Here is a 72,089-nt window from a genome sequence, read left to right as displayed (position 1 = left end):
ACTACAAAAACCTCACATTTTCAACATTTGGAACGGCCCGTTTCACTTTTGGAACGGCCCGTTCCGGAACCCAAAATACCCCTATAACTTTATTAAAATTACGAAAATGCCATTAAAATAATAATAATAAAAATTTGGGTGTTACAGAGTTACATGAGGAAATTGGGTAGAAGAAGAACCCTTAGGATTATGAGCAATTTTATAATTATTTCTGTTTGAAAAATTATTGGCATTATTTGATTCTGTATGAATTTAGGAGTATGAATATATGATTTATTTGTAAAAATAATGCTCTGGGAGAGAGAACGAAATTATAGAAAGGTGCATGTAGGCTAGGTTTTGGAAAAGTTGAATTATTTCTGTTTGAGGAATGAATTATACCATTAGATTCGGTATGTGTTGAGGATTATAAATATGCTAATAATTTGTAAGAATGATGATCTGGGAGAGAGAACGAAATTGTAGAAAAGTGCCTGTGAGATAGGTTTTAATTAAGGGTTTTACTGTTTATGCTGAATTATATTAAATTGATAATTCCATTGTTTATAATATTAATTTATGAATGTTTTTATTGTATTGATTGATAAGAATGAATGATCTTGATGTGAATTACTTGAGGGGTGTGTAAACCCTTATTTTGTTGGGCTTATTTGTTGTGTATGTGAGGTGGAATTGTGTACGAGATGTGAATTTGAATTATGAGATGAGATGTTGTATGAATGTGATTATGATTGTGATTATGGTGCCTCACATCAGTGACTAGGGATGGCACGGCCCCTGGGTAAGTGGTGCTACAGGGAGGGCGTGACCCTAGCATGGTGTGGGATGAGTAAGACAGTTAACACACACCACTTATGTCGATTATGGCAGCCCTGGCATAGGGTTAATTGTAAGAGACTGTATGGATTGTAATTTGATTGTGGTTCCTCACACTAAAGGATCAAGGATGATACGAACCCTGGTAGTTGATGTTTAAGGGACGAGCGTACTCCCGGATGATCAGGGATGATACGAACCCTGGGTAGGTGATGCTTCAGGGACGAGCGTACTCCTTAATGACTAGGGATGGCACGGCCCCTGGGTAAGTGATGCTACAGGGAGGGCGTGACCCTGGTTTGGTGTGGGAGGCAATTAACCTGTATCACTTGTGTCAGATGTGGCGAGGTCTTGGCATAGTGTTAATTGTAAGATTGACATGAATTATGAATATGGAAATGATGTTGTAAATTGTATAATTGGTGTGGATTATGATGGATTGAGATATGTATGTGAAATGAGATATGTTAAATGTGAATTGAGATGTGAAGATGATGAATGATTGATATATATATATATATATATATATATATATATTTTATTAAATAATGAATTATGATGAGATTATATTGTGATGTGTTTGTATGTACTTTGCATATAGATATTTTCTTTTCTCACCGTATAAACTGTGAATATTTTAGGTGAAGAAGATCCGGCTACGAGTGACATCTAGAATGCCAACAGTTAAATTATGGGAATGCTCTGATAATGTGACATCGGGGCAGAGGATTTCTAGGACAGAATATTTATATGGATTTGGTATTGTAATAAATGTGTTTAAAATTGTAAACTCTTAAATTTTACCTTTCAAGTTTTATCTTTCAGTCATGTTCTTATATTGAAGAAAGAACAGTTTCGAAGTTTTATGTGAACCCTTTTACGAACCCTTTGAAAGTTTATTCTTCTTAATTAAATTATATTATATATTTGTTGGGGTAGTAAAGGTGTCACACACTTAGTAAAAGTTACACCAGTTTCGTTTGAACCCTCCTCATATATATATATATATATATATATATATATATATATATATATTAAACTTCACTCCTTTTTTACTTTATAAAACTATTTTATTAAGGAGGATCGAGATAACATGCACAAAATCTTAAGTTTAAACCTTGTTATGATGTGATTATGGATAAAAAATAGTAATTAAGGAATCTACAATAAATATATATTTAATAATTAAATTCTTCAATTAAATCTTTAGTTGATTTTGTTTTTACATAAAAAGATAGACGATATTTTGTTTTTGGTAAAGTTCCTTTTTTTGGTAAAGAGATAGACGATATTTTAAAATTTATAGAATGTTATTTATAATTTAAAATTTCGATTTTTTTTTATAAATAACGTTTTTGCTATAACTCGTTTTATTATTCTAAAAATACTATTGATTACGTGTTAATAGTTTCATTTATAATAACTATGGTAATTTTATCATTGTAAAAATACTATTGTAGTGATAGAAAATCAATATTACCTTAAATACCAATCTATTACTATACCAAAAATACCAATCTATTACGTGTTTCTGTAAAAAAACAAAAAAAAAAATGATCACGTGTTAATTGATTACATATTCATTTTTTTTATCAGCCAATAAATATTTATATAGATATATATAAAGGTACAAGGGGTACCAAAACCCATATACATAAAATAACTAGGAGATTGTATTACCCTTGATTAAAACTAATTTGAATTTATGTAATATCAAATTATGTTGTAATTAGAGATTCCAAAAAATAGATACCAGTTTAGATGCCAGTAATCACCCAATATCATCTAATAATCCACTGTTTATGTAACACCCCAATGCCCAATAAAGGTGATTTAGTAGCCCAGAACGGGTCTTTCTGAAACTGGAATGAGCTATTCCAAACTACTAAAAAGACCTATTTTTGGTAGCCCAGAACGGGCCATTCTGGTTTAAGAACGGGCTGTTCTAAACATGGTCGTTGTGAGTTAATCTCAACCCCAGAACGGGCCATTCTGGTTTGAGAATGGACCGTTCTAGATGCGAATTTTACTAGTAAAAACAAAAGAGTATTCCCATCAGTATTATTTGTATATTAAGATTTATTTATAGAAAACAAAATCATTCAATTTAGTGGGCTTCTTGATGGTGCGTTTGGGCCTCCCACTTTCCACCAATTGTTCCTCTATCATCCCTTCAGCAGGAGCTTGCACAGATGTGATGGCAAAACTAGGAGAAGTGAAGGATGTTCTTCTCCTCGGATTTGCCTAGGCTCAAAACTTGGTTTGGGCCTTCCAAGCCCATAGGGCCCATTGGGCCTTGACTGGCCCAATCTTCCATGTCTAGCCCACTCCTCTTGGATCTTTGAGTGTGTCACCTCTTGCATTCCCAAGTATGATTCCATCAAGATGTATGACCCAACTCAATAGGAAGAGCTTGCTTATGAATTGTATCATTTTCCTCTCCTTCAAAATTCACCTTGTCCTCAAGGTGAAGGGCTGGATAAGCAGAACAGAATTCTGCAAATGGTTCCCAAGTGGCTTCCTCTAGCGTATGTCCTTCCCACTGAACCAACACTTGTTTTTGGGGAACACCATGGTTCAACACATTGCGAGCTGAACAAATTGCTACAAGAATTTCCACAGGCTTGCTGTCAAAACTATCAGCTGGCAAGTCGCACGTTTGTGAAACCAACTGACCGCGAAACAACTTAAGGACAGAAATATGAAAAACAGGATGAATATGACTTCCTGCGGGTAAGCCCACATAATATGCAACCTGGCCCACACGCTCCAAAACAGGAAATGGTCCATAAAAGCGTTTGCAAAGCTTGTGATGACGACCTTGTGAAACCGACGATTATCTATAGGGCTGTAAATGAACCAACACCATGTCGCTAACCTCAAGGATCACTTCACGACGATGACAATTAGCTTTCATTTGCATGCAGTTCTGTGCAGCCAGCAAATTGGTTTTCAAGGTGCGCAACAGTTCATCTCGAGCCTGAATTACAGTCGTGCCTCTAGTGTATTGTGGAATCGTGGGAGGAATGCGGCCATATAGAGCTTGAAATGGCTACATGTTGAGACTTCTATGGAAGCTAGTATTGTAATGAAATTCTGCCCAACTCAAAAGGGAGACCCAGTCTGTTGGTTTATCTTGTGTAAAAGCACGCAAATACTGCTCTAATCCCCTGTTGACAACTTCACTTTGGCCGTCAGTTTGTGGATGATAGGCACTACTCATGGCCAACTTTGTACCACTTAGTGCAAATAGTTGCTGCCAAAAGGAACTCATCAAAATTGGGTCACGATCAGAGACAATCGAGCGAGGAAACCCATGATGACAAACAATCAGATCAACGAAAAGAGTGGCTACTTTGCTGGCTGTAAAATGAGAAGGTAAAGGACCAAAATGAGCAGATTTCGAGAGACGATCTACCACCACCATAATGACAGAAAATCCTTTTGATGGAGGAAGCCCAGTAATAAAATCCATAGTAATATCCTCCCACACAGCTTTAGGAATAGGCAGAGGTTGCAATAAACCCGCCGGTGCTTGAGTGGAATACTTCACCTGTTGACAAAAAAGACACTGAGCAATATGGTTAGCAACAGCTTGCCGCATTTTGGGCCTATAAAAATTAGCAGATAACTGAGCAAGAGTATGTTTGATGCCTGCATGTCCGCCACTAGGAATATCATGAAATTCATTGATGAGCACTTTGCATAAGGATGAGGTAGGACTAATTACATATCGACCCTGGAACATCAACAACCCCTGCCTTACGGAATAAGGAAAAAATAGATTTCCATGTTGATGTTTGAAATGGAATGATTGGAGAAAAGGGTCAGTGAGATTATCTTGCTTCAACTGGTTAATAAGTTGGAAGACGGGCCCGGAAACTAAGGCAAGAAAAACTGAAGGCAGAGTAGTGGCATTATCGTCCTGGGTAGTAGGGACCCTCGAAAGAGCATCTGCAACACAATTAGAGCTACCTGATTTATACTCAATGCGAAAAGTGAAACCCATAAGTTTTCTCACATAAGATTATTGATCCGGGGTTTGAATCACTTGTTGCAAAAGTTCTTTTATACTTTTGTGATCAGTGCGAATCACAAATAAGGAACCTAACAAATATTGTCGCTAAAATAAGCAATGGGATGACCTTTTTGCATTAAAACAACCCCAACTCCAGCATTAGAAGCATCAGTCTCAACAATAAATTCTTGAGAAAAATCAGGAAGTTGTAAAATAGGGGCTTCGACCATGCCCTGTTTGAGAGCTGCAAAAGCAGAATCCGCAGCAGCACTCCATTCAAAGGCATCCTTACGCAAAAGGCCTGTGAGAGGAGCAGCAATTAAAGCATATTTAGCCACAAATCGACGATAATATCCTGTGAGTCCTAAAAAACCGCGTAGCTGTTTAATGTTTTTGGGAGGAGGCCACTGCACCATGGCTTCAATCTTCTTAGGATCAACATGAACACCTATAGAAGAGACAATGTGGCCCAAGTATTCGACAGAATGCTTGCAAAACAAACACTTAGAGAGCTTAGCATAGAATTTATGTGAGTATAAACGATGCAAAACCAGCTCTAAATGTTGAAGATGATCATCCAAAGAAGAACTATATATAAAAATATTGTCGAAGAAAACAATGACGAACCTTCGAAGATAAGATGAAAATAGTTGGTTCATGGTTGCCTGAAATGTCGATGGGGCATTTGTTAAGCCAAAAGGCATAACCAGAAACTCAAAGTGGACATCATGAGTACGAAATGCAGTCTTGTATACATCTTTAGAGTGTACACGAATCTGGTGATATCTGGCACGCAAATCCAGCTTGCTGAAAATTGAGGCACCTCCCAACTCATGCAAGAGCTCATCAATAGTAGGAATGGGGAACTTATCCTTCACAGTGGCAACATTAAGGGCCCTATAATCAACGCAAAATCGCCACGACCCATCTTTCTTGCGGACAAGCAAAACAGGAGATGAGAAAAGGCTATGGCTTGGTCGAATGATCCCTTGCTCAAGCATTTCGCGAATTAACTTTTCTATCTCCGATTTCTGAAAGTGTGGGTATCTATATGGACGAACGTTGACAGGTTTGGTTCCGGCGATCAAATGAATGCGATGGTCAATAACACGATGAGGTGGTAGGCCTAAAGAGTGTTGAAAAAGATCCTTGTATTTAAGCAATAATGGTTGAACTGCAGGGAAAATGTCCAATGGTAAGGCAAACTCTGATGAAACGGTAACCGTATCAACCTCTGAACTAGAAAGCTCAAAAAGAAAAGGAGAATCCTTATGGTGAACAAGAGCTTGTAAGTGATGGATAGAAATTGGACTCAGTAGAGATTTGGTTTCACCTCTAAGAGTTACCTGTTGACCCTTCCAATTAAAATCCATAGTGAGAGCTGAGTAATCATGTGATACTCGACCAAGCGATTGGAGCCAAGGGAACCCGAAAACAATATCAGGACCTTCAATCTCCAACACAAAGAGATCGACAGTGAATTCAATTCCTTGCAGAATCAAAGACGTTGAAGGACAACTATATTGACAACTCAAGAAAGCACCATTGCCCGTAGAAACTCGAAAACGAGGAATAGGTGTTACTGGAAGAGCCAATTGTTCCACCAACAAGGGTTTGATGAAATTGTGAGTGCTGCCGCTATCAATTAAGACTTGAAATTGTTTTCAGCCAAAAGATCCAAACACCCGTAAAGAGCAACCCTGAAGTTGACAAGAAAGAGTGTGAAGGGTGGAAATATCACTAGAAACCTCCTCGGGTATCATATCATGATCTCCCACTTCCTCGTTGGTAGGAGTATCATCATCCTCGTAACCAAGGAGCAATAAGTATTTTCTTTGACAATGATGATTGAGTCCAAATTTTTTATCGCAGTTGTAACAGAGACCGCGCTCTCTCTTATCACGCAACTCTGCTGGTGTTAAACGCCGAATCGGGAGGGTCGGTGAGGGTAAGAGAGGTGGAAGTTTGGTTGTATGTGCGGTTTGAGAATTGGGCTTGGTTGTTGGAAAACGAGAAACCTCTTTTGGGCTGATTACACTTGACAGTTGGGCTCGGCCCGTTACATGTCCAGAACCAAAGGAAGAAGGCCCACGAGGACTTCCTTTTACCGTCACAGCTGCATCATCCATTCGAGCTTCATAAGCACTAGCCATGGCAAAGGCTTCCATCAATGTTGCTGGACGGTGGAATTGTAACTCACGATGAATGTCCGCTTGAAGACCGGTGATGAAAAAACTAATGAGAAGAGGTTCCGATATACTCGAAACTTTATTCAAAAATTCCTCGAATTGAGTTTGGAATTCGGCAACCGATGACGTCTGTGTGAGCTTCGAAAGATTGCCCTCATAATCCTCGTAAACATTAGGACCAAATTGGTGTTTAACCGTGGTAATGAAAGAAGCCCAATTAAAGAATAAATCATTTCTCTTGGCCCATTGAAACCAAGCCACTACACGTTCCTCCAAATGAAAGGAGACAATCTACAATCGTGTGTCGGGTGGGGTTCCATAATAATCAAAATAAGCTTCAATACGAAACAACCAATCAGCAAGATCAGAACCATCAAAACGCGAAACATTGAGTTTCGTTGAGCGAGGTTTCAATGTGTGTGGACGATGATTCAAAGAATCCGCGTGAGTCTGCTGAAACTCGGTACGAAGGTTAGCCATCTTGGTCTCCACCGAAATCATGAACTGCTGCAAGGAAGCATTGATTGAATCGGAGAGAGTATCCAACTATTTTTTAGAAATAGCAGAAGAAGCGGAAGAAGACATGGCAGCCAATCTACAAAATGAAGAAGAAGAATCAATGAAAGCACCAATGTTACAGTAGGAATAGAAAGACACCTTTCAAGCAGGTGTTTACTCCAAAAAGAAAGTTGAAGAAAGAGAGAAGCAAGAGAGAATAATTCTATTATAATTTCTATTCACCTATTTTCCAATTCCACTACAATCTTTATATGGACAACCACCTTGTGCTAACAGTACGATAATACTAGTAAAAACAAAAGAGTATTCCCATTCAGTATTATTTGTATATTAAGATTTATTTATAGCAAACTGTGGAAGAAAATATGCACAAAGTTTTGATGATGCCAAAGCATTGAAGAAAATAAAGGTCAAGTTAAAGCAAGTTGATCAAGAAGCAAGATCTCAAGTAATAACCAGATAAGTCTTGACTGCTTAGCTTAGTATGTAAAATGAACTTTTAGAATTTGCAAATTTCACTTGGCCATTAAAATAAGAATTTCAAGAAAACCTAAACTTAATATTTTTGAATATAAGAATAAGTTGTTTGAAAAGAAAGCAAAAAGAGTATTCAAAAGATTAAACAAAAATATTTTTAACTGGAAAATAGAAGCTCTCTATATCATAAGTTTTCATAAGCCAAAACAAGTGATATGTGTCTGGTAATTGATTACCACTTGCTGTAATCGATTACCAGAGAAAGAAGACCTCTTATCAAAAGTTCAAATGTTAAAATGCTCTCTAGTAATCGATTACCAGTGATTGTAAGAAGAGAAAATTTCAAAATTCGAATTTGAATTATACAACGTTTCAATCATTTTGAACTTTAATTGTTGTAATCGATTACCAGAGCCTATTTTCTGAAAAATTATAGAGAGTTACAACTTTTCATGAAATGACATAACCCAAGAAACAATTGTCTATAAATACCTATAATTTTTCAGAGAAAGGTGACGAACTGTATTGTGAAAATAATTTACAAAAACTACTTGGCCAAAATCATTTGTATAAATCTCTAAAGAGTTCATCAAGTTCTTAGAAAGTGTAATATCTACTCTTCAAAGAGAGTCATTCTGTAATACCCTATTGATATGTTGATCTGTAAAGGAGAAAGGGTTTTTTCTCCTTGTTGGTTTTTGAATCACAACACAAGGAAAGGGAGTTCCGAGGTGTTGATGGATTCAAGTCTTGTAAGGTTTACAAGAGTAGTGGAAATCTCAAGTGGGAGACTTAGGGACTGGATGTAGGCAGGATTGGCCGAACTAGTATAAAATCAAGTTTGCAATTCTTCTTCCCTATACTTTTAATTTCTTGTTATTAATTGTAATTGTGTAGTTTGCATCATCATTCGTTCTTTACATACAAATTTGTCTAAGGAATTAAATTTGATAAGAAAGTAATTGGAAAAGTTTTTATAAGAGGAAAATTTAGAAAACTTAATTCACCCCCCCTCTTAAGTTAATTGAGGCTAAGGGACTAACACAAACAAAATCATTCAATTTAGTGGGCTTCTTGATGGTGCGTTTGGGCCTCCCACTTTCCACCAATTGTTCCTCTATCATCCCTTCAGCAGGAGCTTGCACAGATGTATGATCCAACTCAATATGAAGAGCTTGCTTATGAATTGTATCATTTACACATGATGAAAGGATCCAGAACGGAACATTCTAGCCACTCCTAAAATCTATAAATAGCTAACTCTTGCATTGCTTCTAGACACACTCTCTAAAGACCAAGGAGAACCAAGAGAAAGAGATCAAGAAGATTCCGCTCTAGCTTCGTCTTCTGCTTATCCAGGTAAGGGGAAGTGAGAAACATTGCTCTAGGTGTGGGAATGTATGTTGGGTAGTGGGATTGACCCCAATCCTATGTTTGCTGTATGCTCATTTATGAGGGGGTTTTCCCAATTATATATGTTTCTTCTATTTGCTCTTCTTATATGTAAATAACTATATGATCTGAGATCTCTATGGGTTCCTATGGGAAACCCTAAGGGAATGCATTGGTAATTATAAGAGGAGATTATTTGAAGAGGTAATTATATGAGTAAATTGTACTGTTTTGAATGATTAATATTGTATGAATTAGAGTGCTCTATGGATTCCTGTGGGAACCTTATGAGAAACAGGCAAAAATTTCTAATATTTTTTGTTTTACCTTCTGATTATTCTGTTGTATCTCTTGTTGAATGAGATGTACGAATATTTGTTTACTTTCACAAATAGACAAGTTTTGATATGAATTAAAGTGCTCTATGGAGACTATGTGAATATGATGAGATAATGTGAAAAAATGAATATGAGACATGAGATATGATGTTAAATGATAATGAGACATGACAATGTGATATGATAATGAGACATGATAATGTGATATGAGAATGCATAGAGTCTTGATTGACATGCATCATTTGCATAAATGTTTTTAAGGGTACGATATGGAATACACTGCTAGGGAAGGCCCCTTATGTAAAAGCTTGGGGATTAGTCCTTGGGGATAAATTGTGACACCCTTACTACCCCAACATATATATTGTAATAATAAAAACTTATAAATAAATTTTTCAATTTCGGTAAAAGGGTTCACATATGAATCTTCAAAATTATCCTTTAATAACCACAATAATAAAAATGAAACACAAGAGTTTTCAAATTATTTTCAAAAATAACATGTACAATTCCAAATCCATACAAAAACCTATGTTCTAAAAATCCTTTGCCCCGATGTCACAATATCAGAGCATCCCGACAATTCAACCGTTGGCATTCTAAGTACCACTCGTAGCCAGATCTTCCTCACCTAAAATATCCACAAATCGTACGGTGAGAAAAGAAAAAACATCTATATATATAGCACATAAGAAAACACAACATATTATCTCATTATAACTTAATATTCATAAATATTTGGACATATCGTATTTTAATCAATCATGCATTATCATCACGTCATAATTCTCAATCACACCAATCATCACAAATCTTGCACTTCACACTATGCCAAGGTCACGCTACCCATTTAACAATCTCAGGCTGTGCTCACCCCTGATATAACACTATGCCAAGGTCACGTTATCCCTATCCTAGGGCCGTGCTCACCTCTGACATGTTATTCAAGGTCACGATACCCACGTAACAATTCAAGGCCGTGCTCACCCCTGATATAACACTGTGCCAAGGTCACGTTATCCCTATCTCAGGGCCGTGCTCACCCCTGACATGTTAACCAAGGTCAAGATACCTATGTAACAAACTCGGGCCGTGCTCACCCCTGATATAACACTATGCCAAGGTCACGTAACCCTTAACCCAGGGCCGTGCTCACCCCTGACATGTTAATTGTGACACCCTCTACCCCAACATACATATACAGTAATTATAAAAAAATAAAATATTTCATCATTAAAAATTAAATTTCCAACCACTTAAGGGTAAAGAGTTCACATTCATAAACTTAATACAAATAACATGTCGGTAAAATTACAAAGAAATAAAACTGAATTTTCCAAAATAATTTAATAAAAACATCTTAACACTAATCCTATCTATGTCCCGATGTCACATGTCCTATCAGAGCAAAACCCAACATAGAAGCCTAAGCTTCATCATCAACATCCTCAGCCTCACGCTGATGATCACCTGTATAACAGTCAAAACAAAACAACACGAGAAAAGGGAGTGAGAAACATCTCACTCTGGCTCACAGTGTAGAAATATACGCCAAATAGCCAAACACAAACAAAACAGATATAGCATAGACATGTTAACACAATATTACATCTTACTCATCCAAGACATAAAAATATCAATTTATTATATAACATTGAAAATGCACATGTATGGACACGGACTACATATTATCATGCATGTGGCGCCAGTAAAACATCACATGGCATATTGCCGCTAGCAATACACGAAGAGTAGTCTAGGAGTACATGCCGGGTCACACCCTCTGCGCACTCTCACTAGAAGGATATACTACCAGAGTCTCGTCGGGATAGCTAAGCCGCGCAAGATACATCCCATGCACACAATGGGCGAGACTGAGACTTCCAAACCGAGCTATCCCCAAGGACTAATCCCCAAAGCTTTTACACTAGGGGGCCTTCTCTGGCGGTGTATTCCATATCGTACCCTTAAAACACTTATGCAAATGATGCATGTCAATCAAGACTCTATGCATTCTCATATCACATTATCATTTCCCATGGTCATATCACATCATCACATTCGTCATCACATTTCATCATCATATTTCATTATCACGTTTCATATCTCATGTCTCAATCACATTTCACATTAGATCATCATATCACATTATCACATTTTCTCATCATGTTCACAAAGCCTCACAGAGCACTTTAATTTATATTAAAACTCGTTTATTTATAAAATTAAATACATATTTTAACATCACATCAAACAAGGAATATAACAGAATAATCAGAAATTAAAACATAAAATATTCATATTTTTCCTATTTCTTATAGGGTTTGCCGCAGGAACCCATAGAGCACTTTAAATCATATCAAAACATATTTATTTTCAAAATTAAGCACATACTTACACTCAACAAATATCAAGAAACACAACAGAAAACTCAGAAGGTAAAACAGAAAATATTTAAAATTTGCCTCTTACAATTATCAATACATTCTCTTAGAGTTTCCTATAGGAACCCATAGAAATCTCAATTCATACAGTTGGGAAAAACCCCTCATACATAGACATACAAAAAATACAACAAACACAGGATTGGGGGCCAATCCCACTACCCAGCATACAATTCCACACCCAGAGCAAGATTTCTCACTCCCCCCTTACCTCGATAAGCAGAAGCCGAATCTTGTTTGGTCGCCCCCTCTAGGTTTCCCTTCGCCTTTAGAGAGGAAGGAGGAAAAATGTTGGAAAATGAAAAAATGAGTTTTAGAGAGTGCAAAACGCTCTATTTATAGGCATCAGGCCGCGGCCAGAACGGGCCGTTCTGGGCACACGGAATAGGTACAAAAGCCTCTCCCAGAACGGCCCGTTCCAAAACCAGAACGGCCCGTTCTGGGGTTTCTGGAACGGCCCGTTTCAATGTGGAACGGCCCGTTCTGAGTCAAACTTTGTTCTTTTAAAAATCACATCCGGAACGGCCCGTTCCTAAAGTGGAACGGCCCGTTCTGGGTTAAAATTTTACCCACGAATGCTTGATTTGGAACGGCCCGTTCCCAAACTGGAACGGCCTGTTCCAGAGCTATGAAAATTCAGAATTATTAATTAATAAATAAATAAATAACATATATATATATATATCAAATTAAAATAAAATATCAATATAATTTAAAACATGATTTTCTTCAAATAATAATTATAACAAAATATCATAATTAATAATATTTATACAAAATAATTTTCATAAATGATTATTATTAAAAACCTTTAAAACTTCAATCAAACCCATTTAATTAATCAAAATAATTATAAGGAAATAATCTTCATAAATACAAAAATAAATAATAATTATTCATAGTATTAATAGGAAAAATTCGGGGTGTTACATTAACCAAGGTCACGATGCCCATGTCAAAGTTCATAGGTGTGAAGAACAACAACCACATCTCATTCACATTCCACACAACATCTCATAGTTCAATTTCATACACATCAGATAAGCCCAAAATAATGGTTTTCATACACCTCAAGCAATTCACATCTAAATCACCAATTTTTATCAAGTAATATAGCAATAACATTCATAATATAATGCTCAACAGAATTACCAATTTAATATAACTTTAACATAAACAATAAAACCCCCAATTCTTTCAAAACCTAACTCACAGACACTTTTCTACAGTTTCGTTCTCCCTCTCAGATCATCATTCTTACAAATTAAATATATATTTTTATTCCTCAACACATACAGAATCTAATGGTATCATTAATTTCTCAAACAGAAATATTTCAATTTTTCCAAAATCTAGACTACAGGCACTTTTCTATAATTTCGTTCTCTCTCCCAAAGCATCATTTTTACAAATAAATCATATATTCATAATCCTAAATTCATACAGAATCAAATAAGACCAATAATTCTCCAAACAGAAATAATTATAAAATTGCTCATAATCCTAAAGGATTCTTCCTCTACCCAATTCCCTCATGTAACTCTACATATAAATAATTCCCTTTTTCCCCCGTACCTGGATAAACAACAGTTGAAACTACAACAGGGATCTCTTGATCTCCTCCTCTAAGTGCCCCACGGTCTTCAGAGAGAAGAAGAGGCGAAGAAGAAAGAACAGAAGAGAATAGGAAGAGAGAATGAGAGATGTGAGAAAATGAGAGGTAAGGCCTCCTATTTATAGGAATCTGCCTCAGCTAACCCGGAACGGCCCGTTCCAAAAGTGGAACGGCCGTTCTGGACCCTCCAGAACCAAGCAAAAATCTCAACTGGAACGGCCCGTTCCAAAAACGGAACGGCCCGTTCCAAAACCCAGCAGAACGGCCCGTTCTACTTTCAAAACGGCCCGTTCTCCAAACCAGAACGACCCGTTCTCCAACCGGAACAGCCCGTTCTCCAACCGGAATGGCCCGTTCTCAACTACATTTTTTAGGCAAATTCTTTATTCCGGGACGGCCCGTTTCACTTTCGAAACGGCCCGTTCCACTTTCGAAACAGCCCGTTCTAGGCAACGAATTGGGCCCACGGCCCAGTAAAAATTTGTGCTGTTACAATACTCCCCTCCTTTAAGAAATTTCATCCCAGAAATTTTTGCAATGGTAGACTCCTCGCTTCTTACTTTCTAATTCTTATGCAACCTCACTACCTTATTGATGTACAACTCTATCACTTTCACCAAAGGATATATAAGGATAAAAAAAGTAAATTTGGTGAGTCTATCCACTAAAACACAAATAGAATCGATCTCTTAAGCGTCTCAGACAAACCTACAATTAAAGTCTATCCACTCACCATTACAATTCCAAAATGGGACGTCTAAGTGCTACAAAAATTCCTAAAGGCTTCTTGCATACTAAACACGAGCATACAATTTCTCTACTCCTCTCTTCACCTTAGGCCACCATGCTTCCGCTGCACCACTCTGATACATCTCCTAAGGTCCCAATACATCTCAGTAGCTCCTAAATGAATGTCCTTCCTCTAAAATCATCTTTCTTAATTGAAGGTTACTAAGCACTCAAATTTGTTCTTGCACCTCGAAACAACATCGATTCTACTCAGAAAAGTTATCTATACTCCTACCAATCTTTTCCACTTGGTTCTCTAAGAAAGGCTCTAACTCCTAGGCTTCTCTAATCTCATTCATTAATTCACTAGTCACTTTCAACATAATCAATTCAATGCTCCTAAGGATAATCTCACACACAAAGCATAAGTCTCTAAATTCTTCAATCAAATCCAACCCTTAAATCATCATAAATGATATACTAGAGGTCATCATAATGAAGGCATCTGCCACAATATTGGTTTTACTTCTATGATCATCTTTAAAGATTAAACACCTAAGCGTAAGTTCACTAGGTATACATATCAGATCTCTAATTTCACCACTCCATCTACACCCAAGTCAAACTCTTATCCATCACCTTATCCTATAGCGTCATATCTTGTCACCAAAATTATGCCTCTCCAATTTCCTTCAACAATTCATTCATTACTCAAGTCATACTTAGTCTCACACTACTAAGGGTATCCTTATAAGCCAAACTTAAATCTCTAATTTGAGCCAAAAGGATTCATCTCTCTAATCATAAGGAAAGATAAATATAAAGGTTTCCTACACAAAACATCGGTCACCACAATGACTTTACTCAAATAACAACTAAGTTTGAAATATTAGTCCTCCAGAAAGTTAAACTATCTCTTTTGTCTAATAATTAACTCCTTCATTCAACCAATAATTAAGGCTCTAATTATCAATAAATACCTCAAGCTTAGAATCATATAGGCAATATCTCTAAATATTACAACTGCTAACTTAAAAAAAATCATAGGTAAGGTAATTCCTCTAATGAGTTTTTAATTGCCTAGAATCACAAGCTACTACCTTTCCTTCTTGCATCAACACTCCACCCAAACCTATCTTTGAAACATTAACCCATACCACAAAAGACTTATTAATATCGGCCAATGCTCACACTAGTGCACTAGTCGATCTTTCCTTAAGAATTTGGAAACTACTCTCACACTTACTATCTCACACAAAATAACACTCTTCTTACTCAATTTGTTCAAAGGTAATTCTATCTTAGAAAGTTACTCAATCAATATCCAACAACAATGAGCTAATCCAAGAAACTCATAACCTCGCTAATAGACTCAAGTATCTCTCACTTAAGCACAACTTCTATCTTAGATAGATCTACGTTTTACCTCCACAAGAAATTACAGGGCCAAGAACACTCACCTCATACTATCAAAAATCACACTTAGATAACTAGCATAAAATTGTCTAGCATCCTCAACTCTAATTTGATGATAGCACATCCTAAGGTCAATCTTACTAAACACACAAACACTCACTAATTAATCCATAAGGTTATCTATCCTCATATCAACATACATGCATATCAAATCATACTAAAACACCTAATTCAAACATTCATGTATATCCTATACCTAATTATGTGCGAATCCATCATCGTTTACTCCATATAGCATGTACATGACCCAGCTTTACCACATAGCATCATACAACCTTAAACTACCTCTCAATCTACATGAAAACACCTCAAAACATCATAACCAAATCATATTTTTTTTATTTTTTTTTTTAATTTTTTTTTATCCTTGCATTGCCTAACACTCAAAACATCATGACACCGTATATATCCCTTCAACAATTGGCAAGAAATGATACCTAGAGAGTTACACTCGTCCAATGATCTCAATCCTATCTCAAAAGAAAGATAAAAGAATAAGCTATAACTCTTATGAAGACATGAGATTCTGAATAGATCATCTTCTTAGCTAACAATTCAAAAATCACAACAGATATATTTAACGCTTACAACTAGACTTCTGATCACCAAAGCAGTCATAACTAAAGTTCTAGACCTCCATTTTATCTTTTTCTAGTTCCATTGGAAAGATAATATCCAAAGTCACATTCTTCATGAACACCACAAAAATCTAATTCTGTCAATACGATACTCATACTGTCACAACAAAACTACAGCGAAAATATCTTCTACACCAAATAGCAATAGTATATCAATATATCTAATGCCACAAAAATACCTCAACTCTTCCAAACTCACACCTCAATTTCCATTCAAGCCTCTCATTACAATCCTAACCAAAACAACTCACATGCTACCTAAACCATAAATGGTTAACATGCCAGTACTAACACTTAAGGGAATTACCGTCATTTCAATCTCTCACCAAGGAGACAACCACCTTAGATTCAACCGCTACAACTATAGATGTCAGAAACTCCACCAATTGCAAACTCTTAGTACACTCGACAAATCAATGTATCACTCACATCTAAGGTTCTAATAGTTCTAGTTGGCTTGCACAAGGCTCCGTCCACTATTACTGGCACATGTGCTCGCAACACGAGCGATACTATTCAACCACTACTTCTTACATAAGTAAGAAGTATCAAAACCAATGAGTAATCATCAACTAAGCTATATCATGTCTTTCAATCAAATTCTAAGAAAACAATACATAGGTACGACACTAACAACATAAGAGAACATCATCATCATATAACAATCTCAGGCCGTGCTCACCCCTGATATAACACTATGCCAAGGTCACGTTATCCCTATCCTAGGGCCGTGCTCACCCCTGACATGTTATTCAAGGTCACGATACCCACGTAACAATTCAAGGCCGTGCTCACCCCTGATATAACACTGTGCCAAGGTCACGTTATCCCTATCTCAGGGCCGTGCTCACATCTAAATCACCAATTTTTATCAAGTAATATAGCAATAACATTCATAATATAATGCTCAACAGAATTACCAATTTAATATAACTTTAACATAAACAATAAAACCCCCAATTCTTTCAAAACCTAACTCACAGACACTTTTCTACAGTTTCGTTCTCCCTCTCAGATCATCATTCTTACAAATTAAATATATATTTTTATTCCTCAACACATACAGAATCTAATGGTATCATTAATTTCTCAAACAGAAATATTTCAATTTTTCCAAAACCTAGCCTACAGGCACTTTTCTATAATTTCGTTCTCTCTCCCAGAGCATCATTTTTACAATTAAATCATATATTCATAATCCTAAATTCATACAAAATCAAATAAGACCAATAATTCTCCAAACAGAAATAATTATAAAATTGCTCATAATCCTAAAGGATTCTTCCTCTAACCAATTCCCTCATGTAACTCTACATATAAATAATTCCCTTTTTCCCCCGTACCTGGATAAACAACAGTTGAAACTACAACAGGGATCTCTTGATCTCCTCCTCTAAGTGCCCCATGGTCTTCAGAGAGAAGAAAAGGGGAAGAAGAAAGAACAGAAGAGAATAGGAAGAGAGAATGAGAGATGTGAGAAAATGAGAGGTAAGGCCTCCTATTTATAGGAACCTGCCTCAGCTAACCCGGAACGACCTGTTCCAAAAGTGGAACGGTCGTTCTAGACCCTCCAGAACCAAGCAAAAATCTCAACTGGAACGGCCCGTTCCAAAACCCAGCAGAACGGCCCGTTCTACTTTCAGAACGGCCCGTTCTCCAAACCAGAACGGCCCGTTCTCCAACCGGAACGGTCCGTTCTCCAACCGGAACGGCCCGTTCTCCAATCGAAACGGCCCGTTCTCAACTACGTTTTTTAGGCAAATTCTTTATTCCAGAACGGCCCGTTTCACTTTCGAAACGGCCCATTCCAGGCAATGAATTGGGCCCACGGCCCAGTAAAAATTTGGGTTGTTACATAAATTGGTTTGTAAGTTCCAGTCTCGCCCATTGTGTGCATGAGATGTATTTTGCTCGGCTTAGCTATCTCAACGAGACCCTAGTAGTATGTCCTTCTAGTGAGAGTGCGCAGAGGGTGTGACCCGACATGTACTCCTAGACTATTCTCGTGTATTGCTACCGGCAATATGCCATGTGATATGTGTTACTGGCGCCACATGCATGATAATATGTAGTCCGTGTCCATTATATGTGCATTTTAATGTTATATGTTAACTTGATATTTTTATGTCTTTGATGAATGGAATGTGATATTGTTGTTAATCCATCTATGTTATGTACATATACATGTCTTGTTTGTGTTTGACTATCTGGTGTGTATTCCTACACTGTGAACCAGAGTGAGATGTTTCTCACTCCCTTTTCCTTTTTGTTGTTTTCCTTTGATCGTTATACAAGTGATTATCAGCATGAGGCTGAGGATGTTGGTGATGAAGCTTAGGCTTCTATGTTGGGTTTTGCTCTGATAGGACATGTGACATCGGGACGTAGATAGGATTAGATTAGGATGTTATTTCTATTAAATTATTTTGAAAACCTTAACCTTATTTCGTTGTAATTTTCGCTGATTATGTTATTTGTTTAAGTTATAGATGTGGTGCTCTCTATCTGAACATATTTGATATTTTAATAATGAAAGATTATGTTATTCAAATTTTATTATTTATATATTATAATATGCGGGTTAGAGGGTGTCATAATTTATAATAAAACAAATACAATGATATACATGATCAGCCCCCACTACCTAACTTAAAACATTTTAGAATTAATTACAGCATCTTCTAACATCTTCATGGGTTGCTGGCATCTTCATACTTTCTGTTTGTGTAAGATAAGTGTGCCTTTCATGATTACATATTCATAAAATCATTATTAAACATTCTATCATTTTTGTATTATTACCTTAATTTAAGGCATTTATATGAAATATATTGCCCTAATAAAACTCGCATGATTTAAGTTTCATCAAGTAAAAAGTCATGCATGTGATCAACTCATCTATAAATACTTAGGAGTTAGGAATACACGCTGGTTTTTCACTTTCATCATTATTCCTGTATAGAATATATGGTCAATTGCTAATATTTTTTAATTCGATTTCAATAAAAAAAAATATATATATATATATATATATATAGGCGTGTAAAAAAAATTGAACTAGTAATAACTAACTATAATATAAAAAATGAATTATTCATATAAAAATTAAATCGAATTATTTTAAAAGTTATTACCCCATTAAAATAATAATAATAATAATAATAATAATTACATATATTAAGAAAATCACTTATTTATATTAAATTTTATTAATTCTATAATATTAATTCTTTCTAAATTATCTTTATTATAAATATTAAAAGAAGTAATACAATTACTAAACATCATATATTACTAAATAATTTTCATTATTAAATAACACAATTATATATCTCACATCCCGAGAATTTCGTAAGAGGATACAGCTACAAACATGCATGAAGATAAAATCACTTACTAATTAAGTGCTTTCATAGAAAATTTCTTCCTTTTGGGACCGAAACAAATGTATATATCAATATATGTATAGTCAAGTTCGTTTATCTAAAAATTCACTATACCAAAACTCTTGAATTTTTTTAGTACTTTAACAATTATCTAAAATATATTTGTGACACCCTTACTACTCCAACACATATATTGTAACAATGTAAATAAGCTAAAGAATAAAATTTTCAACGTTGGTAAAAAGGTTCACATAAAACCTTCATAATTGTTCTTTAATATCCAATAACAATTGAAAATAAAATTTAGAAAGTAAAACTTAAAAGTTTACAAATTGTTTTCAAAAGAAAAGGTACAACTCCAAATACTTATAAAACTTTATATCCTAGAATCCTCTGCCCCGATGTCACAATACCAGAGCACACCCACAATTCAATTGTTGGCATTTTAGATGCCACTCAAAGCTAGGTCTTCCTCACTTAAAATATCCACAAATTATACGGTGAGAAAAGAAAACATCTATATGTAAAGAACATACAAACACACCACAATGTAATCTCATCATAACTCATTACATAATGAAATATTTACAATCATTTCTACATATCATAATTCTATCAATCATGCATCAACTTCACATCACAATTTCACAATCACACCAATCCATCGCAAATCTTGCAATTAACACTATGTCAATGGTCACGCCACCTCAAGGTCGTGCCACTCTAGACATAAGTGATACGTATTAATTGTCCCACTTATCCCACACTATGTCAGGGACACGCCATCCTTGTAGCATCACTTACCCAGGGTCGTCTCATCCTTGGTCATATGTATGAGGAACCACATTCACATCACAATCACAATCATCACAAATCTTACAATTAACACTATGTCAAGGTCACACTACCCTTTTAGCAGCCTAGGGTCATCCTCACCCCTGACATAACACTATGCCAAGGTCACGCTACCCTTTTAGCAGCCTAGGATCGTGCTCACCCCTGACATAACACTGTGCCAAGGTCACACTACCCTTTTAGCAGCCTAGGGTCTTGCTCACCCCTGATCATCAGTATGAAGATTCACAATCACATCTCATTCACATTCCACACATCTCATTTCATGTCAACATACTCACATCATGTTATCAATTCCATAATAAGACAGTAGATATAATGTATATACAAAGGCATCACACCACATTCCATATCTAGATCATCAATTTTACCAAATAATATAACAATCACATTTATAAATTAATATAAAACTCGATGAAATCATTAATTTAGTAGAATTTTAACTCAAATATTAAAACTCCCCAATTTTTCCAAAACCTAACTCATAGGCGCTTTTCTATAACTTCGTTCTCTCTCCCATATCATCATTTTTGCAAATTAAATATATATTTCTAATCCTCAATACATACAGAATATAATGGGATCATCAATTCCTCAAACAGAAACAATTATAAAATTACCCATAATTCTAAGGGACTCTTTCTCTACCCAATGCTCTCATGTAACTCTGCATAAAAATAATCCCCTTTTCCCCCGTACCTCGATAAGCAGTAGCTGAAACTAAAGCAGGATCTGGTTGGTCTCCTCCTCTAGGTTCCCCTCGGTCTTCAGAGAATGTAGAAGGAAAAGAAGTCAGAACTGCAAGAAGTCAGAATTGAAATGTGTGCTTTTTGGGAGTGTCAGAGTGCTCTATTTATAGGCATCAGGGGTCACCGAAACGACCCGTTTCAAATTCGGAGCGACCCGTTCTGGACTCTGATGACATGTGTAAAATTCATATCCAGAATGGTTTATTCTCAAACAAGAACGGCCCGTTCTGGTGTTGCATTTAACCCATAACATCCATATTTGGAACGGTCCGTTCCCAACTAGGATTGTAGGCCTTTTTGGTAGTTTGGAACGCCCCGTTCCTATCTAAGATTTGTAGGAAATTTTAGCATTTTGGAACAACCTGTGACACCCTCTACCCCAACATACATATACACTAATTATAAAAAATATAAAAATTTTCATCATTAAAAATCAAATTTCCAGCCACGTAAGGGTAAAGAGTTCACATTCATAAACTTAATCCAAATAACATGCCGGTAAAATTACAAAGAAATAAAATTGAATTTTCCAAAATACTTTAATAAGAACATCTTTAAACTAATTCTATCTATGTCCCGATGTCACATGTCCTATCAGAGCAAAACCCAACATAGAAGCCTAAGCTTCATCACCAACATCCTCAGCCTCACGCTGATGATCACCTGTATATCAAACAAGAGAAACAACACAAAAGAAGGGAGTGAGAAACATCTCACTCTGGCTCACGATGTAGGAACGCACACCGGATAGCCAAACACAAACAATACAGTTACCTCATAGATCAATCAACAACAATAGTTTATTCAATCATCCAAGTCATACAAATAGTAATTTATCATCATTTAATAATAAGGATGCACATGCATGGACACGGATTTCACATTATCATGCATGTGGCGCCAGTAAAACATCACATGGCATATTGCCGCTAGCAATACACGAAGAGTAGTCTAGGAGTACATGCCGGGTCACACCCTCTACGCACTCTCACTAGAAGGATATACTACCAGAGTCTCGTCGGGATAGCTAAGCCGCGCAAGATACATCCCATGCACACAATGGGCGAGACTGGGACTTCCAAACCGAGCTATCCCCAAGGACTAATCCCCAAAGCTTTTACACTAGGGGGCCTTCTCTGGCGGTGTTTTCCATATCGTACCCTTAAAACACTTATGCAAATGATGCATGTCAATCAAGACTATATATATGCATTCTCATATCACATTATCATTTCCCATGGTCATATCACATCATCACATTATCTCATCATGTTTCATTATCACATTTCATATCTCATGTCTCAATCACATTTCACATTATCGCATTATCGCATCATATTCACCAAGCCTTCACAGAGCACTTTAATTTATATCAAAACTCATTTATTTATAAAATTAAATACATATTTTTACATCTCATCAAACAAGGAATATAACAGAAAAATCAGAAATCAAAACAGAAAATATTTCATATTTTTCCTATTTCTCATAGGGTTTCCCGCAGGAACCCACAGAGCATTCTAGATCATATTAAAACATATTTATTTTCAAAATTAACCACATACTCATGCATCACATCCAACAAGGAACACAACAAAGTAATCAGAAGGAAAAATAGAAAACATTCATATTTTGCCTATTTTCTCATAGGGTTTCCCATAGGAACCCATAGAGATCTCAAGTCATACAATTAATTGCATATAAGAAAAATAATAAGCAAAACAGATACAATTGGGAGAAACCCCTCATACATGAGCATACATAAAAATACAGCAAACACAGGATTGGGGGTCAATCCCACTGCCCAGCATACAATCCCACACCCAGAGCGAGGTTTCTCACTCCCCCCTTACTTCGATAAGCAGGAGCCGAATCTTGTTGGTCGCCCCCTCTAGGTTCCCCTTCGTCTTCAGAGAGAAAGGAGGAAGAAGATTAGAAAATGAAAAAATGAGTTTTAGAAAGTGCAAAACGCTTTATTTATAGGCATCAGGTCGCGGCCAGAACGGCCCGTTCCGAATCCGAAACGGCCCATTCTAGGCACATAGAATATGTATAAAAGCCTCTCCTAGAACGGCCCGTTCCAAAACCAGAACAGCCCGTTCTGGGGTTTTTGGAATGGCCCGTTCCAAGGTGGAACGGCCCGTTCTGAGTTAATAACATGTTCTTAAAAACGACATCCGGAACGGCCCGTTCCCAAAGTAGAACGGCCCGTTCTGGGTTAAAACTTTACCCACACATGCTAGGTTGGGAACGGCCCGTTCCCAAAGTGGAACGGCCCGTTCCAGAACTATGAAAATCCAAGTTTGCTAATTAATAAATAAATAAATAACATATATATATATATATATATCAAAATAAAACATCAATAGAATTTAAAACATGATTTTCTTTAAATAATAATTATAACAAAATATCATAATTAATAATATTATACAAAATAATTTTCATAAATGATTATTATTAAAAACCTTTAAAAATTCAATCAAACACATTTAATTAATCAAAATAATTATAAGGAAATAATTTTTATAAATACAAAAATAAATAATAATTATGCGTAGTATTAGTAAAAAAATTCGGGGTGTTACAATTCTCCCCTCCTTTTAAAAATTTCGTCCCCGAAATTATCTAAAGCAAATAAAAATGGATATGTCTCCTGCCTTAGACTTTCTAATGTTCCACCTTAGACTTTCTAATGTTCCACCTTAGACTTTCTAATGTTCCACTTTAGACTTTTGGAATACTACACACAAGTCCACAACTTCCTCTACTCCTCTCTTCATCTTAGGCCACCACGCTTCCGCTACGCCACTCTGATACATCCTCCTAAGGTCTTAATCCATCTTAATAGCTCCTAAGTGAATACTAAGAGTACTCTTATTGCCTTCTTCTAAGATCATCTTCCTTAATTTTGGATTATTAGGCACATAGATTCTATCCTGAAACCACAAAACACCGTCAACTTCCACTCGAAAAGGGCTATCTATACCCTTATCAATCCTCTCCACTTGGTTCACTAAGAAAGGATCTAACTCTTTGGCTCCTCTAATCTCATCCATTAATTCACTAGTCACCTTCGACATACTCAATTCAATGCTTCTAAGGGTAAGCTCACAAATCAAGCTTAAATCTCTAAACTCTTCAATCAAATTTAACCTTTAAATCATCAAAATGATAGATGAAAGATCATCCTACTCAATGCATCTGTCACCACATTGCCTTTACCTAGATAGAAACTGAGATTAAAATCCTATTTCTTAAGAAATTCCAACTATCTCTTTTCGTCAAAAGATATTTATGACTCTAACAATCACTAAATACCTCAAGCTTAGAATCATATAGGTAGTGTCTCCAAATCTTAATGTAATATCATAACCACTAACTCATAGATAAGGTAGTTCCTCTCATGAATTTTCAATTGTCTAGAAACACAAGCTACTACCTTTCCTTCTTGCATCAACAATGCATCCAAATTCATCTTATAAGTACTACTATATACCACAAAAGGCTTACTAAAATTCAATAATATTAACACTAGTCAATCTTGCCTTAAGAGTTGAAACTACACTCATACTTACTATCCCACATAATGACAATACTCCTCTCCTAGTGAATGCAATTAAGGGCAATGTTATCTTAGAAATTTCTTCAATAAATCTCCAATAATAATAAGCTAACCTCATAAAACTCTTATCTCACTAACTGGCTTAGATATCTCCCCACTTAAACACAACTTCTACCTGAGACAAATCCATGTTTACCTCAACTGGAATTTACAGGAACTAGAAAACTTATCTCATACAATCAAAATAAATAAATCAATAAATAAAATAAAATAAGATAAAAAAATAAAATAGTAATACTTAGATAACTTAACATACAACCGTCTTGGATTTATCTCCACCCTCAACTACAATATGATCATATCACACCCTAAGATCAATCTCACTAACCACACGACATTCATCAATTGATCCCTAAGGTCATCTATCCACATATCAACATACATGCATATTAAATCATATTAGAATACCTATTTTAAACCTTCATATATACCATCCATAAGTATGTACATGAACAACTTTTACCACATAGCATCATACAACCTTAAACAACCTCTCAATCCACATGAAAACACCCCAAAACATCTTAACAAAATCAATTCTTATCCTTGCATTGCCTACTAACCCGAAAACATTATTACAGCCTACTTCTCCTTTCAACAACTATCAAAGAAAATAACACACAGAGAGTTATACTCATCCAAATAATCTCAAACCTATCTCAAAAGAAATATAAGAGAATAAGCTACAACTCCTATGAAGACATAAGATTCTAAAAAGATCATATTCTTAGCTAAAAATTACAAAAACCGCAGCAGATATACTCAGCGCTTACAGCTAGACCTTTGATCACCAAAGTAGCTATAACTAGAGTTCTAGACCTCCGTTTTACCTGATTCCAGTTCCATTGGAAAGATAACGTCCAAGGCTACAACTTTTGTGAAGACCATAAAATCTAAATCTGTCAATATGGTACTCATACGGTCACAACAAAAATGCAGCGAAAATATCCTCTACACCAAACAACAATAGTATATCAATATATCTAAGCCCACAAAAATACCTCAACCCTTCCAAACTCACACCTCAACTTCATATTCAAGTTTTCCACTACAATCCTAAACCAAAACAACTCACATATTCAGTACAAAAGGCTTAGAAAATAAAATTCACATGCTATCTAAACCATAAAAGGTCAACATGCAACCATCAAACTCTAGAAATTATCAACACTTCAATCTCTCCTTAAGAATACCAAAACTCCAATTCTCAACATACATCATCCTTGGATTCAATTGCTACAACTATAGATTTCAAAAATTCCACCAATCGTAAACTCTTAATACACTAAAAAAAATCAATGTCTTACCCAAATCTAAGGCCTCAATAGTTCCTACAATATTAGCACAATATCTCGTCTACCACTACTCGCACATATGCTTGCAACACAAGTGATATCACTCAACCACTACTTCTTACGTAAGCAAGAAGTATCAAACAAATAAGCAATCATAAGAATGAAGAAGAGCGATCATAATGGTATTAGCTAACACTATCATGATTATCATTCTTCTAATTACGAAATAACTTAACAATATCAAACTCAACAATATCAACACAAGAAGAACATCATCATCATCAAAGCAAAACATCATCATAGTATACAACAAACAAAACACAGTCAGAGTACACAACAGAGTCATGATAAGCACATAACACACACAGTCGATTGGATCGACCAGCTCTGATACCACTTAATGTGACACCCTCTACCCCAACATACATATATAGTAATTATAAAAAATATAAAAATTTTCATCATAAAAAAACAAATTTCCAGCCACGTAAGGGTAAAGAGTTCACATTCATAAACTTAATCCAAATAACATGCCGGTAAAATTACAAAGAAATAAAATTGAATTTTCCAAAATACTTTAATAAGAACATCTTTAAACTAATTCTATCTATGTTCCGATGTCACATGTCCTATCAGAGAAAAACCCAACATAGAAGCCTAAGCTTCATCACCAACATCCTCAGCCTCACGTTGATGATCACCTGTATATCAAACAAGAGAAACAACACAAAAGAAGGGAGTGAGAAACATCTCACTCTGGCTCACGATGTAGGAACGCACACCGGATAGTCAAACACAAACAATACAGTTACCTCATAGATCAATCAACAACAATAGTTTATTCAATCATCCAAGTCATACAAATAGTAATTTATCATCATTTAATAATAAGGATGCACATGCATGAACACGGATTTCACATTATCATGCATGTGGCGCCAGTAAAACATCACATGGCATATTGCCACTAGCAATACACGAAGAGTAGTCTAGGAGTACATGTCGGGTCACACCCTCTGCGCACTCTCACTAGAAGGATATACTACCAGAGTCTCGTCGGGATAGCTAAGCCGCGCAAGATACATCCCATGCACACAATGGGCGAAACTGGGACTTCCAAACTGAGCTATCCCCAAGGACTAATCCCCAAAGCTTTTACACTAGGGGGCCTTCTCTGGCGGTGTATTCCATATTGTACCCTTAAAACACTTTTGCAAATGATGCATGTCAATCAAGACTATATGCATTCTCATATCACATTATCATTTCCCATGGTCATATCACATCATCACATTATCTCATCATATTTCATTATCACATTTCATATCTCATGTCTCAATCACATTTCACATTATCGAATTATCGCATCATATTCACCAAGCCTTCACAGAGCACTTTAATTTATATCAAAACTCATTTATTTATAAAATTAAATACATATTTTTACATCTCATCAAACAAGGAATATAACAGAAAAATCAGAAATCAAAATAGAAAATATTTCATATTTTTCCTATTTCTCATAGGGTTTCCCGCAGGAACCCACAGAGCACTCTAGATCATATTAAAACATATTTATTTTCAAAATTAACCACATACTCATGCATCACATCCAACAAGGAACACAACAAAGTAATCAGAAGGCAAAATAGAAAACATTCATATTTTGCCTGTTTTCTCATAGGGTTTTCCATAGGAACCCATAGAGATCTCAAGTCATACAATTAATTGCATATAAGAAAAATAATAAGCAAAACAGATACAATTGGGAGAAAAATACAGCAAACACAGGATTGGGGGCCAATCCCACTGCCCAGCATACAATCCCACACCCAGAGCGAGGTTTCTCACTCCCCCCTTACTTCGATAAGCAGGAGCCGAATCTTGCTGGTCGCCCCCTCTAGGTTCCCCTTCGTCTTCAAGAAGAAAGGAGGAAGAAGATTAGAAAATGAAAAAATGAGTTTAAGAGAGTGCAAAACGCTTTATTTATAGGCATCAGGTCGCGGCCAGAACGGCCCGTTCCGAATCCGAAACGGCCCGTTCTGGGCACATAGAATATGTATAAAAGCCTCTCCCAGAACGGCCCGTTCCAAAACCAGAACAGCCCGTTCTGGAGTTTTCGGAACGGCCCGTTCCAAGGTGGAACGGCCCGTTCTGAGTTAATAACATGTTCTTAAAAACGACATCCGGAACGGCCCGTTCCCAAAGTAGAACGGCCCGTTCTGGGTTAAAATGTTACCCACACATGCTAGGTTGGGAACGGCCCGTTCCCAAAGTGGAACGGCCCGTTCCAGAACTATGAAAATCCAAGTTTGCTAATTAATAAATAAATGAATAACATATATATATATATATATATATATATATATATATATATATATATATATATCAAAATAAAACATCAATACAATTTAAAACATGATTTTCTTTAAATAATAATTATAACAAAATATCATAATTAATAATATTATACAAAATAATTTTCATAAATGATTATTATTAAAAACCTTTAAAAATTCAATCAAACACATTTAATTAATCAAAATAATTATATGGAATTTTTATAAATACAAAAATAAATAATAATTATGCGTAGTATTAGTAAAAAAATCGGGGTGTTACACAACCCGTTCCAGTTTGAGAACGGCCCATTTTGGGCTACTAAATCACTTTTGTTTTAGTAGTTTAGAACGGCCCGTTCCAATTTGAGAACGGCCCATTCTGGACTACTACATAACCCTTATTGGGCCTTGGGCCTTCGTATAATCTGTGAAAATCGGGCTGTTACAACATTGTTAATTTGATTTGTGATTGATATGTATCAACATCGTTGGAACGGTTAGGATATAAAATGGATCTGAGCTCTATGAATACTCACAAAAATATTTGAATGGGGACAGATAAATACATTATCAGCTTATATGAGGATGGGTACAAGCGGATATAGACATGTAAAATTTAGTGGGTACGAGTGTAAGTATGGGTATTATGGTACTTAACCCATCTCGTCCCACGCCACAATTATATATATATATATATATATATATATATATATATATTAATCAGTATAACGATATTACTATTATTTTAGACATAAGATATAAGTTGAAGTTGTTAGAGTATTTTTTTCCTAAGTTTTTTGGTAGCTCATATTCAATTGAAGTTAATAATATAAAAAAAATTATATATGCTACTCATTATTTGAAGAGTATCAAACTAAAGTTAAGAGAATACTGAAATTTTCAACTTCACGAGCAAATGTTAATGAGTCAAACTTGAATAATCTAAATATTATAAAAAAAAAATAGTGATTATGATTTATTTATAAATGATACAATTGAAACACAAATAAAACCTGAAATAAAGATTTATTTGAAAGAAAAAGTTTTATCTATAAGTTCTACTTTTGACATTCTTGGATATGGTGGAAAACAAATGAGATTAAGTATCCAATTTTGTAAAAAATTGTTAAGGATTTTGGCAAATCCCAATTTCACCTATAGCTTCAGAATCTGCATTTAACACATGAGATAGATTTTTGAGTCATCATTGTTCTAGGTTCCATGAATTTACTCTAGAGGCACTTATGTGTGCACAAAGTTGATTGAAACGCAAGCAATAAGGTAATAAATAATTAAACTTTATTTATTTAATAAGAGATGTTTTATTTTTTATTATTTGTTTTAATTATTAATTTAAATTATCTAATCATTCATTTTCTTGTCATGCAGTTTCTATTAGTATTACTAGACCAAACTAATATATAAACTTGGAAGACAAACGTTTGCAAAAATATAGAGAAGTTGATTTCGAGGATGAGGTCAAGTGTTTATATATTTGTTTTTTTTTTTAAATTTATAGTATATAATTTAATCTATAATTTTAATCTAACTAATTTCTGTATTTTTTTTTTCACATGTATTGGAAAATATTGTTAACACATGATCATAATGTTGAAAGTTTAATTACAACTTTTATTAAGTTGATTTTTTTAAGTTTATTTACAATAATTAAATTCTTTGTAATATTTATTTATAAATTTGTTGAAATCTTATCTTTTTATTGATTTATTTACTTTATACATAAATAAATATAGGTTGCGAGTGTGGGTATGAGTACATATGTACTTAACGGGTACAAAAATAAATATTAAAATTATTATCCACGTAGATATAAAATTGGATTCATATATTATTTTTAAACACATATATAAAATTGAGTACTATAAAATTCTATTCAAACCCTACCCATTATCATCCATAAAGTCCATGGTGGAAGCCATAATAAAATATGGTTATAAATATAGTTAAGATGATAAGAAATTGCCGATTGGTTACTATGTTGCATTGAATTAGGTTTGCATGTTATTCCCACTCTATATTTATATAAATAAAAACAATTAATTTCACATATATTTAAAATAATTAATTAAATATATTAAATTTTCACAATTTCATATAAAATATATATATTACATTATTTAAAATATTAATTATATTTATAATAGATGTTACTCATACTATAAAAGTACTTTTAGATTAAAACATTAAATAATATTCTCCAAAAAAAAATTTAAGATTTTTTTATTATATTCAAGTTCAATCTTATCAGAACTAAAGTTGATTTTCAAATTTTAAAGTTTTAAGTTGGAATTTTAAGTTTGATAAAAAAAAATCTAAACAAATATCATTACTATACAGTTAACTTATTTTTCGTATAAAATTCCCAGGAATATTACTTATCATAAATCCCAAAAAATTAAATCATTTTTATTATTTATTTGGCCTTGTGTTGTGTGTGCACAGAACGATGAAGCAGTGGAGCTGGAATGGCTCTCCCAGTTCGTGGACGATGAGGCGACGTTGTTTCGTGACTTCCCATCCACAACGACGCCGTTTCTCGCCAATAATAACAAACATAGAAATGATAGTCTTAAGGGCATTACTACTAATCCCTCAGTAAAAGAAGAGTTTTAATATTGTAAGTGATGTATAGTTGATGTGTATATATGTTATTTAAAATCTACGTCACTTTTTATGTTTTTATTACTGAAGTTTATGTTTTTCATTTTTTTTCGGTATCTCTCTCATGCTTGCTTCACTTTCCGGTTTTTCACTTTTTTTTTTCTGTTATCTTTCTCACACTGGGTTCAGTTCCAAGAGTTCAAGGTTTTTATTTTCCAGGTCTCCCTCTATCTTTTATGGGTTTGATGAGCCATTTTTTATTTTTTGTTTTTTATTTTTAACTTTTCTTTATGTAGTATTCGTAGACTGTGGTTGATGTGACACCCTTACTACTCCAACACATAGCGTAATAATGTAATTAAATTAAGGAAATAAATTTTTCAACACTGGTAAAAGGGTTCACATAAAAACCTTCACAAATGTTCTTCAATATCCAAAATGATTGAAAATGAACATTGGGAAAATAAAACGTAAGAGTTTACAATTTGTTTTTAAAATAATAAGTACCACTCCAAATCCATATAAAAATTCATGTCCTAAAAATCCTCTGTCCCGATGTCACAATATCATAGCATACCCACAATTCAACCATTGTCATTCTAGATGTCACTCATAGCCGGATCTTCCTCACCTAATACATCCATAATTGCCTCTAGTGGAAAAGGGGTCATTTACGTCGGATATTTTAAGGATTTTATGTCAGAAACGACTTCGACGTTAATGCGGGAGACATAAATTTACGTCGGCTGTGAAATCCAACGTAAATTTACGTTGGACATTCCCTAGAACTGACGTAAAATTGGGTTAAAATTTAAAAAAATACACGCAAGAATTTACGTCGGACACACCATGTCCGATGTAAATTTACATCGGCTAATGCTAGATCTGACGTAAATTTACGTCGGACATGGTGTAGTCCGATGTAAATTCTTGCAATTTTTTTAAATTTTTATTGCTTTTTGATACACCCAAAACCTGCATACAGTCCAAAATACAAAACCTAACCCAGGTAGTCCAGAATACAAATTCAAATATAATTTATATTTCAAAATTGAATGACAAAAAGAAAATAATATATAAATCTTAAAAAGCATAAATTAAGACAATGTAAATCCTATTGTCCTAAAAAAGCAATAAAACATATGTTTGTCATGCTATCAAACTAGAAACATAATATCCAACTAACTAAACTTAGAAATCTAACTATTATATACTTTGAAGAAAAAAAGTTGTCCATTTTTCTCTTATCTTGATGATTTCATCTTTGGGCAATGGAGATGGATCTTGAAAGACCTGAAACATTAATTTAAGTGTCATTAATATGGAATGTTAATTATCATAAAGGTAAATATACTTAAATAAATTTTGATATGAATTACCTGCCCCCAAGAATCAGTAATACCCGCAAAAACTATGGCTCTCATCCAATACATGATGTAATAGTCACATTCAAACGAGTCTTGTTGCTTATTACACTAAAATGAGAAATAAAAAACTATTATTTCCAAACTCGATAAATTCAAATATTATTGTCTCTATTAATTAATTTGCTAACCTTAGGGTATATGAATTGCAATGTCTTTGATTTGGCTCTTCCACTTAAAATATTAGCTCCAGACACGATTCTAATTAATTGAATAGTACAAAAATGACTTTTAAAATCGGGGTTTTAAAATCGGTCATAAGGCAACCGATTTTAAAAGTGACGCGGTGGTAATTTTGTAAATAATGACATTATTTTTAAAATCGGCTACCTTATAACCGATTTTAAAAGTCTGTGATGCTACTTTTAAAATTGGCTCATCAATAGCCGATTTTAAAAGTGCTACTTTTAAAATCAGCTACTGAGGAGCCGATTTTAAAAGTGCTACTTTTAAAATCGGCTATTAAGAACCGATTTTGTATGTTGTTTTTAAAATCGGCTCTCAAATAGCCAATTTTAAAAGTAACACTTTTAAAATCGACTATTTGAGAGCCGATTTTAAAAACCACATACAAAATCGGTTCCAGGTTAGCCGATGTTAAAAAGGTCAACACTTATGCTATACTCTACGGTCTCATTCTTCCTTCCCCTTCATTCTCTAATCTTTGGCTCATATAATCTTTTCTTTTCTCTCTCGGGCTCTTATCTAAAGTCTCCAGCTTCTCATTTTCTTGGAAGAATACAATATCAAGGTAACATTCTCTTCTTACGTCTATTATTTCGTTATTGCTGGACGAATTTTGAAACTGGAACGGCCCGTTCTGCAAGAAGAACAACCCGTTCTGCTTGTAGAACGAGCTATTCTGTAAACAAAATAGCCCGTTCTGCATGTAGAACGGGCCGTGCTGGAAACAAAACAGCCCATAAACTATGGAGTTCAAATAGTAAAGTTGTTTCAATAGCGGCCAAAATAGCAGCTTTTCGGGCGCTATTGACGGTGATTGTCTGTAAACTGTGACTTATTATATCATGAAAATCTTTAATTTTAAGGAGTTTAAAATAGTGGTCATCTCGCTTCCTGCTATAGCATTTTCAAAGTTAGCCACTAAATGCTGCTATCTGGGATTGGTACGATGATTTGAGCACAATGCAGGTGTTGTGTTGTAAGATTGTTGTGCTTGTTTTTTGGTTCGGGTTTTATGTGTCTAAACTCATTGAATTCCAGGACTTGAACAACTTTGAGAGTGATCCTGAAGAGTTTGCCAGAATCTTCTACAAGGACATGGGCATTGAAGATCCTGAGGTTGGAGTAAGTATATCCAATTATCACTAGTAACAAGTTAAAATAAAATTGGATATTTTGGAGCCCTATCAAAATCCCTGCTCCCCAAGAAGAATTGATGACTGAAATTTTAAATTTTTCCAACTTTATGCTATTTTCCATGATCTTTCTTCTCAGGAACATAATAGGATTTAACTTGTGGCAACTTTATGCTCGTTTGTATGATGACAAACTTATGTTGGTAATGGCATTTTGGTTGGGTTATAATAAGAAACAATTTGTTGTGCTAAAGTAGAATTTAAATTCTTGTTTTTATCCATGAAAGTTTCTCTCCCTCTGTCTCTTCTTAACATGCCCAAGCACAAGCACACAGACATGCTTGAAAAATAAAATAGACTAAACTGTAAAATGCTTCTTTTACGTTGCAGCCAGCTATTGGCTTTGCTATCAGAGAGCAACTTTATGAGGTAATACATTTTATTGGTGTATCATATTCAGGAATTATAAATGGTACAGTTACAATAATATTTGTTTTTCAATTTCAGATTGCAATTCAAAGTGTGGTTTCAGCAAGAGAAAGCAGAATGAGCAAGAAGGGTCATCGAGGGGCTGAATATACTGAAAGTTCAATCATGTTCTAAACATGTGTAGCGGAAATAAAAAGATCTACTTTATGCTAAAACCACACATGATAATTAATAGGATATTTATGAAAGCCAATAAAGTTTACCCGGTTGAAGTCTGAAATTTAAAAAATTTCCTTCAAAACTATGAAGGTCCCACGTGTATCCACACCGAGACTAATCTTTGCTTGTCAACCTCTTGACTGAGCAATTTTCCAGCACAGGATATAAGAGAGAAAAGAACTAATTTTCTTATGGTTTCTCTGTGTGTCTTTCTCCACAGTGGAGCTACATATTTATAAATATGTAAACATATCTATTCACTTAGCAACAGCTTCCATATCCTATCTTCTAAAAAATAGGAATTATCAAATATCCAAAAGAAATTAGCTTTTATCTTTTCTTATCAAAACCACTTTTGACTAGGTCAAAATTCAAATTGAATCTTTCAATTTGAAATTGAAAAACTGACGTGCTTTTCTATCTTAATAGAAACAAATACTATTTATATTTTGATGCTAGTCAAAAATAAATAAATAATATTTTATTTATAAGAAAAATAATTATTTGGTAAAATCAAATTCTTTAATTTAATTATCAAATAATAAATTTTCTTGAGCAAAGATTAGAACACTCGTTAGTGTGTGACCTTGTAGGTTCAAAACTAAACCGGTAGTAAATTAACTACATTAATTTACTAATCAAGGTTGGAGTCTAGCAACACTCCTTAACGTCCGGATAGTATGAAATAATATTTTCAAGAACCTTTTAGAAGATTAACATAAAAGTTCCTTTATAGAGTCTGTTCAATAGTCATATCCCTATATGCACTATTTATATGAGTAATTTAATAAATGAGATTTATTAATTTCTATCCAATAAAGACTATTACACATATATTGATCTATGTGGATTAATGATGTCCTATCCTCAATAATCCTACGATCAAGAACAATTTAGATTAAAATTAAAAAGGTCTTGTTTTTCTCATTATTATAATCTCTATTATAAAAAAAGAAGCCTTTAATTGTAATCAAGGACTTTATCATATTAATTATTTCTAATAATCAATAAACATGAAAATAAAGTACAATCTTATTAATGCATATAAGATAGATTGGATCTTGGGCATACATCTTATTCCCAACAATCTCCCACTTGCCCTAGAGCCAATCTGTCATGTACTTCATTCCAACCTCCCACTTGTGTTTATCAAACTCCTTGATGCCAAGTGCCTTGGTGAATGGATCTGCTGCATTCTCCTTTCCATCTACCTTTAAAATCTTAATGTCACCACGTTCAATGATTTCTCTAATCAAGTGATATCTTCTCAAGATGTGTTTAGATTTTTGATGTGATATCGGCTCTTTTGCTTGAGCAATAGCTCCATTATTATCACACAATAGCGGAATGGGTTCTTCTATTGAAGGAACCACACCAAGCTCAGTTATAAATTTCTTCATCCAAACCACTTCTTTAGCAACATCACTTGCAGCTATATACTCTGCTTCAGTTGTTGAATCTGCAACCGTAGCTTGCTTGGAACTTTTCCAACTCACTGCACCACCATATAAGGTGAAAACATAACCTGAAATAGATTTACTGTCATCTTTATCCGATGCAAAGCTTGCATCGGTATAGCCTTTCAACATTATTTCAGTGCCACCATAAATGAGGAATTGATCTTGAGTTCTTCTTAAGTACTTAAGAATGGTCTTAACCACTTTCCAATGTTCCTCACCAGGGTTTGCTTGATATCGACTAACTACTCCTAGTGCAAAAGCAACGTTAGGACATGTACAAGTCATTGTGTACATGATAGCTCCCACTGCACTAGCATATGGCACCTTATTCATGCGTGTTCTCTCTTCAAGGTTTTTAGGACAATCTTCCCTACTGAGAGTAACTCCTGTTCCTATTGGCAAATATCCCCTTTTGGAATTCTCCATATTATACCTCCTTAAAATGGTATCTATATACATAGATTGGGAGAGTCCAAGCATTGTTTTAGATCTATCTCTATAAATCTTTATTCCTAGAATATATGCTGCCTCTCCTAAATCCTTCATAGAGAATTGTTCAGCCAAATCTTTGTACTTTGCAAAGATGGTATGTCATTTCCAATAAGCAATATGTCATCCACGTATAGCATCAAAAAGATAATTGTGCTCCCACTAACCCTTTTGTAAACACAAGGTTCCTCTTCACATCTAACAAAATCAAAATTTTTAATTTTTTTGTTAAATTGAATGTTCCAACTTCTAGAAGCTTGTTTTAATCCATAAATGGACCTTTCTAGCTTACAAACCTTATGGTGATCAGAAGAGGTTATGAATCCTTCAGGTTGTGTCATGTACACATCTTCCTTTAGCTCACCATTAAGAAAAGTTGTTTTTACATCCATTTGCCATATTTCATAATCATAGTATGCCGCTATAGCAAGTAGAATCCGAATTGATTTGAGCATCGCCATAGGAGAAAAAGTTTCGTCATAATTTATTCCTTCCTTTTGTCGATATCCTTTGGCAACAAGGCGAGCCTTGTAGGTCTCAACCTTTCCATCTGCTCCAATCTTTTTCTTGTAAACCCATTTACAACCTATTGGTTTTATATCTTTTGAAGCTTCAACTAAAGTCCATACTTTGTTGATCTTCATTGATTCCATCTCGGATTCCATGGCTTCACGCCACTTCTCATGGTCCAAGCTTCTTATAGCCTCTTCATAACTATTAGGGTCATCATCACTATGATCAACCTCATATGTCGTGTCATCATGGACTAATAAATTCAATTTATTTGGTGCACGATGTTCACGACTAGACCTTCTAAGAGGCACTTGAATTGTACAATCCCTTTGTACTTCATTAAGAGGTTGTTGATCTTGTTCTAAAGTTGGTTCATTAACTTGTTCTTGAACTATAGTTGGTTCTTCAACCAAATTTGTTGAAGAAGGTAACCTTTGCATTAATTTCAAAACATCAAAGAAAGGTTGCTCATTTTCCATCTCATGTTCTTGAGCATTAGTTGTTTCACTGGCTTCTAGAATCTCATCAAGATCTATTTCCTTACCATGACAGCCTTCTGCAAGAAATTCCCTTTCCAAAAAGGTTGCTCCTCTTGCCACAAACACTTTATGGTCAGAAGGGTGGAAAAAATAATATCCCATTGTTTCTTTAGGATACCCAATGAAACGACACTTTTGTGATCTTGCTTCAAGTTTATCTGTTTGCAATTTCTTAACAAGGCGTGACAACCCCAAACTTTAATATGCTTAAGGTTTGGTTTACGCCCTTTCCATATCTTATATGGTGTTGTTGAGAGTGATTTTGTGGGAACTTTATTCAACAAATATGCCGATGATTCTAATGCGTAACCCCATAAGTTAATTGGAAGATCAGTGAACCCCATCATCGATTTTACCATATCTAATAAGGTCCGATTTCTTCTTTCAAATACACCATTGTGTTGTGGTGTTCCTGGAGGTTTCCACTGTGAGAGAATCCCATTCTCTTTTAGATGATCAAGAAAATCATTACTAAGATATTCTCCTCCTCTATCAGATCTTAATACCTTAACATTCTTACCAGTTTGTTTTTCAACTTCAGTACGAAATCTTTTGAACATTTCAAATGATTCGGATTTATGTTTCATGAGATACACAAAACCGTATCTAGACATATCATCAGTGAATGTGATAAAATAAGAATATACACCTTTGGCTTGAATTTTCATAGGCCCACAAACATCTGTATGAATCAGTCCTAATAATTCAGAAGCTCTTTCTCCTTTTCCAGTAAATGGAGATTTGGTCATTTTTCCTTTGAGACAAGACTCACAAGTTGTATATGATTCATAATCATACTGATCAAGGTACCCTTCCTTGTGCAACTTGTTAATTCTTTTCTCTCCAATGTGACCAAGCCTACAATGCCAAAGATATGTTTTGTTTACTTGATCATCCCTTTTTCTTTTAACATTAGAAACATGCATAACGGGATTAAGGTTTACATCAGGCAAAACATAAATACCATGTTGGAGATAACCATTCACATATAAATCATCGCCATGATAAATTGAGCAAATGTTATTATTAAAAATAGTACGAAAACCACGTTTGTCCAACATAGAAATTGAAATAATATTCGAAACAAATTTTGGAATATAATAACAATTGTCTAACACTAGCACTTTGCCAGTAGGCATTATTAACGAAATTGATCCTAAAGCTAAAGCAGCAACATTTGCTCCATTCCCAACTTGAAGTTTGACTTCTCCTTTCTTCAACCTTCTAGTTATCTGTAGCCCCTGCAACGTATTGCATATGTTAAAGCTACTACCAGTATCTAATACCCACATTGAAGAATCAGTAACAGTTAAAGAGATCATGAAAACATTTTTCATCAATGTCATACCTTGTTTGTTTTCCTTCAGAGAATAAATATACTTCTTGCAATTCCTCTTCCAGTGTCCCTTTTGTTTGCAATAGAAGCATTCAACATCACTTTTGTCAACCGTAACTTTCTTACGATTGGGTTTGGTCACACCACCCTTAGCTGCAAAAGGTTTCTTTTTGGGCTTAGTCTTACCTTTACCCTTTTTGTTGTTGGATTTACCAACTACCATCACAGTTCCTTTGGATTTTTCAGAGGAAATTTGATTCTCATAATCAATTAATAAGTTCAGCATCTCATGCAAATCACAATCCATTTTGTTCATGTTAAAGTTAACAATGAATTGTGAGAACGTCCCAGGGAGTGACTGTAAGATCAAGTCTTGGGATAACTCTTTTCCAAGTTTGCACCCCGACTTCTCAAGCTGTTCTATAAGACTAATCATCTTTAGAACATGGGGTCCTACTTCAGCATTAGCAGTCAATGTGGACCTAAACAAAGTTTTAGACAGCTGGAATCTAGCAGTTCTACTTTGTCCACCATACATCTTCTTAAGATGATTAATAATGTCAACTAGGTCCATGTCCTCATGTTGCCTCTGAAGTTCAGAACTCATAGATGCCAAAAAGAGGCATTTGGTGCTCATGTAGTCTTCCAAGTACTTTTTATAAGCATTGGTTGCCTGTTCATCTCCATTAGCAGGTTGAGGTACAACAGGCTTATCAATCACATCAATAAGCTTTTCATGCATGAGAACGATTCTCAATGTACGGTACCAATCATCAAAGTTGGATCCAACCAACTTTCCATTAGCAAGTATAGAACGAAGTGATATAGTAGACATTTCAAGATATCTAAATAATAAATATGTCAGATCATATTCAAAAATTTCAAATAAAATAAAAATTCTCCCACTGACTATAAAAGCAATTTTAAGAAATTATTATTTCTTCTCAAGAAAAATAAATATTTTAAATTTATGAATAAATACTTGGTTGTCAAGTCATTTTTCCATACATCTTTTAAGTCATATAATTTTTATTTTATTTTATAATATACTAAATAGTCCCCTGGTTGTCAGGTCGCTCCTATTAGTATCCATAGATTAATTTTATACTCTCCTAGGTTGTCTAGGCACTTAGTATAAATTAATTTCAAATTCGCATCTTATGCAATAATTAATCACAAGTCCCCTGGTTGTCAGGTCGCTCCTATTAGTATCCTTAAATTAATTTTATACTCTCCTAGGTTGTCTAGGCACTCACTAACCTTAACACTCTTTCTCCAGCCATCTGAGCTACCTTATCAGTTCAGTACTAATTTAACAATATATATATAAATATGAAAGAATATCAATTTTTATCACAATAATATCAAACATCATTAAACATCAAACTAATAAATTTAAAATAGATTCATAATTAAAATCATAATATAATTTATTTTAGAATTTTTATTTTATTAAATTAATTAAAAATTAATTTTATTTTATCACTTTTTAATCAAGTGAATGAATGATAATAAATTAACAAAATTTTTAAAATATATTTTAATTGAAAGTATATTTTTAGTAAATATTTGAATATAAAAGTATTTTTATAAATAATTAAATGAAAAATATATTTTAAAATTTATTTCTCTCATAACACTACTTAAGTAAAAATTTTTAGAAAAAACTAAACTTATATTTGTTTGCGTTATTTTCCCAAAAAAAATAAAATAAAAAGAAAAGATCAAACCTTTTGATAATTAAGTCATCCAAAAATTAAGACAAAAAATAATGTTGATTGGACCAAACTACCCAATACGCACGGACTGAGTTCAGTGTGATATACTCCACCAAAAAGAAAAGGACAATAGACTCTGAAACTGTAATGCATAAATATAATTTGAAAATTAAAACAATTTATTCAAAACGGTTACACGAGGAAAAACGAAAAGAATAAATAGTTGTTTAGATTGTGAAACTTGTAATCAATTACTAAAACCTTATATTCGATTACCAGATGATTTTATAAATTTAACTTTAATTCTAATACTTATAATCCTTTAACTAATTTTTTAATTAATAAAAAATATTATAAATAATGATTTTTTTATAATATTTAATAAAATTATAAATTTTACACTTAAATCCAAAATAATAATCAAGCGCCATAAATTCTCCAGCATCAACCACATATATATATATATATATATATATATATATATATGTATGTATATATATATATATATTATTTTTACATTACTTGCATTCACAGATATTGATCTGCTATAATAGATTCACATCTTTATTAATTTATTAACGAGTGTTTTTACTTTCATATATTATTATAAAAATTATATATTATAAATTATCATAAATATTTTTTAAACTAATTATAAAAATTAAAAGAAGTTTAAATAAATGCAAATGACAAAATTCTAATTTTTTATTTTTACAAATTTTTAAATAAAAAATAATTAAAATATTCCAGATTTATAATTATAAAATATATATTATTTTCACCTTTTTTTTCTTCTAATATACAAGTATTAATTATAAAGTGTATTATATAATATATAAAATACATTTTATAATTAATTATATATATATATTTTCTAATATATATATATATATATATATATATTCACCTTTTATTAATTATATAATATATAAAATTATTCCATTTAGGTGTATTATAAAGTATGATGATAATATTTTTATATATTTATTGATAGGCTTAATTGTACTTTTTATTAAATGATCAAACACAATGAATTTTCTAGCGTCAACCATTATATATATTGTAACACCCCATTTTTCTTATTTCGATTTTATTTTATTTTAAGGGTATTTTGGTAATTTTATAAAGGTGATAGGGGTGATTTAGTAGCTTGGAACGGGCTGTTCCAGAGTTGGAACGGGCCGTTCCAAACTACCAAAAAACATGTGATTTAGTAGCTCGGAACGGGCCGTTCCGGAATTGGAACGGGCCGTTCCAAACTACCAAGTTGTGTGTGAGTTAATAGCCCAGAACGGGCCATTCTCAAGTTGGAACGGGCCGTTCCGGACTATTAGTTTTGTCATTAACCCTAAATGAGAACGGGCCTGGAACGGGGCGTTCCAAAATTATGGCCGTTGGGGGTAATTAATGCACATCAGAACGGGCCGTTCTGGTTTTGGAGAGGCTGGCATCTGGTGGCAAGGTGCTCTGCAAAGAATGATAGCTGCAGGTACCCTAGTGAACTGGGAGAATTTCAAGCAGCTATTCTTGGAGAAATACTTTCCCCGAGATGTAAGAAATAAGAAACAGGTGGAATTCCTTGAATTGAAGCAAGGAGAAGATTATGTGGCTGATTATGTGACTAAGTTTGAAGACTTGGTTAGATTCTGCCCTATGTATGATGGTGTGGGCAATGAGGAGGAAAAATGTGTAAAGTTTGTGAGTGGCCTTCGACCGGAGATTAAACAAGTTTTCAATTATCAAGGGATCACTCACTATCACGAATTGGTAAACAAGTGCAGAGTATACGATGAGGATAACCGTGCTAGGGTAACTCATTATAAGAGTGGAGGACCCATGAGGAATAATAAGTTTGGGTCATCTAGTAAGGGTAAACCTTACACCAAGTTTGCCAGGAATTCGGGTTCTAAAGTGAATAATCAAGATTATGTGCAACAAAGAAGCCAAGCTCCAACGGCTAGCCAAGCTTCAAGAGGGGAAAGTGTGGGTTCTGTTTCACACAACAACTACTTCAAATGTGGGCAGCCAGGTCATAGGGCAGTTGAGTGTCGGACGCAAAGAGTTATAACATGTTTCAAATGTCAAGCGAAGGGACACAAAGCTAGTGAATGCCCCCAAAATAGGAAAGAAACAACAGATGTTGCCGGGAGCGCTAGCAAACCTCAAGCGACAGGAAAGGTGTTTGCCTTGAGTGGTGCTGAAGCTTCACAATCCAAAGACTTAATCCAGGGTATGTGTTTCATTAATGGAACTCCTCTAATTGTTTTATATGACTCTGGTGCGACTCACTCTTTTATATCACATGCGTGTCTGTCCAAATTAAAATTACCTGTTTCTTCCTTGTCTTTTGAATTAATAGTGGAGACACCAACTAGTGGTTCAGTGTCTACTTCTGATGTATGTTTAAAGTGTCCTTTGATTATTGATGGTAGAGATTTCATGGTTGACTTAATTTGTTTACCTGTTTCTTCTGGGTATGGACTGGTTATCTTCCAATCATGTCCTTTTGAATTGTGCTGATAAATCTATTGTCTTTGGTGAGCCTGTTGAAAAAGTGGGTAAGGATTATTTGACTGCCAATCAAGTTAAGGTATCTTTACAAGAGGATGCCCAAGTGTACATGTTGTTAGCTTCTTTGAATTCTGAGAGTAATGTTTTGGTGAATGAACTGCCTGTTGTGTGTGACTTTTCGGATGTCTTCTCTGATGATATGTCTAGCTTACCACCTAGAAGAGAAGTAGAATTTTCCATAGACTTAGTACCAGGTTCAGGACCTATTTCTATTGCATCTTATAGGATGTCACCCGTAGAGTTAGTGGAGCTTAAGAAACAAATAGAAGACTTGTTGGAGAAGGGGTTTGTGAGGCCTAGTGTATCACCTTGGGGAGTACCCGTACTATTAGTTAAGAAAAAGGATGGTAGTATGAGATTGTGTGTAGATTATCGCCAGTTGAACAAGGTGACCATTAAGAATAAATATCCATTGCCTAGGATAGATGATCTTATGGACCAGTTGGTGGGTGCTTGTGTATTTAGTAAAATTGATCTTAGATCGGGGTACCATCAGATTAGGGTTAAGAGTGAGGATGTACCTAAGACAGCATTTAGGACTCGTTATGGACACTATGAGTATCTAGTAATGCCTTTTGGTGTGACAAATGCTCCTGCAATTTTTATGGATTACATGAACCGAATTTTTCATCCGTATTTGGATAAATTTGTAGTTGTCTTCATAGATGACATACTAGTTTATTCCAAGACTAAAGAGGAGCATAAGAAACACTTAAAGGTAGTACTTCAAACTCTTAGGGAGAGAAAACTTTATGCCAAGTTGTCTCAGTGTGACTTTTGGCTAGAGGAGGTGAGTTTCTGAGGACATGTGATTTCAAGTGGAGGTATAGCAGTAGATCCATCTAAAGTTGAGGCGGTGCTTAAATGGGAGACACCTAAGTCAGTTAGTGAGATTAGGAGTTTCCTTGGATTGGCTGGATACTATAGAAGATTCATTGAGGGATTCTCTAAGTTAGCATTACCCTTGACAAGTTTAACTAGGAAAGGAGTTGTGTTTGTATGGGATAGTAAATGTGAGAATAGTTTCCGAACCCCTAAGGAGAAGTTGACTAGTGCACCTGTTTTAGTGTTGCCTGACCTTAGTAAGACCTTCGTGGTTTATTGTGATGCTTCTAAGATGGGTTTGGGTGGAGTGTTAATGCAGGAGGGAAAGGTCGTATCTTATGCATCTAGGCAATTGAAAATGCATGAGAAGAATTACCCCACCCATGATCTTGAATTAGCAGCTGTGGTATTCACACTTAAGATTTGGAGACATTATTTGTATGGTTCAAAATTTGAGGTGTTTAGTGATCATAAGAGTCTTAGGTATTTATTTGACCAAAAGGAATTAAATATGAGGCAAAGGAGATGGTTAGAGTTCCTTAAGGACTATGATTTTGATCTTAGTTATCATCCGGGTAAAGCTAATGTGGTGGCTGATGCATTGAGTAGGAAATCTTTGCATTTGTCTTCTCTTATGATTAGGGAGATGGACCTTTTGGCTCAATTTAGAGACTTGAGTTTGACTTGTGAGGTGACCCCTAGTAGTGTGAGACTAGGTATGACTCGGGTGACTAGTGAGTTGTTGAGGGAAATTGGAGAAGCACAGTTAATGGATTCATTTCTAGTGGCTAGACGTGATGCTATAGGACAATGTGTTGGAGGAGAATTTACCTTGGGTGTAGATGGAGTGTTAAGATTTAAAGACCGAGTGTGCGTTCCAAGTGACCCTACACTTAGACGTTTGATCCTAGAGGAAGGTCATAGGAGCAAGCTTAGTTTTCACCCTGGAGCAACTAAGATGTATCAAGACCTTAGGAAGATATTTTGGTGGCCTAGGATGAAGAAAGATATAGCTGAATTTGTAAGTGCCTGTTTAGTGTGTCAGAAGGCTAAGATAGAACATCAGAAACCTTCAGGACTACTTCAGCCTTTGAGTATACCCGAGTGGAAGTGGGATAGCATTTCTATGGATTTTGTAGTTTCTTTGCCTAGAACTAGGAGGGGGCATGATTCCATTTGGGTTATAGTTGATAGGTTGACTAAGAGTGCACATTTCTTACCTATTAACATTAGGTATTCTCTAGAGAGATTGGCTGGACTGTATATTGATGAGATTGTGAGATTGCATGGGATACCATCTAGTATTGTGTCAGACAGAGATCCTAGATTCACCTCTAGGTTTTGGGGGAGCCTACAACAAGCTTTGGGGACCCAACTTAGACTTAGTTCAGCTTACCACCCTCAAACTGATGGTCAGACTGAGAGGACTATTCAATCTTTAGAGGATTTGCTTAGAGCCTGTGTGTTGGACCAAGGGGGTAGTTGGGATAGTCTTTTACCTTTGATAGAGTTTACCTATAATAATAGTTACCACTCTAGTATAGGTATAGCACCTTATGAAGCCTTGTATTGTAGGAGATGTAGGACCCCTTTGTGTTGGTGCGAGCCTGGTGATAATGTTATCTTAGGACCTGAGATTGTGCAACAAACCACTGATAAGGTTAGATTGATACAAGAGAGGATGAGGACAGCTCAGAGTAGACAGAAAAGTTGTGCTAACAGAAGAAGGAAGGACTTGGAATTTCAAGAAGGTGACCATGTGTTCTTGAAAGTCACTCCGTGGACTGGGGTTGGCAGGGCATTGAAATCCAGAAATCTTACTCCTCGATTTATTGGTCCTTTCCAAATTCTAAAAAGGGTCGGTAGTGTTGCCTACCAAATTGCTTTGCCTCCTAATCTGTCAAATCTCCATGATGTCTTCCACATTTCCCAACTTCGGAAATACATCCATGATCCTTCGCATGTGATTGAGTCGGATCATCTTGAGGTTAAGGAGAACCTAACTGTGGAAGCTACCCCGGTGAGAGTCGAGGATCGAATGGTGAAGCAACTTAGGGGTAAGGAAATTCCTTTGGTGAAATTTATTTGGGGAGGAGCTACACCTGAAAGTGCTACTTGGCAGCTAGAGGAGAAGATGAAAGTGTCATATCCATTTTTATTTGCTTCAGGTAATTTCGAGGACGAAATTTCTTAAAGGAGGGGAGAATTGTAACACCCCATTTTTCTTATTTCGATTTTATTTTATTTTAAGGGTATTTTGGTAATTTTATAAAGGTGATAAGGGTGATTTAGTAGCTTGGAACGGGCTGTTCCGGAATTGGAACGGGCCATTCCAAACTACCAAAAAACATGTGATTTAGTAGCTCGGAACGGGCCGTTCCGGAATTGGAACGGGCCGTTCCAAACTACCAAGTTGTGTGTGAGTTAATAGCCCAGAACGGGCCGTTCTCAAGTTGGAACGGGCCGTTCTGGACTATTAGTTTTGCCATTAACCCTAAATGAGAACGGGCTTGGAACGGGGCGTTCCAAAATTATGGCCGTTGGGGGTAATTAATGCACATCAGAACGGGCCGTTCTGGTTTTGGAACGGGCCGTTCTGGATGTGATTTTTAGCCACGTTTTAATGGTCCGGAACGGGCCGTTCCGGATTTGGAACGGGCCGTTCCGGCGTAAAAAGCCTATAAATAGAGTTGTTTGCCACTCCCAAAAAGCACACCTCTCATTTCTGATTTCTTTTCTTCTGCTTTCTCTCTTCTTTCCTCTACTCTCTGCTTCAGACCGAGGGGAACCCAACGAGGGAGATCAACCAGATCTAGTCTAGATTCAGCTTCTACATATCCAGGTACGGGGGAAAAGGGGATTATTTATATGTGGAGTTGCATGAGGGAATTGGGTAAAAGAAGAGCCCTTAGGATTATGAGTAATTTTACAATTATTTCTGTTTGAAGAATTATTGGCATTATTTGATTCTGTATATATTTAGGACAATAAATATATAATTTGTTTGTAAAAATGATGCTCTAGGAGAGAGAACGAAATTATAGAAAAGTGCCTGTAGGGTAGGTTTTGGAAAAATTGGATTATTCCTGTTTGAGGAATTAATTATATCATTAGATTCGGTATGTGTTGAGGATTATAAATATGCTAATAATTTGTAAAAATGATGCTCTAGGAGAGAGAACGAAATTATACAAAAGTGCCTGTAGGTTAGGTTTTGGAAAAATTGGATTATTTCTGTTTGAGGAATTAATTATACCATTAGATTCGGTACGTGTTGAGGATTATAAATATGCGAATAATTTGTAAGAATGATGATCTGTGAGAGAGAACGAAATTGTAGAAAAGTGCCTGTGAACTAGGTTTTGGAACAATTAGGGGTTTTACTGTGCTGAAATTATATTAAATTACTAATTCTATTAATTATTTTATTAATGTTCTTGTTATATTATTTTATAAGAATTGATGATCGAGATATGAATTGCTTGAGGGATTTGTAAACCCTTATTTTGTTAGACTTATCTGTTGAGTATGTGATATGAAATTGTGTATGTTATATGGAATTGTGATATGAGATGAGATGTTGTATGGAAATGATTAAGAATATGATTGCGATGTGTTTCCTCACACTAATGACTAGGGATGGCACGGCCCCTGGGTAAGTGGTGCTACAGGGAGGGCGTGACCCTAGCATGGTGTGGGATGAGTAAGACAGTTAACACACACCACTTATGTTGATTATGGCAGCCCTGGCATAGGGTTAATTGCAAGAGATTGTGTGGATTGTGATGTGATTGTGGTTCCTCACATCAATGACTAGGGATGGCATGGCCCTTGGGTAAGTGATGCTACAGGGAGGGCGTGACCCTGACATGGTGTGGGATGAGTGAAGCAATTAACCTGTATCACTTATGTCAGTTGTGGCGTGGTCTTGACATAGTGTTAATTGTAAGATTTATGTGGATTGTGATGGATTGATGTAATTGTGAATTGAGATATGAAGATGAGAAATGATTGATTAATTATGATATATATATATATATATATGAATGCTGATAAATATTTTATTAAGCAAACGAGTTTTGATAAGATTACATTTGTGGTGTGTTTGTATGTACTTTACATATGATTGTTTTCTTTTCTCACCGTACGATTTGTGGATGTTTTAGGTGAGAAAGATCCAGCTTCGAGTGACATCTAGAATGCCAACAGTGGAATTGCGGGATGCTCTGATAGTGTGACATCGGGGAAATGATTTTTAGAATATAGGTTTTATATGGATTTGGAATTGTAAATGTTATTTTTGAAAATAATTTGAAAACTATTGCATTTCATTTTTATTATTATTGATGGATAATTTTGAAGATTCTCATGTGAACCCTTTTACCGAAATTGAAAAATTTATTTATAAGTTTCTATTACTACAAAATATATGTTGGGGTAGTAAGGGTGTCACACACACACACACACACACACATATATATATATATATATATATATATATATATATATATATATATATATATATATATAGATATATCATTTATAAATATACTTTTATATATTTATTTTTAGTTTTTTAGTTCAAATGGAAATTAATATTGTATTTTTTATAATTTCATAAGTATTTTTAAATTAAAAGTTTTTTCCTAATTCATATTTTAATTTCTTATACTTCAAAATGACAACTTATTATTTAAATTAATTAATTTCTTATGTTTTAATTTTTAATCTTTTGATGAAAAAAATATTTTAGTTTCATAATTTTTTAATTATTTTTTTAGCAAAATATGATTTATTTATACAGAATTCTTAAATATAATAATTGTGCAGTAAAATTTTCTATTTTGAGAGGGATATGTAATCCCTCACAGATTGTGAAGAAATTTGTGATGGAATACAATTTTTAAAAATATTCCGTCACAAATTGTGAAGGATTCAAAATCCGTCACAAAATCTTAATTTTTTATTTTTATAAATTTTTAAATAAAAAATAATCAACTTATATAAGATTTATTAATTATATAATATATATTATTTTCACTTTTTTTCTAATATACAAGTGTTAATTATAAAGTGTATTATATAATATATATAATACACTTTATAATTAATTATATATATATTTTTACCTTTTATTAATTATATAATATATATTAAATTATTCCATTTAAGTGTATTATAAAGTATGATGATAATATTTGTATATATTTATTGATAGACTTAATTGTACTTAATTGTACTTTTTTAATTATTTTTTTAGCAAAATATTTTTTATATATACATAATTCTTAAATATAATAATTATGCAATAAAATTTTATATTTTGAGAGGGATACATAATCCCTTACAAATTGTGACGGAATTTGTGACGGAATACAATTTTTAAAAATTTTCCGTCACAGAATCCGTCACAAATTGTGAGGGATTCAATTCCGTCACAAAATCCTAATTTTTTATTTTTATGAATTTTTAAATAAAAAATAATTAAATTATTCCAGATTTATTAATTATATAATATATATTATTTTCACCTTTTTTTTCTAATATACAAGTATTAATTATAAAGTGTATTATATAATATATATAATACACTTTATAATTAATTATATATATATATATATTTTTTTTTTTCACCTTTTATTAATTATATAATATATATTAAATTATTCCATTTAAGTATATTATAAAGTATGATGATAATATTTTTATATATTTATTGATAGACTTAATTGTACTTTTATTAAATGATCTAGCACAATGAATTTTCTAGCGTCAACCATTATATATATATATATATATATATATATATATATATCTATATATATATAACTATATATATATATATATATAGTTATATATAATTATATATAATTTATAAATATACTTTAATATATTTATTTTTAGCTTTTTTAGTTAAAATGCAAAATAATATTGTCTTTTTATAATTTCATAAGTATTTTTAAATTAAAAGTTTTTTCCTAATTCACATTTTAATTTCTTATACTTCAAAATGACAACTTATTATTTAAATTAATTCATTTCTTATGTTTTAATTTTTAATCTTTTGATGAAAAAAATATTTTAGTTTCATAATTTTTTAATTATTTTGTTAGCAAAATATTTTTTATGTATACATAATTCTTAAACATAATAATTGTACAATAAAATTTTCTATTTTGAGAGGGATACATAATCCCTCACAGATTGTGACGAAATTTGTGACGAAATATTTAGAGAGGAATCAAAATCCGTCACTAAATCCGTCGCAATTTTTTTTTTTTTATTAGTGACCCCGTTTGTGACGGTATTGTTAGAGACGGAAAATTTTCCGTCACAAACTCTAAAACTAAGTAGTCCGTCACAAAAATAAAATTTTCGTCACAAAAGTCATCACTATTAGTGACGACATTTTATCCGTCACAAATTTTCGTTACAAATTTTAATTTTTTTAGTAGTGTCAGGTCGCTCCTATTAGTATCCTTAAATTAATTTTATACTCTCCTAGGTTGTCTAGGCACTCACTATAAATTAATTCCAAATTCGCATGTTATGCAATAATTAATCACAAGTCCCCTGGTTGTCAGGTCGTACTTAATAATTAATATACACCTAATATACTTTATAAAAGGTTTAAAAAAAATAGAGAACCGAAACTATTGCAAATAATTAATTTGAACTATCAAATTTCTCATAATAAAATATTAACTAATTAATATTTTACGATCAAGAACAATTTAGATTAAAATTAAAAAGGACTTGTTTTTCTCATTATTATAATCTCTCTATTATAAAAAAAGAAGTCTTTAATTTTAATCAAGGCTTTATCATATTAATTATTTCTCATATTCAATAAACATGAAAATAAAGTATAATCTTATTAATGCATATAAGATAGATTGGATCTTGGGCATACATCTTATTCTTAACATATACTCCTGTCAGGTTGTTTTTTATACATTTATGTCATGGTTCGCGTGGTGTGATAAATGCAATGTTATTAAATTCCATGTGAATATGTACGTTCCTAATCCGCTTTATTGTCAATGATATATTAACAGTAAAGGGGGCGCTGTAGCAGTGGACTTGGTTAAGTTATTTAGTCCAAAATCTAGTGTGCTCCGGTAAGTCTGTTTCATAAAATTTGAACACTCCTTTTTGCTCAATAATTTAGTTCTGAACATTTATATCATTGTCCAATCATCTTAGAGTACTGCTTAGTCATCGTGCCTTCGTAGCCCATGAAATTAAGGGGGGTGTATTGGTTTAGGATTTCGTAGGATTTTAAAAGACTTTTTTTGAGTAAAAAAGTCCATTGGTATTCAATCAGGATTTTATGTCACTTAAAACCAATCCAGTGGTATTCAATCTGGATTTTCAAGATTTTTTAAAGAGTCCATTAAAATCCACTGGTATTCATTTGAGATTTTTTACAACTTAAAAACAATCCATTGGTATTCAAAAATATAAGGATTTTAAAGGATTGTTGTGTGAGAGGGATTTTGAAGGACTTTCTAGTGTTATCTATAAATACCAGATTCATAAAACAATCCCATCCAAACCCAACGGATTTTGAAGGATTGTTTGAAGTGATTTTTCAAGTGTTACAATAATTTTCAAGTGGGTTTTTCATCTTTTTTTTTCTATGCTCCTGTCTTCTCCATTTTTTCTCTACTAATAATACTATACTATTATTCATTGCTCATATATAATATTGTAGTACTGTTCTCATCCCATTCTCCTATTTTGTGAAACTCTGATATGTAAATGATAGTGTCATTGACTTGCTCTATTTTTCTGTTCGTTCTCTTTAATTGACTTGCTTTATTTTATTCTATGTAGTTGAATTTGTTCCTTTATATAACAAAAAAAATGCTTGAAATTTCAACTTTTAAGTGGTAATTTTTTTTATAACATACGTCAAGAAGAAAAAAAAGGTGAAAGATGAAATTGATATCATAATCTCTAAATATATATATATATATATATATATATATATATATATATAAGATGAATTTGTTAGGGTTTCTGTGAGTAGAATGAGATGAAAATGTGTAACACCCCAATTTCCTTAAAAGGATAATTTTATTAGTAATGGCATTTTCGTAATTATTGATGGCATTTTCGTGATTTTATAAAGGTATTAGGGGCATTTGAGTAACTCGGAACGGGCTGTTCCGAAAGTGGAACGGGCCGTTCTGAGCATTTAAAATAAGCTAAAATTTTAGGTTGGGAACGGGCCCAGAACGGGCCGTTCCAACAAGGAGAACGGGCCGTTCCGGAGGGAGAACGGGCCGTTCTGCTGAGTTTGAGAACGGGCCGTTCTGGTTTCAGAACGGGCCGTTCTGCTTTTTGAGAACGGGCCGTTCCGATTTTGGAACGGGCCGTTCCAGTTGAGAAATTTGCCCACGTTTGAAGGATCCGGAACGGGCCGTTCCGAAATCAGTACGGCCGTTCCGGTTGCGCCAGGAGGCCTATAAATAGGGCCAAGGGGGGGTGAAAAATTTATATTGAGCAAGAAGTGGTAATCTTAGAGAGAGAAAGAGGAGAGAGAGAGAGAGAGAGAGAGAGAAAGAAAGAAAGAAAGAGAGGAAAAGAAAGAGGGGATCCAGAGGAGGAGGCCCTGCCCAAGTTTCAACTCCGCTTATCCAGGTAAGGGGGGAGTGAGAACCTCGCTCAGGGGTGTGGGGATAATTGTTGGATAGTTGTTTGTCGGATTGGCCCCCAATCCCTTGCCGTTGTTCTGTCTAAATTTCTATTTACTCTACTTTACTTTTTGTTGAAGGTGCCGTTGTTCTGTATAAATTTCTATTTACTCTACTTTGTTTTTTGTTGAAGGTGCCGTTGTTCTGTCCGATTTTCTATTTATTCTACTTTGTTTTTGTTGAAAGTGCCGTTGTTCTGTCTGATTTTCTATTGAAATTATGTAACAAGTTAAATATTGAGTCAATGAGATTATGATGGTATGACATGCATCATACGCATATATTATTCCAGGTGTGCCGCTGAGGCCGCATACCAGTGATGTAACTTGCTAACGAGGTGTACCTTGGGGTCACCACTGATGTAACATGCTAACAAGGTGTACCTTAGGGTCACCAGTGATGTAACTTGTAACCAGGTGTACCTTAGGGTCACCAGTGATGTAACCAGGTGTACCTTAGGGTCACCAGTGATGTAACCAGGTGTACCTTTGGGTCACCAGTGATGATATGTGAAACTTCCGTATGGCGCCACATGCATGCATTTATGAGATGAGTCCATGACATCATTGCATGATAAATGAATGTATATGTGATATTGATGATATATGTGTATTGTTTATAAGTGACTTATATTTGTTGTGTGTGTGGGTGCTATCTAGCCTTTATTTCTGCACCTGAAACTGAGTGAGATGTTTCTCACTCCCTTGTTATTTTTGTATATGTTTTAAATTATGTTGCAGATGATCAGCATCATGGGGATGTTGGTGATGAGGCTTAAAGGCTTCAGTGGGGCATGCTCTGATAGATGTGACGTCGGGCATAACTAGGTTTATTTTGGATGTTATTATATTAAAAAGCTTTAATTTTCTCTTCTTATGTAATTTTGAACGTTCCTGAGAAAAGACCAAAATGTACATCTTTATTATACTATTTTATTATATGATTTCAAAGTTATAAATTAATTCCTAACTAGGAGGCTCTGCCACCTTTGCTGGAATTAATCTATATTTTCCTTTATATGATTTCTTGAATCTTAATACTTATATGTTGACTTTTTATGATTGATGAGTTACGAATGTGAATCTTCTACCTTATAATATTTGAAACAATTGTTTTATACATGAAAGATGTTATTAAACTATGAAAGATTTTATTTACCCAAAAAGAAAAAAAAATAAATCTTTCTTATTATTTAATTGTGAATTGATGATGGGGTAGAGGGTGTCACATTTAGTGGTATCAGAGCAGGTCGATCTAATCGACCGTGAGTTATGAGTTTACTATGCTTATTTGGTTTACTATGTTTATTTGGTACATGAATGATGGACTGAATTGATTGTAAAACTTGTTGGTATGCTAGTATGATGATTGATTATGTTTATTGATTGTATTATTTTCTTAGACTATGGCTGGTAGAAATGATCGTGCGATTGCCGATGCTCTTCAAGCATTAGCACAAGCTATGAATAATAACAATAGGACTGAAGTTACTCCTAACTGGTTGGAGCAATTTCAACGAAATCACCCACCTACCTTTAAAGGAGGATATGACCCAGATGCTGCTATGAATTGGCTAACAGAAATAGAGAAAATTTTCAATGTCATGGATTGTCCCCTCACTCAGAAGGTGAAGTTGGCCACCTTCATGTTGACTGCTGATGCTCACTTTTGGTGGGAAGGAGCACTTCAGAGGATGATTAATGGAGGGGTGCACTTGAATTGGGACAACTTCAAGAAAATCTTTCTTGAGAAGTATTTCCCGGATGATGTGAGAAGTCGGAAAGAAATGGAGTTTCTTGAACTGAATCAAGGGAATAACACAGTGGCAGAGTATGCTGCCAAATTTGATGCTTTGGTTCGTTATTGTACACACTACCATGGTGAGGGTGGTGAAAGAGCTAAATGCATAAAATTTGTAAATGGTCTGCGTCCTAAAGTGAAAACTGCAATTAACTATCAGGAGATATATCACTTTCCCACTCTGGTCAATAAGTGCAGTATTTATGATCGGGACAACCGTGATCGTGCTGCTTTCTATAAAGGAGTTGGAGGTCTTATCCGTGCTGTGAGTTCTAGTACTTCGGGTAGGAGTAAGCCTTACTTCGCTCCTACTAGATTTCAAGGGAATAAAGCTGCTGCTAATAAAAGCAAGTCATTTACTAGAGGATCCACTGTTAGTGCTACTGGAAGTGTTGGAGGATCTGTGTCCACTCCTTCAGGAAGATGTGGAAAGTGTGGACGTATTGGTCATAATCGGTCTGAGTGTAATGACAACGAGGTTACTTGCTTCAATTGCAGGGGTAAGGGTCACATCAGTACCCACTGTCCCGAACCACCAAGAACACGTGTTATTGGATCGGGTTCGCAAATTGAGCGTCCAAAGACTATAGGGAGAGTATTTGCTCTTAGTGGTGCTGAAGCTTCTCAGTCAGAAAATTTGATACAAGGTACTTGTTTCATAGCTGAGACTCCTTTTGTTGTACTATTTGATTCTGGTGCAACTCATTCCTTTATTTCTGTCTCTTGTGTCCAAAAATTGAATTTGCCTGTGTCTTTGTTAGATTTTGATCTAGTTGTTGAAACCCCTACTAATGGTCCTGTGACTACATCCCTAGTGTGTTTGAAATGTCCTTTGACAGTTTCTGATAAGCAGTTTCTAGTTGACTTAATTTGTTTGCCTCTTAGTCAATTAGATGTAATTCTTGGTATGGATTGGTTATCTTCTCACCATGTCCTTTTAAACTGCTTTGAGAAATCTATTTCCTTTGGTGAATGTAAGAGTATGGAATTTCTTAGTGCTGCTGACATTAAAACTTGTTTAAAAGACAATGAAAGAGTGTACATGATCTTAGCTTCTTTAACACTTGAGACTGATAGTAAGCTAGATGAGATTCCCTTAGTAAGAGAATTTCCAGAAGTATTTCCTAAGGATGTGTCTAGTTTACCACCTGAGAGAGAGATTGAGTTTAGCATAGACTTAGTACCAGGTACCCCACCTATATCTATAGCACCCTATAGGATGTCCCCTACAGAGTTAGTTGAGCTTAAGAAACAAATAGAGGAATTACAAGGAAAACAATTCATTAGGCCTAGTGTTTCGCCTTGGGGAGCGCCTGTTTTATTGGTTAAAAAGAAAGATGGGAGCATGAGGTTGTGCGTAGACTATAGGCAACTGAATAAAGTGACCATTAAGAATAAGTATCCTTTGCCTAGGATAGATGACCTTATGGATCAACTAGTTGGAGCTTGTGTGTTCAGTAAGATAGATTTAAGGTCAGGATACCATCAGATTAGAGTGAGAACTGAGGATGTTCCTAAGACTGCCTTTAGAACTCGCTATGGGCACTATGAGTATTTAGTTATGCCGTTTGGTGTAACTAATGCACCTGGTGTTTTTATGGACTACATGAATAGGATCTTTCACCCTTACTTGGATAGATTTGTAGTGGTCTTCATAGATGATATCCTAGTGTATTCCAAGACTAGGGAAGAGCATGTTGAGCACCTTAGGATCGTTCTTCAAACCCTTAAGGAGAAACAGTTGTATGCTAAATTGTCAAAATGTGAATTTTGGTTGGATAGTGTGAACTTTCTAGGACATGTGATATCCAAGGGTGGAATAGCTGTAGATCCTGCTAAGGTAGAAGCTGTGTTAGAGTGGAGAACACCTAAATCAGTATTTGAGATTAGGAGTTTCCTAGGACTAGCTGGTTATTACAGAAGGTTCATAGAGAATTTCTCTAGGCTAGCTCTTCCTTTGACTAAGCTGACGAAGAAAGACCAACCTTTTGTGTGGGATTCTAGGTGTCAGGAGAGTTTTCAAGAGCTTAAGAGGAGATTAACTAGTGCTCCTGTGTTAGTGTTACCTGATCCTAGTAAGACTTTTGAGGTATTTTGTGATGCTTCTAAATTGGGTTTAGGAGGAGTACTTATGCAGGAGGGTAAGGTAGTAGCCTATGCTTCAAGACAACTTAAAATTCATGAGCAAAACTATCCTACCCATGACCTTGAGTTAGCTGCAATAGTTTTTGTGCTCAAGTTATGGAGACATTACTTGTTTGGGTCTAGATTTGAGGTTTTTAGTGACCATAAAAGCCTTAAGTACTTGTTTGACCAAAAGGAATTGAATATGAGGCAGAGGAGATGGTTAGAGTTTCTTAAGGATTATGACTTTAAATTAAATTATCACCCTGGCAAGGCTAATGTTGTAGCTGATGCTTTGAGTAGAAAATCTTTGAGAATGTCTTCCTTGATGATTAGGGAATTGCAAATGATTGAGGAGTTTAGGTATATGAGCTTAGGGTGTGAGTTGAACTCTAAGAGTATTAAGTTGGGAGCTTTGAGAGTGACTAATAGCTTAATAGATGAGATTAGAGAAGGTCAGAAGATGGATCCTTTCTTATTGAGTCAGGTAGAGAAGTTGAATCAAGGTGTGAAAAGTGAGTTTAGAATTGGAGTGGATGGAGTTTTAAGATTTAAGGATAGGTTGTGCATTCCTAGTGTGCCAGAACTTAAGAGAGCAATCCTGGAAGAAGGTCATAAGAGTATCCTTAGTATCCATCCAGGAGCCACTAAGATGTACCAAGACCTTAAGAAGATGTTTTGGTGGCCTAAGATGAAGAGGGAAGTGGAGGAATTTGTGTATGCTTGCTTAGTATGTCAGAAAGCTAAGGTAGAACACCAAAAACCTTCAGGTTTGATGCAACCTTTAGATGTGCCTGTGTGGAAGTGGGATAGCATCTCTATGGATTTTGTAGTTGGGTTACCTAAGACTGTGAAGAACTTGGATGCTATATGGGTCATTGTGGATAGATTGACTAAGTCTGCCCATTTTATTCCCATTAATATTAGGTACTCTTTGGAGAGGTTAACCAAGTTGTACATCAGTGAGATCGTGAGGTTGCATGGAGTTCCTACTAGTATTGTGTCTGATAGAGATCCTAGGTTCACCTCTAGATTTTGGGAGAGTTTGCATAAGGCTTTAGGCACTAAGCTTAGATTGAGTTCAACTTACCATCCCCAAACAGATGGCCAAACTGAGAGAACCATACAATCTTTGGAAGACTTGTTGAGGGCTTGCATCTTAGAACGTGGGGGTAGTTGGGATAGTTTCCTACCTTTGATAGAATTTACCTACAATAATAGCTACCATTCTAGTATTGGGATGGCACTATATGAGGCTCTGTATGGTAGGAGATGTAGAACACCTTTATGTTGGACAGAACCTGGAGAGAATGTCATGTTAGGACCTGAGATAGTTCAACAAACTACTGAACAGGTTAAGATGATCCAAGAGAAGATGAGAGCAACTCAGAGTAGGCAAAAGAGTTATATTGACAAGAGGAGAAAAGACCTTAAGTTTAAAGAAGGTGATCATGTATTCCTTAAAGTCACTCCTTGGACAGGAGTAGGCAGAGCACTGAAATCCCGTAAGCTTACTCCACGTTTCATTGGTCCTTATCAAATTCTTAAAAGAATCCGTGAAGTGGCCTATCAAATTGCTTTGCCTCCATCTCTTTCAAATCTCCATAGTGTCTTTCATGTTTCCCAACTCAGAAAGTATGTCCATGATCCTTCCCATATCATTGAGTCTGACAACATTCAGTTGAAGGATAATCTTACTTATGAAACGGTTCCTCTAAGGATTGATGACACGAGAGTGAAACAACTAAGAGGAAAGGAAATCCCTTTGGTTAAGGTCGTTTGGGGAGGAAATATTGAAGAAAGTGCTACATGGGAATTAGAAAGCAAGATGCGAGAAGCTCATCCATTTCTGTTTTCAGGTAAATTTCGGGGACGAAATTTCTAAAAGGAGGGGAGAATTGTAACACCCCAATTTCCTTAAAAGGATAATTTTATTAGTAATGGCATTTTCGTAATTATTGATGGCATTTTCGTAATTTTATAAAGGTATTAGGGGCATTTGAGTAACTCGGAACGGGCTGTTCCGAAAGTGGAACGGGCCGTTCTGAGCATTTAAAATAAGCTAAAATTTTAGGTTGGGAACGGGCCCAGAACGGGCCGTTCCAACAAGGAGAACGGGCCGTTCCGGAGGGAGAACGGGCCGTTCTGCTGAGTTTGAGAACGGGCCGTTCTGGTTTCAGAACGGGTCGTTCTGCTTTTTGAGAACGGGCCGTTCCGATTTTGGAACGGGCCGTTCCAGTTGAGAAATTTGCCCACGTTTGAAGGATCCGGAACGGGCCGTTCCGAAATCAGTACGGCCGTTCCGGTTGCGCCAGGAGGCCTATAAATAGGGCCAAGGGGGGGTGAAAAATTTATATTGAGCAAGAAGTGGTAATCTTAGAGAGAGAAAGAGGAGAGAGAGAGAGAGAGAAAGAAAGAAAGAAAGAAAGAGAGGAAAAGAAAGAGGGGATCCAGAGGAGGAGGCCCTGCCCAAGTTTCAACTCCGCTTATCCAGGTAAGGGGGGGAGTGAGAACCTCGCTCAGGGGTGTGGGGATAATTGTTGGATAGTTGTTTGTCGGATTGGCCCCCAATCCCTTGCCGTTGTTCTGTCTAAATTTCTATTTACTCTACTTTACTTTTTGTTGAAGGTGCCGTTGTTCTGTATAAATTTCTATTTACTCTACTTTGTTTTTTGTTGAAGGTGCCGTTGTTCTGTCCGATTTTCTATTTATTCTACTTTGTTTTTGTTGAAAGTGCCGTTGTTCTGTCTGATTTTCTATTGAAATTATGTAACAAGTTAAATATTGAGTCAATGAGATTATGATGGTATGACATGCATCATACGCATATATTATTCCAGGTGTGCCGCTGAGGCCGCATACCAGTGATGTAACTTGCTAACGAGGTGTACCTTGGGGTCACCACTGATGTAACATGCTAACAAGGTGTACCTTAGGGTCACCAGTGATGTAACTTGTAACCAGGTGTACCTTAGGGTCACCAGTGATGTAACCAGGTGTACCTTAGGGTCACCAGTGCACTACAAGAAAATGACGATTTTGCGACGGTTATATGACCTACATTGCGACGGTTATAACTGCCGCAAAGACAACATTGCGACGGTTTGGGAACCGTCGCAGAGTCGTCCGTCACCAGGCAATTTTGCGACGGTTATCAGAACCGTTGCACAAACCGTCGCAAAATTGGAATTGCGACCGTTTCATCAACTGTCGCACCAAATGCCTCTATATTAATATTGCGACCCTTTCATCAACTGTCGCACCAACTGCCTCTAAATTAATATTACAATCCTTTTTTTAACAGTCAAAAATTATAATTTTTTTTATTTTAATAAATTTATTAATGTAACAATCCTCATATTTGGCCTTTCAAGGATTTTATTTCACGATATTTCACTGTTTAGCATGTTTTATCCTTACTTGTGCAATTTCTGGGAAACTTCCCAGAAGGTCACCCATCCTTGTACTACTCCAGGTCAAGCACGCTTAACTGTGAAGTTCTGATGAGTAAGCTACCGAAATGTATATGTATGTTGTCAGTATAACTTGTACAGATTAATTCATTTAAGTCATCCTCAAATATACAATCTCATATCTGTATTATAATAATAATATATAATAATTTTATATTACAAATAATAATAATAATAATAATAATAATAATATATTTAGTTATTCTTTATTTATATGTACTTACTTTTATAATTAACATCTACTTATTTCGATTTAAAATTATAATTTAAATTATTTAAATTTTTTAATTTATAATGATAATATAATTTATAAAATTATAAATATTTATTTATTACATACTTATAAATTATTTTAATATTTTAAATAAATTATTAATTAATTTAATATATTTATTTACCTTAAATCAAACATATAAAATTCAAAAAAAAATGTATTTATCCTTGTTTTATTTTCTAATTATCAACTATTAATAAAATACTAACTTAAAATCTTATCTAATTATATATAATATTCTCATATCAAATTTAAAACCAAGTATTAGTTATACAAAAATATTAAGATCATATAGTAAATTGTCAATAAGATTTTAGTTAAATAATTTAAAATAATTAATGTTTTAATTATATTGTTAATTAGAAAATAATTTATTCCAAAACTAATTAATTTTTTTATATTAATTATTAGTAAAATTTAATAATTTTTAAATTAACAATTAATTGGATCAATGAAATTCAACACACACGATGAGTTATTGAGCGGAATAACTTTACCAAGAGTTATTTTGTAAGTTATCTTAAATCAAACATATAAAATTCAAAAAATATATTTATCCTTGTTTTATTTTTTAATTATCAACCATTAATAAAATACTAACTTAAAATCTTATCTAATTATAACATAATATTTTCATATCAAATTTAAAACCAGTTCTTACATTTTCGACAAATATAAATTTTTCTAAAATATTTCATCAATAATATAGTTTTTCCTACAAAAATTTTCTCATCAAAAATATAAATTTTCTGACAGATTTAATTTTGTTTTTATAAGAAATCATCTTCGATTAATTTAACATTTTGTATATATGATTTAACAGTAAAAGATTTTCAATTTAACGGTTAAATTTACAAAATTCACATTTAATATAAAGTTATTGAGTTGTGTAACACTTAGTAAAATTTACACTGATGTAATTATAAACCCCCTCATATATATATATATATATATATATATATATTAAATGTGACTTTTACTAAGTATTACACCGCTCAATAACTTTATATTAAATGTGAATTTGGTAAATCCAACTGTTAGATTGAAAGTTCATATCTCTCAAAGATTATATATACAAAACTTTATATTAATCCAAGATGGTTTGATACTTCATTTTTATAAAACAAAATTGATGTCATATATTAATTTTAAAATACACTAAAATATAAACAATTTGATTACCTTCCAGTTGTTGTTCAATTTTAACAAAATTTGATATACACTTATAAAGTGATATGAACTTTCAATTTAACGGTTGGATTTACAAAATACACATTTAATATAAAGTTATTGAACAACATAATACTTAATAAAAGTTACATTGGTATAATTATAACCCCCTATATTATATATATATATATATATATATATATATATATATATATATATAGGGACGGATGTACATTTGGAATAGTGGGCACTTGCCCCACTACTATTTGACATATACATAATTTTTTATCTAAAAAAATAATATATTTTAAAAAATAAAAATTATATTCTAATAAAATAAAAATATAGATTCAGAAAAAATGTTTATTTATTTTATATCTATCAAATTTTTGAAAGAAATTAATTCTCATGTAATAAATTTTTTTTTCTTAATAATGAATTAATTTTTTAAAAAAGTTTAATTATAATATATATATATATGTATATATATATATATATGTCTTAATATTCACATATATAATGTAATATATTAAAATAAAAAGTTTTTTGATAAAATAAAATTTTTACTATGCATGTTTATCTTTTGTGTTTTTTCTTTATTGTATACGTTGATTGAAAAAATCAAAATAGTAAAATTATATATATTGATTAAAAAAATCAAACTAAGAAAAATCAGAAGATTTATGTTCCATTTAGAATTGTTATTATAAGATATATTTTAAAATAAATTATCATCTAAAAATATATATTAGATATTAAAAACATATTTATATCATAAATAAATTAAACTGGATTTTTATAAATTTTAACATATTTATTTTTATATTTTTAAAGAAAGTATATATAAAATTGTTAATAAAATATAAGTTCGTTAAGATAATATACATAATACTTAAAAAAAAACTTTTAAATTCTAATAAAAAAAATGCTGAAAATTTTGCGACGGTTTATGACTAACTGTCGCAATGTTAAATTTGCGACGGTTATGATTAACTGTCGCAATGTTAAACTTGCGACGGTTTATCATAAACCGTCGCAATGTTAAACAAATTTTGCGACAGTTTATGATAAACCGTCGCAATGTTAAACAAATTTTGCGACGGTTTACGATAAACCGTCGCAATGTTGAACAATTTTGCGACGGTTTTGAAAAACCGTCGTATGAAGGGTCGCAATATCAAAGAGACGACGATTTCTAGATAACCGTCGCAATTTGTCCGTCGCAATTTATCATTTTTCTTGTAGTGGTGATGTAACTAGGTGTACCTTTGGGTCACCAGTGATGATATGTGAAACTTCCGTATGGCGCCACATGCATGCATTTATGAGATGAGTCCATGACATCATTGCATGATAAATGAATGTATATGTGATATTGATGATATATGTGTATTGTTTATAAGTGACTTATATTTGTTGTGTGTGTGGGTGCTATCTAGCCTTGATTTCTGCACCTGAAACTGAGTGAGATGTTTCTCACTCCCTTGTTATTTTTGTATATGTTTTAAATTATGTTGCAGATGATCAGCATCATGGGGATGTTGGTGATGAGGCTTAAAGACTTCAGTGGGGCATGCTCTGATAGGATGTGACGTCGGGCATAGCTAGGTTTATTTTGGATGTTATTATATTAAAAAGCTTTAATTTTCTCTTCTTATGTAATTTTGAACGTTCCTGAGAAAAGACCAAAATGTACATCTTTATTATACTATTTTATTATATGATTTCAAAGTTATAAATTAATTCCTAACTAGGAGGCTCTGCCACCTTTGCTGGAATTAATCTATATTTTCCTTTATATGATTTCTTGAATCTTAATACTTATATGTTGACTTTTTATGATTGATGAGTTACGAATGTGAATCTTCTACCTTATAATATTTGAAACAATTGTTTTATACATGAAAGATGTTATTAAACTATGAAAGATTTTATTTACCCAAAAAGAAAAAAAAAAAAGAAATCTTTCTTATTATTTAATTGTGAATTGATGATGGGGTATAGGGTGTCACAAAATGGATCTTAGTTGGGGGAAGAACCCTCTCAGCATAAAAACTGCGAACTCTCTCATTCCCTTGAATTTGTTACTCTTATCCCTCCTTTTATGACTCAACAATTATTTTATTTTTTTTACTATGAATTTTTCTTTTTATTTTTATATTGTGAATTTAAGATTTTTTTTATATTTTTAAAAAAGAAAATTAACATAAGACATTGCAGTATCTAATTTTTTAGGATTTAGGATTTATGTCTTCATTAGCTTATTTTTAAAAAATAAAATATTGTTAAAATATTTGTTAGAATAATTTACATTTATAAATATCGTTAAAAATTATCATATAATATATAACTAAAATAAATATAAATATATATATATATATATATATATATATATATATATATATATTCTCTATATCTAAATACTCCCATTTATATAAAAAGATTATATATCTAAATATTTTCTCAGTATCGAATATACTAATTTTTTTTTATATAAAAAATTATCTTTTGTTTCTATATTTTCGTTTTTACATTTTTTTTTATAATGATTGAGATATTTGATCCATTTGGATAGCCAAGATATATCCGATCTTGTATAATTGGTGTGCTTCTAAAAATAATAATATAATTTTATTGATTTTGTCTCTTATCCATAATTATTTATATAACTGGTTTTCAACATATATTATTTTAGTAATTCAAATGGGAGATTCACATGAAAATAATAAAGAAAAAGGAAAAGAGAAAGAAAACTATGAAGCTTAGACCAAGGAGGATTCCGATGAATTGTTACAATTGATAGTGGATGCTATAAAAAGATGATAGAATATTATGGAGAATTATTATTATTATTTATCTAGACATTATTGTTTTTTTTAATTATTTTATCTTTGACTCTTTTTAAATTTGAATGTATGAATTTTTTTTTAAATCTTATCAAATGTCAAAACTCCACAAAATCCCACAGAATCCATTAAAATCCTGATTTAAAAGTCTTGTAGAATCCATTAAAATCCTGATTTTAAATCTTGTAGAATCCTGCAAAATCTTAAAAGTCATGAAAATCCTGCAAAGTCTTTTAAAATCCGCAAGATTTTTTTTCACTAAAAAATTCCTTTAAAATCCTAATCCAATACACCCCCTAAGTAATTCATAAATATTAGAATTCAGCTAGGAAAAGTGGATAAACGGTGACATAATATGACATTTTTTACCAGTTATTCACAAATTGAATCCTACTATTCAATTTGATTCGGCTACCTATCAATTTGTATCATAAGATGAATTTCAAATGACTTCGAATTTTATGGTACATGAATGAATAGGTGCAATTTCATATTATCGATATTAGTCACATGATTCAATGATTTGCAATTTTTTTATTTTACAAATTTAAATGCTCAATTCCCAAATTTTAGATGTCAATTTCCCAACTGCTAACAAATTTAAATGTTTTTCCTCAATCCTTAATAACTATCACCCAACTAATTCTGTGACTTCCTCGATCCTATAGAACAAGGTTTCTTTGGGCCTGTGACACCCTCTACCCCAACATACATATACAGTAATTATAAAAAATATAAAAAAATTTCATCATTAAAAATCAAATTTCCAACCACATAAGGGTAAAGAGTTCACATTCATAAACTTAATCCAAATAACATGCCGGTAAAATTACAAAGAAATAAAACTGAATTTTCTAAAATAATTTAATAAGAACATCTTTAAACTAATTCTATCTATGTCCCGATGTCACATGTCCTATCAGAGCAAAACCCAACATAGAAGCCTAAGCTTCATCACCAACATCCTCAGCCTCACGCTGATGATCACTTGTATAACAGTCAAAATAGAACAACACGAGAAAAGGGAGTGAGAAACATCTCACTCTGGTTCACAGTGTAGAAATATACGCCGAATAGCCAAACACAAACAAAATAAGTATAACATAGATAAATTAATAATAACATCACACTCATCCAAGACATAAACCATCACTTTATCATATAACATTAAGAATGCATATGCATGGACACAGACTACATATTATCATGCATGTGGCGCCAGTAAAACATCACATGGCATATTGCCGCTAGCAATACACGAAGAGTAGTCTAGGAGTACATGCCGGGTCACACCCTCTGCGCACTCTCACTAGAAGGATATACTACCAGAGTCTCGTCGGGATAGCTAAGCCGCGCAAGATACATCCCATGCACACAATGGGCGAGACTGGAACTTCCAAACCGAGCTATCCCCAAGGACTAATCCCCAAAGCTTTTACACTAGGGGGCCTTCTCTGGCGTTGTATTCCATATCGTACCCTTAAAACACTTATGCAAATGATGCATGTCATTCAAGACTCTATGCATTCTCATATCTCATTATTATTTTTCATTCCCATATCACATTATCATGTCTCAATATCACTTTTCACATCATCTCATCATATTCACATAGTCATCACTTTTCACATCATCTCATCATATTCACATAATCATCATTTTTCACATCATCTCATCATATTCACATAGTGTCTACAGAACACTCAAAATCATATCAAAACTGATCTATTTTCAAAAATAAACACATTTATACATCTCATTCAACAAGGAATACATCAGAACAATCAGAAAGCAAAATAGAAAATATTCATATTTTGCCTGTTTCTCATAGGGTTCCCACAGGAACCCACAGAGCACTCTAATTCATATCAAAACTTGTTTATTTTCAAGATTATATACATATTTACACTCAACAAACAATCCCACACCCAGAGCGAGGTTTCTCACTCCCCCCTTACCTGGATGAGCAGAAGACGTATGGTCTTGGTGTGATCTAAGATCGTTCCTGAGTACTCTTCCTTAAAGCTCTTTGTTTCTCCTTTTTTTTTTTTTTCTAACCCCTTAGAATGCAAATGAGGCAGAGAGGGTTAACACTACCTGATTCCTTTCTTAAAATTAATCTATTGGGCTGGGTCAACCCAACCCATTTTCCTTCTCTTCTAACCCACTTCTCTTTCTCCTCAAAATAATTAAATAAAATAAATACATGTATATTATAAAATATTTTTCCTCTATAATAATAATATATTTCTGACCCAAAATATAATAATAAATTTCAATAACAAAATATCATATAAAATCAACCTTCTCTTAAAACATATAAATATTTATTTAAAAATACTAATAAAAATACTTATTTAATACGTACAAAATAATTGTCCAAAATAATAATTATTTAAAACGTACAAAATAATATTTCTATATAATTATTAAAATAATTATGATCAAATACCATATAACAATAATAATAACAATAACCTTTTTGAAAACTGGGGTGTTACAGGGCCAGGAACTAATTTGCAAGTTTTGTATTAACATCCATGTTTAGATTATGTCACAGGCTTGGCTTATTTTTCTTGAATATAACAGGAAAAGAAAGGAGTGGGACGTATATAAACCTATTGTGGACCTACTATCCAACGAGGAAGTGGATGCCCTTGAAGCAAAAGAAGAGAGAAATTTCATATGAATTCTCACCATGGTCAGCCCCGCCTTATTGGAAAGGTATAGTTCAATGACAGCATGTATCCGAGGGTTAGAGTTCGAAATTCTTTATTACATACAAGCTGTTTTGTAGGACTGGGAATCAATGATTCAGAATATTGTTATCGCTTGCTTTTAATGGTTGTAGAGTTTCTTATTTGTTCTCTGTGCCCCCAACAAAAGAAAAAAATATAGCATCATATTTGCATAATTTTCTGTAAAACTTAGATGTAGCAAGCAACAACAATCAAGCCACTTCCCACTGAGTTAGAAAATTCAAAGAATATGATGTTTGGTTATGTCTGTATGGGTAGTGCGTACAAGCTTAATACCTCCCTTCTTGGGCATAAAACGTAAGTTTATAGTTTTACTCATTTTGTAGTTTAGGATGCATAATAGTTTGTATGTTACTTTGATTACATATATGGTTGACATTTACCAACTCTTATCATTTGTGTAACACCCCAATTTTCAAAAAGGTTATTATTATTATTATTAGATGGTATTTGGTCATAATTATTTTAATAATTATAGAGGAATATTATTTTGTACGTTTTAAATAATTATTATTTTGGACAATTATTTTGTACGTATTAAATAAGTATTTTTATTAGCATTTTTAAATAAATATTTATATGTTTTAAGAGAAGGTTTATTTTATATGATATTTTGTTATTGAAATTATATTATTATATTTAGGGTCAGAAATATATTATTATTATAGAGAAAAAAATATTTTATAATATACATGTATTTATTTTATTTAATTATTTTGAGGAAAATTAGAAGTGGGTTAGAAGAGAACGAAAATGGGTTGGGTTGACCCAGTCCAATGGATTAATTTTAAGAAAGGAGTCAGGTGGTGTTAACCCTATCTGCCTCATTTGCGTTCTGAAGGGTTAGGGAAAAAAAGAGGAGAAACAAAGAGCTCTAAGGAAGAGTACTCAGGAACGATCTTAGATCACATCAAGACCATTCATCTTCTGCTCATCCAGGTACGGGGGAGATGGGTTTCTTCATATGTGAATATAGGGGTGTTCGGGTAGTGAAGGCAATCCCTAAGTCCCTCTAGGAACTCTATTTAAAATTCTGAACGATTATCTGTGCAATCGATGTTCTAAATTCTTAATTCATTTGGAAGAACTTATTTCTTGAATTGTCTTTGAATTCCATTGGGGCTTTCTTGTTAATTCTTTATCCTTAAATTTGATGACTTGAATTTTATGTGTTAAGAAGAGTTTAGATTTTTTTTTTGTAAAACCAATGGAAACCAATTTTTGAGGCTTGAGATGTGTATGGATTGATTTGGAACGTATGAAGAATATAAATGGAGTTAAACTGAACCAACGGGGTGTAGAAGTAGTGAAAATTGGTAAAAACCTTGTTGGAACTCGTAAAACGCAGGTTTAATTTCACAGAGGGGAGTCTGGGCAGAGATTTGGGCGCTCAGCGCCAGTTTTGGGCGTCGGGCGTCGGGACCCCGACATACGTTTGTAATTTTGCGATATCTTTCTGTGTAGTTATCCAAATCGAGTGCCGTTTGTTTTGTTAGAAACTAGACATCGGGGGCTACCATTTAGACACAAGAATCGTGTAAAATATAATATTTGATCAAGTTATGTGAGTTGCAATTTGAGCCTTACAATCTGTGTGCGAACCACAATATCAATTTTTGTGAGCCCTGAATGGTAACCTAAACGACTTTATTAGGATTTGTGTTCTTCATGAAAGTTGTAGATATTGATGTTAGGATTCTAATGGAGTTGGGATCACTTAGAAAGGATATGTATATCTCGAGTTATGGTTAAATTATTAACTGAATGTCATAGATATTGTGATGTGTGTGAAGAATTATGTGAAATTTGTGGTCTATGATGTTGATAACTTAATGATAGGTACCTAGCATGTGAGGATGATATTGCATGGATTGTTATTGACATGTGATGATGTTATATAATGGAGATGCATTAATTATGAGTTACGTGGGATGCATGAGTTGCATGAGACTTATGAGTTGCATGTGGTGCTTGAGAAGCCAGACGTGGCTATATTGCATTGGACCCTGGGCCCAGAGAGGGGTTGAGACAGGGGGGACCATGACGGGAGGCATTCCATGCGTGGGCCGTTGGGTGTTTAACCGTGCAACATACCGGCCCTGGGAGGGTGTGAGAACGGTATGCCCGCATTGGCAACAACTAAGGGAATTGACGAGGTACGCCCATTGTGCGGAGTGCCAAGTTGAGACTCTTAGGAGAGGAGATGTGTATGAGCATATAGTGAGCATGTGTATGAAAGCTTGTATGATTGAAAAAAAATGATGTTTGGTAATTATACGAGATGTATTTGTTGTTTATAGTTAATGATGATATTTTGGTGCACGGTGTGGGGTGGGAATTGGGTAGCTCTATGTTTATATATGATGTTATCTATCTCTCACCGTCCTATTTTTATGTGGTTTTCTTTTAGGTGAAGATGAAGGCACTCATAGTGTTGAGTTCTAAAGGGAAAGGGTTCTGCTCTGATAGGATGTGACATTGGGGCATGAATTTAGGATGCTTTAGTTATGAATTGTTATTTGTCGTTTGAGGAGACTTATTTTTAGGAGTTTTATATTCACCTTATATTTGTAAATTCTGGATCCCTTTCATTTTTCTTTAGAGACCTTGATAATTTTATTTTAAGAGTAAAACTTTATTATTATTATTATTATTATTTCTATTTATTTCAAGACTTGTGAACCTATGAGTTTTTATTAAAATATGTGGACCCTTCTTGATGTTATATTTATTGAATTATTCTTATTGTTGTTACTTATCTATTATGGGGTAGAAGGGTGTCACAATTTGTATGTAATTTGATATATTAAAAACATATGAATTATCTAGTATTTTATTAATTTATAGGTTTTGTTCAGGGATCCTCCTAAAATAAGTCAAATATTTTAAAAAAAAATTAACTACTTTTAACATCGATCATGGCATGACCAATGTTAAAAGTTAGACTTTTAACATTTGTCAGTCTTAACTGATTTTAAAATGTGTCGGACAGGGATATGTATAGTGGAACATCAGTGCTATCAACTCCAAAAACTCTAATGTCCCACAGCAATTGAATTGGTTTCTTCTTCAATCGTGGTAATATGGTTAGAAGCCTAGATATGGGACCATCCTCAGCTTCTGCGATATCAGCATCATCAACAATAGGTTCTCTCATGACCTCCTTACCACGATTGATAAAATATTAAAGAAAGAATCAAGATTAGTTAAACAATAATAGAATTATAAGAATATAAAAGAGCAATAATAGAATTACCTTTGCTCGTGTTGAAAGCGGCATAACTAAACATTTTGGCCAAGCTAAGAATGTGTCGGTTGCCTGCCCCACTAGTTGAACCTCTGTATTGGGCAAAGGCACTGGAGTAGTAGCATCTTGAACTTGGTCAATCACAAACCCGTGTCCACTCTGGCTGTAGAGGGACACCATGGATGGTTAAGCCACCCTCAAATACTCGACTAATAGCCACTAACCGTGGGGGGTTATCCTCAACATATAACTCACACTAGTTTGGTACATCAGTGTGAGTCTATTCCCTTGAGGGATCTGGAGCAGCATAACTCCCTTTAGTGCTGACTCGAACACCATCATGAGGAACTGTAGTCTGTTGCTGAGAACGAGCCAAAAACTCAAACTTCTATTCAAACTCTTCTCGAATTTTCTTTAATTTCTCTTCAAACTGCATCTCCATTCTTTGCATAGCCTCCTAACTGCAAGAGCCAACAGTACTGCTCCTCGATGGTGGTGAACCAAAGTAATATCGGTGACTCCAAGAACCACCAATACCACGCACACTCCCTGCGTGCTCTGGCCTTCCTATGGCCGTTGTGAGTATATCTGTAACACCCCAGTTTTCAATAAAGTTATTATTATTATTATATGGTATTTGGTCATAATTATTTTAATAATTCTAGAAGAATATTATTTTGTACATTTTAAATAATTATTGTTTTGGACAATTATTTTGTAAGTATTAAATAAGTATTTTTTATTAGCATATTTAAATAAATATTTATATGTTTTAAGAGAAGGTTGATTTTATATGATATTTTGTTATTGAAATTATATTATTATATTTTGGGTCAGAAATATATTATTATTACAGAAGAAAAATATTTTATAATATACATGTATTTATTTTATTTAATTATTTTGAGGAAAAAGAGAAGTGGGTTAGAAGAGAAGGAAAATGGGTTGGGTTGACCCAGCCCAATGGATTAATTTTAAGGAGTCAGGTAGCGTTAACCCTATCTATCTCATTTGCGTTCTGAAGGGTTAGGAAAAAAAAGGAGAAACAAAGAGCTCTAAGGAAGAGTACTCAGGAACGACCTTAGATCACACCTTTGTCTTCTGCTCATCCAGGTAAGGGGGGAGTGAGGAACCTCGCTCTGGGTGTGGGATTATATGCTGGGTAGTGAGATTGGCCCCCAATCCTGTGTTTGCTGTATTTTTATGTATGCTCATGTATGAGGGGTTTCTCCCAATTGTATCTGTTTTGCTTATTATTTTTCTTATATGCAATTAATTGTATGACTTGAGATCTCTATGGGTTCCTATGGGAAACTCTATGAGAAAA

The 72,089-nt window shown here is 33.9% G+C and overlaps 1 protein-coding gene across 1 annotated transcript; it reads left to right on the top strand.

Annotated features, from left to right (window-relative positions):
- Positions 1 to 33,571: 33,571 nt before the first annotated feature.
- LOC145955641 (chromatin structure-remodeling complex protein BSH) lies at positions 33,572 to 67,670 on the top strand. The gene is made up of 6 exons (XM_083070613.1): positions 33,572 to 34,257; positions 34,659 to 34,697; positions 34,776 to 34,854; positions 37,338 to 37,341; positions 51,426 to 51,488; positions 67,346 to 67,670. The coding sequence occupies exons 1-6, from the start codon at positions 34,096 to 34,098 to the stop codon at positions 67,443 to 67,445; spliced, it is 447 nt and encodes a 148-aa protein (XP_082926739.1). The 5' UTR covers positions 33,572 to 34,095; the 3' UTR covers positions 67,446 to 67,670.
- The last annotated feature ends 4,419 nt before the right edge of the window (positions 67,671 to 72,089 follow it).

Source organism: Cajanus cajan, chromosome 3, assembly GCF_000230855.2.
Source record: "Cajanus cajan strain Asha chromosome 3, NIPB_CcT2T_4, whole genome shotgun sequence".
Taxonomy (NCBI): Eukaryota; Viridiplantae; Streptophyta; class Magnoliopsida; order Fabales; family Fabaceae; genus Cajanus; species Cajanus cajan.
Note: the sequence above shows the minus strand (reverse complement) of the source record. Positions and strands in the feature narration are given on the sequence as shown.

Bases quoted from the DNA above. Each gene is read 5' to 3' on its own strand.
- LOC145955641 (XM_083070613.1), top strand. From the start codon at position 34,096: ATGCAGGTGTTGTGTTGTAAGATTGTTGTGCTTGTTTTTTGGTTCGGG. The intron at 34,698-34,775 runs GTAATACATTTT...TTTCAATTTCAG, and splicing joins TCAGAGAGCAACTTTATGAG to ATTGCAATTCAAAGTGTGGT. The intron at 51,489-67,345 runs GTAAGTCTGTTT...TGAATATAACAG, and splicing joins CCAAAATCTAGTGTGCTCCG to GAAAAGAAAGGAGTGGGACG.